The sequence below is a fragment of the Pinus tabuliformis genome, chromosome 5_2, assembly GCF_031772625.1.
Source record: "Pinus tabuliformis cultivar Carrire ecotype Pingquan chromosome 5_2, CPIR1, whole genome shotgun sequence".
NCBI classification, from domain to species: domain Eukaryota; kingdom Viridiplantae; phylum Streptophyta; class Pinopsida; order Pinales; family Pinaceae; genus Pinus; species Pinus tabuliformis.
The window spans coordinates 489,310,752-489,382,840 of NC_142306.1; the positions used below are offsets into that span (position 1 = coordinate 489,310,752).

The 72,089-nt window shown below is 38.0% G+C and overlaps 1 pseudogene; it reads left to right on the forward strand.

Moving 5' to 3' along the window:
* Window positions 1-13,073: 13,073 nt before the first annotated feature.
* Window positions 13,074-47,237, forward strand: LOC149159834 (tyrosine--tRNA ligase, chloroplastic/mitochondrial pseudogene; annotated as a pseudogene).
* The last annotated feature ends 24,852 nt before the right edge of the window (window positions 47,238-72,089 follow it).

Here is a 72,089-nt window from a genome sequence, read left to right on the forward strand (position 1 = left end):
AACATCTTATATGTTGGCATCCGAATTGCGATGTAGTATCATTTTATTCCATCATGTTCATTTGGTACTATTGGGATAAGTTTTTAACATCAGTGATCAACCTCATCATTCAGCATCATTGATCATCTTCTTATATGTGATATTTAGACATGTACTTTTTTCAATCACGATCAGATGATCCATTATGTACTTTCAATTCTTTATACTTCTGTACATATTTGGTCTGCTTGTACTTGATATGCAAACATGCTTTACTTTCTCTGAGCGTGGGTATGCCCACCTCAAATAGTAGTTTCTTTCTGATCTCCTTTGATGGCTTGGCAGGCTGAATTTTGGTGAAGCCCTTCTCAATCTCGGCATGACTCTTTCCATATACTCAATAAATTTCATCCATCATGTACCCCTTTTGACCTCATATATTAGGGAGCATCTGTTATAGCACCATTTACCACTCTTGGTATTTGTGATGCTTGTTTTATGGCCTAGGGCAACCCCTCCTTCCATACTTGGTCAAAATATATTAAAAACAGTGTTTTATTCCCTGTACGCTACTTTGCCTTGAGCTAAAAGCGTGTACACATGGGTCAATCAATACTCGACCCACATATATGTATTAAAACACTTAAAAGAACTAAATTTTTTTAATTAGGGGTGGAGTTCACTAGTTTTACCTGTTAATTACCTCTTATTGCACATGGCCCAACTGTTTCCCAACTAAAAGACTAATTGGGAGAAGTATAAATAAACTTCTATGGGAAGGCCTTAAGGAGGAGAAGAGATAGAGTTATTATACTGAGATTATCCCTATCTGAGTCTGATGAATCCCTATGCCTCATGCACTTCCCCAAGCTTTAGGAAACCCTTGTTTCCTTGATTATAGATATTCTCCCTTTTGCTTGAGATATCATGGTATTGGTTATGGAAGAAGATTATTGAAGGCTGGGATAGGACGAATCCGAAGGATGGTTCCACTTGGAGCTGGAAGAAGAAGACTCAGGTGAATTCTCTCCATGTTGTTTATAGCTTACTGCAATAAAAGAAATGTTGTCTTGTTACTGAAATTAATTATGTTTGTGCATCAAATTATGTTTTAATTCATATATGAATGATGTTTTTATGTATGATCAATCATCTGTTTATATGATATAAAGCCAATTCTATGAATATGTTTTACTTGTATACTGCTATGTATGTTTGAATTGAATGATTTTCAGGTTTAAAGAACATTGGGAGTTACAGAGAGTCTGAAGCCTGCGGGACCTACTCGAACTAAGGAAATCTAGGTACGGTCGCTCTTACGTAGTTTGATTATATAAGCATTTCGCCTGAGCTGTATGAGTGTTTCTTTTTGTTGGGAAACGAAGCCCCCATAACGAATTTTTGGGGCTTAAAGCCTGATTTTTGGTCCATGTAATGTAAAGACCCCGCAAAATGTGGGTGTGGAGCATGGAAGTCTAGGGTTGTCTACCCTAAGATAATGTAAATTTAAGATATAGAGTGTGTCAGCCCACCCATGGTCCATGAACAATGGGATTGTATAAATAGAGCGAGGCTCTAAGTGTAAAGAGTAGTTTTTTTGGGAAGTCTTACGAGGTTCTTTGGTGAGGAAACTACGTTGAGTTTGTAAGTCCGAGTCTTGGGTTATAATAGAGGGTAGAGGCTCTGCAGTTGAGTGCACAGAGGCCTAGTAGAGTCCGCAGTTGAGTGCGCAGATCCCTGCAGTTGTGTGTGCAGGAAGGAGTCGATTCTGTATTGGATCAAGCTTTGAAGATATTAATAATAAAGATCGATTGATTGTGATATTGTGCATCTCATTCATAGATCTGCAGTTGAATTTTATGTGTTGTTGATACTTGTTTCTTTATCTACACGCACTTATATGCATTTCTATGATTAAAGATCGTCTTAGTAATTAATGAACAAACCCTAACTAAGGAATAACTAAGCAATTACCCTAGGTCGCACTACGATTGAGGCTACGTGGTTCCAAAGAACACCAGAAACTATTGAGTACGCGTAATCCAGTGAACGTGAAGGCTAGATTGGGCACCGATCTCCCACATCAAGACATCCCTAGGGTGCGGAAACCTAGTTCCAGTACCCTCCCATACTACCTCGGGTGAGAACTCAGTCCATGCTCCGCGGACTGTTGCCGAAAGGGCTGGTAGTACCAGGATTTGCTTGGCTAAATTCACTGTTGAACCTGGGTTAGGCCCCAAGTAGCCAACAAATGATTCCGTTTCTAGGACCGGGATTTGCCTAAGGGATGTTTGATGTCGAAACACTGGAATCCCACAAAGAAGGAAATTGAAGAGTGGTTGCATCAGAAGATTCATGAGTTCGTGACATAGGAGAATAGAATTCCACAACTATCTGAGAAAAGGTGGCTAAATCGCTACGTGTATACAGAAATCCACGAGATTTTCTTTGCATCCTTTCTGACAGAACTATATGATTGGATCGTGAGATTAGCCGATAGTCAGGGAAGGTATAAGCTCAACCAACCAATAGTGTGGACTCTGGAGTTGGTGCGCAGATTAGAGGCATCAGAAGACAAGATCGTGAGAACTATGGACCACTGGCTCGACCGGATAGTGGGAGGATTCATCAATGAGTTCGCAATCGACACAACCATGAGTTACAGCGAAGCAGAGCGAAGATTTCTCAAGGGACCGCAAGGTAAGTATATTAAATCTCTGAATACCTGGATTAAGATGTTGTTATGTGAAAAGTGGGTCATGCAAATACATTAATGTTTGGGACGACGGAGCAGAAAAATCTACAAAGGTAGTAAGAAATTAGAAAACAGTCCCCTGATTTCACCTTCACAAGAAAGCGAGGAGGAGCTCGCTCAGTTCTCTCTGAGAAGTGTGGTTTGATTGATAAAGCAGCGCATTCTGCAATTACTAACCCCATCCACTCCACCCCCCGTTTCACCTCCCTCATCTCCATATTCACCCACTCCACCTCCACGAACCTCGCAGTTCAACATGGCGAACGCTGTTAGAAAATTATATATTATAGAGAAATGGAACACATAAAATATTGCAGAAATAAAAACACAGAAAACACTTAAAACAAGAGAGACACAGATATATGTGGTTCACCCAGTTTAGGCTACATCCATGGAGAAACAACTAGTCCTTCAATTACATTATCTAGCAAATTGAATAGATACAACCTACAGTAGATCTGATGTAACTCCCTCTCTCAATCTCCTCTCTCTTCCTCACTTAGAATACAGATATACATAGACGCAATACAATTCCCTCATATATAGCGAGGGGTTGCCTTCTAGGGAAAAAAACCCTAAATTAAACATAACTTCTACTGTCAGATCTCCGCCTAATGAACGGCCCAGATTGACTACGAAATTACAACATTTTACGAGGCAATTTTACATTTATTATTGCTTCGGGGGTGCTACCCCCAATCCCCTCGCCGGGGGGGCCTCCCAAAAGGTCACAGCCGCCCCCCCTAGACCCCCCTGCAGTGAATATTTTATGGGTGGCGTTGTTGCCCCATTACGAACTAGGGTCCAATGTGACGATACCTTTGAATATAGAAGATAATTAGGCTCCACACCCAACAATCTCCCACTTGGAGACTGATTATAGTAACTCCAACGCTACTTCATTTTTTGGAAAATGACTCCACTTTGGACCTGGTTGTTTCTCATCTTCTTCATCATACTTGAAGACCAATTGACACTAAGCAGATTCTCAGTTTCTCCCTAGTTACAAATTTTGTTAACGTATCTACAGAATTTTGGCTAGTGTGTATATTTTACAGCTTCAACTATCCATCTTCCAATGCTGACCATATGAAATGGTACTTGAGCTGTATATGTTTAGTCTTGGAATGAAATGCAAAGTTCTTTGCAAGATGTATGGAACTCTAGCTGTCACTGTATAACCTAGCCAACTCCTACTTCTTACCCAATTCATCCAAAAACCTTTGTAACCAAATCATTTCTTTACTAGCCTCTATAGTAGCAACATACTCTACTTTTGTTGTTGAGAGTGCAACAACACTTTCCAGTTTTGAGACCCAACTGACATTTGTTCCACCTACACTAAACACATACCCTATTGTGCTCCTCCTATTATCTCTATCACCCACCATATCTGCATCTACATATCCCTGTATAGAAATGTTTGAACCACCAAAGCATAATGCTTGATTTGTGGTACCTCTCAAATTCCTGAGAATCCACTTCACCGACATCCAATGTTCTTTTCCTGGATTTTTCATGTACCTGCTTACAACTCCCACTGCATGCGCAATATCAAGCCTTGTGCAGACCATTGCATACATTAAGCTTCAAACTGCTGATGCATATGGAACTTTAGACATATAATCCATGTCTTCTTGGGTCTTTGGGCACATCTCCATACTAAGTTTGAAATGGCTAGCAAAAGGTGTACTAACTGGTTTTGCATTGTGCATATTAAATCTTTTCAACACATTTTCTATGTACTCATTTTGAGACAATGTTAATTTACGATTTTTTCTGTCTCTAGTTATTCTCATACCAAGGATTTGTTTTGCAATTGCCAAATCGTTCATTGCAAATGAATTTGCCAATTATATTTTGAGCACATTTATTTCTTGCATGTTAGACCCTACAATAAGCATGTCATCTACATACAATAACAATATAAAATAGCTGCCATCATTTTACTTTTTGAGATAAATACAATGATCAGAGTGACATCTAGTATAACCTTGTTCAGACATAAACCTATCAAATTTTAGATACCACTGCCTTGGAGCCTGTTTTAAGCCATACAAGCTCTTCTTCAACCTGCACACTAGTTTCTTCTTCCCTTTTACCTCATATCCTTATGGTTGCTGCATATATATCTCTTCCTCCAAATCCCCATGTAGAAAGGTTGTCTTTACATCTAATTGCTCAAGATGCAAATCTTCAACTGCTACTAGACTTAAAATAGTTCTGATTGAACTCATTTTAACAACAGGAGAAAATATTTCATCAAAATCAATATCTTTCTTCTGTGCAAACCCCTTCACCACAAGTCTAGCTTTGTACCTTTTTCTACCTCCATCTTCTTCCTTCAACTTGTAAACCCATTTATTCTGTAATGTTGTTTTACCTACAGGCAACCTGACTAAGTCCCAGGTCTAGTTATGTGCTAAGAAGTCTATCTCTTCTTTCATGGCTTGTTCCCACTTCTTCTTGGTTTCTACCTACACTGCTTCTTCATAACATTCTAGTTCACTAGAATCAGTCAACAATACATAATACAATGAAGGAGAGTATCATTCAGGGGTTCTACTTATCCTGGTAGATCTTCTAACACCACTTTCAAGTGTTTGAAGTTCTTGTTTCTGTTGTGGTTGTTGTTCTGGCTGTTGATCATCATGATTTTCAGACACCATCACTTTTCCTATGATATCATCAAGCACTGTGTATTCTCTATTTTCTTTTTCCTGTAGTTGATCCTTATACAAAAACATTTCATTTAATATAACATCTCTACTCCTAATAATTTTGTATTTTTCATAATCATAAAAGCAATAACCAAAATCATTAACACGATATCCATTAAACATACATTTCTTTGATTTTGCCTCAAGCTTTGTTCTATTTTCTTTATTATTGTGGACAAAGGCTTCACAACCAAAAGTCTTTAAAAAATATCAGTTTACATTTTTACTTGTCCATGCCTCCTCTGGAATACTACCATCCAAGGAACTTGAAGGCCCTCTATTTATTAGATAAATATCAGTATCTACAGCATCTGTCCAAAATTGTAAAGGCAATCCTGCATGCAATCTCATGCACCTTGCACGCTCCATGATTGTCCTGTTCATCCTTTTTGACACACCATTTTCTTGTGGTGCTCCTGGAACTGTCTTCTCTCTATGAATTCCATTCTCTTAACAATACCTATCAAACTCTTTGCTGCAATATTCACCTCCATTGTCTGATCTGAGACACTTCAACCTTTTTCTTGTCTCATCTTCAACCAAAGCTTTCCATTTCTTAAAAGTATCAAATACATCAGATTTATTTCGAATACAATAAATCCATGTTTTTCTGATTGCATCATTAATAAAAGTAACATAATAATGAGAGCCACCAAGAGATGATACCTAAGCAGGTCCCCATACATCTGTATGCACAAGCTCTAATTTTTCACTCTTCTTTTCTTTCCCAACTCTAAAGAATCTGACTCTCTTCTGTTTTCCATAAACACAATTCTCACAGAATTTTAAATCAACATGCTTCAAACCTGGTAACAAATTTCTTGAGTGAAGAATCTGCATCCTCTTCTCACTCATGTGCCCGAGCCTATGATGCCACGATGCCGTATCTTCTCCTATAGAGGTTAAATCATTAACATAATTAGAAATACCATTGCATAAATACAGTGTACCAACCTTTCCTCCTTTCGCTATTACAAGGGATCCTTTAATGACCTTCCAAGTTTTATCTGTGAAAGTGGTTACGCAACCTTCACCTCCCAACTAACCTGTTGAAATCATATTTTTCTTCAAATCTAGAACATGCCTTACCTCCTTCAATAGCCACTGATGTCCATTTTGTTGTTTTATGAAAATTGTACCCATTCCAATGATTTTACAGGGTTTATCATCACCCAATCGAACCTGTCCAAAATCTCCTTAAACATAATCATGAAAATGTTTCCTATCAAGTGTGGCATGGAACGAGGCCCCTGCATCTACCACCCATGCATCAATAATATTTTCTAATGAAAGAATCAGAGCATATTGCAACACATTACTTGTTACATTCACTTCATGATTAGTTTCTTGCTGCACGTATCCTTATTTTCCCTTCCGAGACTTGCAATCTTTCTTCAAGTCTCCTTTCTTCCCACATTTCCAGCACACTATCTCTGATCTAGACTTGGATCTAGCTTTTCTTGACTTACTGTGATATCTTGGGCTCTTTCCTCTTTCCATTTTTCTTCCCCTAGTCTCTACAGTCAAAGCATTACCTGATGTCTCATCGGAGCTTTTCCGTCGCATTTCCTCGTTAAGGATTGCACCGAAAACATCATCAAACTTTAAAGTACTAGATACAGAGACAAAGTTACTAATGGCCATAACTAAACCATTCCATCTTTCTGGAAATGAGCACAGAAATAAAAGAGCTCTAACTTCATCATCAAATTTTACCCCTACAGAACTTAACTGACTTATAATTGTATTAAAATCATTTAAATGATCAGCAATAGATCCACCTTCTGACATCTTCATATTAAATAAATGCTTCATAAGAAATACCTTATTTGAGGCCAAGGGTTTTTCATATAGTTTGGCCAATGTTGACATTAAACCCTCTATTGTTGTTTCCTTTGAAATATTAAATGCTACCGACGCCGCTAGGCACAGCCGTATTGTTCCAAGTGCCTTTCTGTCAAGAATATCCCATTCTATGTCTGTCATACTCATTGGCTTCTTTGTCTTTCTACTCAATGGTAGGTACAAATCTTTCTGATATAGATAATCTTCCATTTGCATCTTCCATAGCTGGTAGTTTTGGCTGTTGAATTTTTCGACCCTAAACCTACCATCTTCCACCATTACTCCCACTTGAACTAGGAACCCTTCTCTCCTGTGAGTTTATTAGCCAAATAGACCTTCAGCTCTGATACCTGTTGTTAGAAAATTATATATTACAGAGCAATGGAACACATAAAATATTGCAGAAATATAAACATAGAAAATGCATAAAACAAGAGAGACATAGATATACGTGGTTCACCCAGTTTGGTCTACGTCCACGGAGAAACATCCAGTCCTTCAATTATATTATCCAGCAAACTGAAGAGATACAACCTACAACAGATCTGATGTAACTCCCTCTCTCAATCTCCTCTCTCTTCCTCACTCAAAATATAGATATACATAGACGCAATACAATTCCCTCATATATAGCGAGGGTTTTCATTCTAGGGAAAAAAACCCTAAATTAAACATAACTTCTACCGTCAGATATCTGCCTAATGAATGGCCTAGATTGACTACGAAATTACAACATTTTACAAGGCAATTTTACATCTATTCTTAGCTTTAGGGGCGCTGCCCCCGATCCCCTCACTAGTGGGGGCTCCCAAAATGTCACAGATGCCCCCCCTGGACCCCCCCTACAGTGAATATTTTATGGGCGGCAACTGGGGTCCAATGCGGCAATACCTTTGAATACAGAAGATAATCAGCCTCCACACCCAACAAACGTGGTCAAGCTACCTGTATTCAAAGGAGTAGGAAATCAGACCCAGATCAGTTCTAGTTCATGGTAAGAGCAGTGTGGGAAGCACAAGGGGTCACAAATGATAACATTAAGAAGGCTACATTAGTAAGCACACTACAGGATCGTGCCTTGACATGGTATATCAAGCACTCTAGTGATCACCCAAACATAGGGATAGCAAAAATCTAGAATGCGTTGAACAGAGAATTTAGCTGGCTGAAATCCGAGACGCCATCAATCATTAGGTTCAAAGAGATTGTGATGCTCTCAGGCGAGACCCCCTGGGATCTGGATCAACAACTAAAGAGTACGATCCACGAGGCTAATATGACACTCACAGATGCATATCACCATGCATGGTTTGTGGCATCCCTGACACCGCACCTGAGGACGACATTGTGACAACAAAAGCTTTCAACCCAGGCTGAAGCATTAGAAATGGCGATGAGGTTGCATGAGACTCCAATACAAGATCTTGGGTTGGGAGTTCAACAAATCCATGCGCAACTATAGAACCTATGCTTGGAGATGTAGAGTTTGAAGCAGGACAGGGCACCATAGCCAGAAGCATGCGAAGAGGTGTGATGCATAAAATGTAAAGGGCAGGGCCACAACAAGGATCATTGTCTAGTATTTGTGAACTACTTGGTAGGAAGGGGGCCAATGCCGTTAAGACCAGAATCCCAGGCAGGGCCAAGTGCGACACCAACATTATGGTGTGTGATCTATCAGATAGGAGAGAAACACAAGACATACAATTGTCATCTGTTGCAGAAGTATACACAGGCCCCACAACAAATGTTTTGTAAGTTCTGTAGTTCGATAAGACACGACGAGCATACTTGTTGCAACTACAAGCTAATGATGGATTGGAATTCGGCCTATAGGGTGAAAATAGAGACACAAGGCCTCGACCCAGCTACAGGGATGGTGCGCGCTAGATTTCAGGGTCGAGGTCGAGGACGAGGAGGAATGGGACCAGGAAGGGGATGCGGACAGTTGATTTGTTACAATTGCAGAGGACCAGGGCACTATGCCTGCAATTGCACCAATCCAATGAGGATATCTTGTTCGTACTGTGCTCAGTTTGATCATGAACCAGTGGATTTTCCTACGTTAATCGCACAAATGTGCGAAAAAGGGGTACTCTAGCCCCCTCTAACTTAGAACATCCAAATGATGAAATCTGAACCCCGCGATGAAGATCCCAATGTAAACATGATGCTCAGAAGTGGCGCGACCATAGGGGAAGATAAGGGGAAGCAACATGAGAAAGATACATGGGTTCACAAGGCTCCTGCAAAGGAACCTAAGTTTGACTTGGAATGCGCAAAGGAGACATTTATGGAAGCTAAGAAGAGCTTCATGGAAGCCTCCACTTCAGGTAGTAAGGACCAACCAGAACCGGGGATGGATCCTTCCATGCTTACTACCTTTCTAGAGACCTACATGAAGCTGTTGTGAGACAATAAGGTATTTAAAGGACTACAAGAGTTGATCACTCGGTGCGCGGGGTCAGGAGAACCATACGTAGTCTGGAAATTGAGAAAGCATACATTACGCACTGGGAGGGAGATGAGATTGACGATGCAGATTGGTGAATACAAAATGGATCAGGTTATCTTGGACCTAGGGTCAGACATGAATGTGTTACCTAAGAAAACCAAGGAACAAATGGGCAGGCCTGCATTGCAGTGGTTCCCTATTCATTTACAAATGGCGAACCAGCAAAAGATCGTGCCCATAAGACGATTGCAAGGAGTAACAGTTGATATTGAAGGCGCGAGCACACAGACAGACTTTGAAGTGATAGAGATTGTCAATGACAGTAATCCTTATCCTACGCTGTTAGGAGTCAACTGGGCGATGGATATGAATGGAGCCATCAATCTGAAAAAGAGGAAGATGATATTCAAGAAAATGTCACTATGCGTGGTAGTCCCGTTAGACCCATCCGAAGGGGTGTGCTACACTGAACTAGTGCATGACAATGAAAGCGACGATGAGCTGGATTGTATTTACCAGATAACTACACAATATCAGGATCGGATGAATATGACCATGAATGGAAGAATCTCATGAGAGCGGGACAACTCCTGCACTTTGGATTCAGACGAGGAAGTATAATGTTAGCAGAACCGATTACACAAGGTGAGAACGCTAAATTGCAACCTAATGATTAGATCACTTCATCACGTGACAATAGAAGAAAAGGAACGACCAACACATGAGGACTTGATAGTGGTAGAGGAACTCCTGGACAAAGTTAAAAGCATAGTACCAAAACACCAGCGGTACATGATGCTGAGAGAGATACGGTGTGTGAAACCTGTACATGGAGGGAATACACATCCAAAGACCATCATAAGTGGGCACGAGGATAAAAGGTGGATGCGATTACGGGTGGGAAGCTCCCACCACCAAATGAAAGTTGAGCAGCTAGGACAGAGAAGGTTGCGTGTTCTCCTGTATCGGCGAACGTGGATTGTGCCATCTACAACCAGATTAAGGATCAACACTAGGATCCAGCTGTATCATCAGAAACAATGACACACACCACAAAAATGTCACATAGAAGCATTCAAAAGTGTATGCGGGATTCTGAATAAGGTTCACCAGGCCAGTCAGACTGCTTGGGGCTGGCACGTACCAGTGGTTCGATGGGCCTCTAGGGCTAAGTACCAGCATATAAGCACAGAGATGATCCTAAAGATGACTGGCAGATTTGAGGCCATAGGTTTACAAGGGAGGAATCCTCACATAATTGGAGCAATTTGTAGGGACCAGGGCGAAGGAATTATGCATCCGCATAGGAGAAACCTTATGCAGATTCTGGAATCCGTTCAGCAAGGGCACTTGAAAATTTATGAAGATCGAATACGGCCAAGGAAGAAAAGCAGGATATTGGATGAAGAACTCAACAAATTGGAAACCGAAATCGCACAAGCAGGCCGCGCGAAGAAACTAAGACCAATAGAACAAAAGGTAGGCATCCACGCTACTACACTGGAAGAATTGGTGGCTCTGCTACCATGGCTATGGCCGCACCTCACTAGACAAAGGAACCAAGGAAGCACAATGTATAAAGACGAACGCGACACATTGACAGATGCAAGGGTAATTGAGGAGTTCCTACAGACTAGGCTGGTAGGTGTAGGGAACCTTCACGTAGGTGGTGTTCCAACCTGACTAGCTATAGAAAGCACAGTCTTAGCACTCCAAACAGTTGAAAGAAAATGTGGGACTATAAACAAGTCTGTAGGAGAACTGCGCAGGAAGGAGGTTACGCGTAGGGATAGTATGTCACAAGGATCGCGGTCACACATAAGGGGCTGCGCTGCTAAGTGGATAGACAAGAAGGTGACTATTGATGTCACTGTTCATGACAAGAGGTCTAATTTAAGGTAGAAAGGAGCGGGTGACGGGCAATTAAGGCTGGAATGAAAAGCTAGATTTAAGATGATCTACTGATAAGAAGGTATAATAACTCAGAAGTGGAGGGAAGGGTCGAATTCAAATTCAAACGACACTATAAATACCCTTGGGCTAGCCTCGAGGAAACACTTGGTTGTTTAAGATTTGAACCAGTACAGAGCATTGAGCACCAAGCACTCTTGCCACCTTTGAGTACGCGACCAAATGGATCCAGTGTAGATACAATGATGGCTACAAGAACTAGAGTGCAATTCGCGGAAGTTACCCCAGAGCCTCGTATGGTCCAAGAGGGGTCGAGAGAGGCGGCAACTACACCAGAGGTTCCAAAGTCCCCCCCCCCCCCCCCCCCCACACCGTGCCCATGGAAAGACAAGCAACCAATGGGGTCAGTCCGGGTATCACCACATAACCCACAATTTAGTAAATTGTCAATGGCGGAGAAGGGAAAAGCTGTCACTATTGAAACAGAGGAGGAGGAAGATTTGCAAGCCTTGATTGCCCAAATTGAAGCATAGGATGATGAGGCAAAGAATGTCTCCCAAGTACCATCAATGATAAAGTTACCCCCCTACATCCCCCTATGGAAGGGGAAAGCCAAGATACCCAAGGACTTGGAGGCCACGAAGAGTGCACTCCAGACCCCGCTCCTTCTTGATGAACTAAGGTTTGATGGACTGCCGCTGGGACGGGTACCAAATATGAAGTTCGAAGATTGGGACCTCACGGACAATGAGAAGTTCCCTCAATTGGCTACAGAGAAACTGCTGAAACAGAAATGGCTACGCGGAGTAGAGAAGGCTGGGTTACTCCATCTACGATGGATACCCCACTACCACCACGCACCCGTCACCATATTTGTCATACGATAGCTGCTATGTTTGGTCCATGATGGGTATCTCTGGCTGGAGGAGCCGATTCCCATCACGGCCGACTTAATTCACAGGATTTCCCGATTACCAGTCCAAGGGAATGACCCCACCGCCATAACAGGAAAGAGCAGCGACTCGGCTCTCGCAGAAGTAATGAAAGCCAAATATAAGCTAGAGAATAAGAAGAGAGGGTACACAATAGCAAGCATCAAGGATCAGGGTGTGCACGTAGCTACCCAGCTGCTGGACAGTAAGTTGATGAGGAAATGTCAGGTAGACGAAGTACCAACAACTATAATTGTGTTGGCAGAACAATGCATAGAAGGGGTCCATTTCAACTGGGCACAATTCCTCTGCGATGAATTTTTGACAAACTGTAGAGAGGCCCATGAGCAGGGTAAAACCTTCCACTATGCGTGGTTGCTCTTATCCATCTTATTGGTTGCAGGAGAGCTGCGGGGGTACAACTAATTTCCTGTGGTCGAGGGCAACCTACCTGAAGCCGCAAGATATGCCTCGCTATGGGTGACAAAAGACATGATGAGGATTCACAAAATAAAGGTGTTTTGGGTGTTCATAGAAGTGAGTATACGAACATGGATCGACTGCAGGCACAGTTGTCCCTGACCATACATAACAGTTTGAAAAGCGCAGTAGAATTTAAGGCGAATATGCATAACCTGTATATCTATGCCTGCAAGGATCCCGCTTGCACATGGGTAAAGCTTCCATTCATCACAATGGACGATGAAATATTTGTGGTAATGGAGTCATGGCCTCTAGGGTGGTGCACCCCAGACTTGGCCGCAATGGAGAATATTGTCGAGCAGTAGCGGAAGAAGGACGCCAAGTTGCACATCACGTGACTCGCTGAAATAAAGGTGCCAGGAACAGGAGAAGGCCACACAGTTGAAGGTGGTGGAGGCAGTAGCAGCAGCACAGACGGAAGAGACCACAAATACACCAATCAGGGAGCTTGACGAAGGCTAGGAAATATCCACGGAGCCGGGCATATAGGGGGAGGATCAGCTAGAGGATCACACGAACCCTGCCCGACTCAACTCAAGAGGCCATGCATCTTGTTATAGACATATTTGGGCACTACAACCCCAATCACATATGTCCATAAACCAAGGGCTTCTAAGCCCCTAAAAGTGTTGTTTCATACCCTAAAGGAACAAGGTCAGCTGATTACATCATCTCCCAGAAGTTCTCCCTGAAAAATTACTCAGAACTGGTCAAAACTGGACCATACAAACTACTTAGTGCTAAGGGTGTGATGCATCTCACCTACTACACAAAAAGAGTGTGATGCATACTCAAAAGCCTTTCTGTAGGGTGCGATGAGCGAGAGCAGACAAATGGCAGAGACAGTTTGCTAGGTGGAAACATAGAGAATCTTCTAGAAACTGCTCATATGACACTTGCCTCTCTAAATTCGCCCAAGGATGAGTAAGAGATCATGAAATCTCCAAGTGGAACCAAGAACTATCAGTGAGATGATGCTAATCAAAATCCTAGAAGCTAACTCACCCACTTGCAAATATCTATATATGGATCCCTCATCCTAGAGATCTAGGGACTGGAATTTTGTATTTTATAAGGAAGTGCTATTGGTTTCTCTGTGAAACATTGTATTTTTGGGTGATCTATCTTTTCATGAGGTGAAGAGGGCTTTCATGCTGGGAGGATGGTGCTAGATCAGACAGCTTGGTTGTAATCCTTTCTTCTACTACTTCTGTCAATAAAGCTATTTGAGTTTTCCGCCATATACTTGTATATCTCTGAATCTTGTATTTGTGTATGCATTTGTACGGTTAATGTACATCTGATCCTATATTGTTTATGGTTATAGATCTCTATGCTTTGATGGTATTTTGTTGCTTTGACACTATAGGTGTTCTTTGAAGCGGGACAAGTGAGAAAGGAGTGGCGAAAGCTCTATCAATGGAGAGAGAAAACAAGCAAGGAGACTAGCGAAAGACTGAGGTTGGTACTCTCTGCTTCTCTCTCATCTGTCTCTCATAAAGGAAAACACAAGTGACTTTAAATTGTTTTTTCCTAAGATAGCTACCCGTCTTAGTGGGACTAGTAGCTCTGAATGGACACTAGTTTTCTTGATAAAATAATGGCGACGCCACTGGGGATCGAATAATTTGTTTTTTTGTTTCTATTTGTTTGCTTTATAAACTACATATGGAGCCTAAAGTTAAGCCAACTAGCCTTCGAACTGCATTTGATATGCACGTGCAAAGTAGATCAACGCTGCTTCAGTCAATCTCTGGGTTTGTTTATGAACTGAACAACTAACTTGAAAACATCCTAAGTGCCCTGGTGGTAGCTCAAATAACCTCATTAGATCAGCCCCTATACTTTGTGTTTACTGCCTATCATTAGCTTAGCCTAAATCCCTGAACTTAGTTGCAAACTGTGAGCAAAAACCAAGCTCAATCTCGTCCCTGGACCATCACACTATCTCTCATTGGAAACCTGGATGCATCGCACCTCTCGTATGTTGCAAGTGAGATGCATCCCTGCTTCCCTATGTTATAGGTGCGATGATTGAGTGAGACTGTTTTTGCCTCCAGATTTTGGTTTTTTCTTCATTGCCTTCAGCTTTATTTAGTAGTTTTGTTTTCTATGATCAATATATCACTGTTGAAACTCCCTTCCTTTGCATTATTCATCCTCCATTGATAAAGAATTTTGAATGTTTTTGAATGTATTTTTCATCATTTACAATTCTCCTTTGCAAACAGTAGCTTAATCGAACTATCGTCTTTTGATTTGAAAGTGTCACAATTGTCGTTTTCAGTCAAAGAAAATAGTGTCGTAAAGTATTCCTCTTTTAGATAGTCGATTACACTTTTTCCATTGTATTTGATTTGAATCATCAATTCTTTGAAGTGTCAAAAGCAGTTTTCAAATGGAAATTGAATGTGTCATCTAAATCTTCCTTTCATTTTTTGAAAAGAAATTGCTAAAGTGTCGCTTTGAGGAAAGATAGTTCAGATCTGTACTTAGTTTTCTTTTTGTCATTCTCACATTAAGGAAACTAAAAAACAAATACATGCATGTGCATTTGCATTTAGACTGCATGTGGAAATTGATTTAGGAAAGTGCATCTAGTGTGTGCTATCTGCTCTATGTTGAAAGAACTTTATTTCTCTTTCCTTAGTAGCTAGGATTTTCATTGCAAAAAGAAAGTAAACGATTGTTTATCATTTTAGATTACATATTTAGGAATTGTATATCTACATCATGCGGTGAACCTTAAAGGCAAACTTCTTAAGAAAGATCAACTATAAAATAAACCTCAATAAACATAAAAACGATTTGGAACCTAACGCACAACATTTAGAAGTCTAGGCTAACTATGCATTCCGGTGTCGTAAAGCCTGGTAACTGTGGAGCGATAAAAAGGTGTCTTTTGAACTCCTAATTACCTTCACATTAATTATCGACCCAGGGATGACTTTTTATTTCAAGAGTTTACTCAGTCTGAGGCGGCTATTTACTCAAGAGTAATGTTTTGCAATATAGTGCTCAAAATCCAAAAGTAAATGAAAGCTGGAAATAAAATCTACTTACAACAAAGCACTTTAAGACTTAAATCATGCATTCGGAAAAATAAGCAATGTATCAGTCAAGGGTCCAGTAGCAATAACTCATCCCTTTGGAAACTGATGTAACCAAAAGTAATCAAGGAACAGATCATCAATCTGGGGACTAGACAGCAAATGCCAATGCCCACTACAGTTTCAGATCGTTCTTCACACCAAAGCAAAGATAATGCGAAAAATAGGAAATGGAACGGCAGATAAGAAATGGAACAGCAATTAAGAAATGTAATAGCAAGAAACTGAAATGTTCTTAAACTAAATCATTCACTCAAACAACCATCAATCGAGGATACAGTAGCAATAACTCATTCCTTTGGATATTGATGCAATTGAAATCAAACCGGAACAAGACAATCAATCTGGGAACGAGGAAGCAATAACCAATGCTCTCTACAGTTGACAGTCCTACTTTAAAGCAATCAAAAGGAAATCGAAATTGAACTAAAGCTGTCATTGAAAGTAAACTAGGAAAACTCTTTAAAAGCAAACTCTTGCAATTAATCAACCAAACTGAACAGCGAAGTAAATGGATAGTAAACTTATAATTAAAGGAATTAAACAATGAATCATATTTAATAAATCTGAACAACAAACTCTGATTAGTGGAATCGAATAACCAGCAATCTGAAATGAACAGCGAAGCTTTACATTTGAAATGAACAGCATAACAATATAAGTTGAAAAGGACAATAATCTCTATTATGATGGAAAAAAACAGCCACGCGATTCAATCTCAATTTGTGCAATAAAACAATTCCATAAAATATTCTAACAGCACACTATAAAAACATGAAACTATAAAATAATGCAATTCAAAAGAATAGGAAATAAATCAAACCATCACATAGCAGCAATTGTAAAGATATGATACACAGCAGCAGCGTACTCCACCAGAGGCTAGGCCCTTAGCCACCAGCAGATGCTGCTGGGCTACTTCAAATGAAAAGAATGAACAACAACTCGCAAATCAGGTATTAATCATTAAATGGTAAAATCATTACAACAGCAACAGCTTTGAGACTTACAAACTGAAACAATCCTTTCTTCCTCCCATCCTATCATGAATTTTTAATTCTAAATCTCTAATTCTAAATCCTCAATTCCATCATTTTTCCATCATTCGAATCCTCCATCTCTGATCTCTGTTTTCATTTAAATAAAGAGAGATCAGAGAGAAGTTACAATAGAGATAACTACAACATGATTTCTATTACAAAATTGGATTGTTTCCAACCAATTGATAAACAAGAAGATATATTTCCATCCAGCTTTCAACAAGAGCAAGACGAATTTGGCTTTGCAGTTGAGATTTGAAGGACGGCCGCAACAACAAATCTGGGAAAATCGTCCTCAAAGAACCCTGTGTTTCTCTCAGTAAAAGCCGAATTTGGGAAAACCATTCTTTGAAAAAGTTAATTGGGTCCATTCTGGACAAAACCCATGTTCCGGATTTTCCAGATTCTGCTTCAGTTGCTCAGAATCTCAACCGTAAAACCGTCACTTCTTATTCCAGCGAATTTCTGAGTTGGCACTTTTAATGATCAAATCTTCAATCTGGAAATTATCTTGGAGGCTAAAAATGGTGAATAATGTTACAACTAATTTATTAAAACTATCATTGATAAAATCATGCATAATCATCAATTTATTAGAAATAAAGGAGAATAAATAATATTCATTCATAGAAGCATAAATCATCATAAAATGGATTTATATAATAAATTATAATAAATGACATGATGAAGAATAGTAGAAATGGGTGGAATAAGTGTTCAAAAGTAATAATAATGGCATATTAACGGCCCAACAGTAACTATCATTTTCATTGTAGGTTGGGTGATTCCTCCTCTTTGATATGACAAGTGCCAGTACGGAGTTGTGCTCCCACGTACTATCAAGTATATATTGGGAGACCACAATAGGCTATATCCTTTATCCTTAGGAAGCCGTGTCTGCCACCCTATTGATCGCAATGCACTAAACATAGCATTCGGGAAGATTGATTGCCGTACATAAAAAGTATTCTTCATTTTTGTGATTGGTTTGGTAATTGCTCTGTCTAGATTTCTAGAGTAGTCACTTTCGTTCCTTTTTAGACTCATTAAAAGAAAAGGTCCATTTGAGCACTTGTCACTTCAAGCTCATTAAAAATCGAAGGTGAATAATGGGAATGGGAATGTCACTTTCTTACAACCTTATGAACATGGTAGGCTGGCTCGTAATGAGACCCCCTATCCTCCATCTGCGAACAAAATTTTGTTGTTATTACACATTTTTATGATAAAAAGAGGGAGGCTCAGTACTCCTTAAGAGCAGGGATGGTGGAAGAAGTTGAACATGGCAATAGAAAAATATACCCATAATTTCATTTATTACAAACAGAGAAGATTATAATCCAGAAGGGTGGAACCAGCATGGTATTAAGATGATCAATCAATATCATGTTCAACAGAAAACAATGCAGTAAAGTAGTATATAAATAATTGTGTCCCTTTTGAAAATAAGCTATCATCAAGGAGCTGTCCTGTTAAAGATCATAACATGAATGATATTAACTTGCTTCAAAAGAATCCATAATTCTTGTCTTCATAAAAATAGTGTACTTCATGCCATGAAAGAGAATCAGGAAAATGTGGTTGAGATGAACTAGGAATAATCCTACAAGAGGAAGAAAAGGGTTGCTCTAAAAAATACTCCCAAAGTGTTGCTTTTTTGAAGGAACAACAAAGACACTCAAAAAAATGTTGTTCTTTGTAGGGAACAACAAAGGAAATGCACACCAAAAAGCAAAAATACACACAAAAAAAGTGTGAAAATGCGAATGCCGTTCCTTTGGAAAAAGGAACAGCAAAAACTAAAAGTGTCGTTCCTTTAGAAAAGGAACAGCAAAAACGCAAGTGTCGTTCCTTTGGAAAAGGAACAACAAAAATCAAAAGTGTCGTTCCTTTGGAAAAGGAACAGCAAAAACGCAAGTGCCGTTCCTTTGGAAAAGGAACAACAAAAATGAAAAGTGTTGTTCCTTTGGAAAAGGAACAGAAAAATGAAAAGTGTCGTTCCTTTGGAAAAGGAATAGCAAAAACGCAAGTGTCGTTCCTTTGGAAAAGGAACAGCAAAAATGAAAAGTGTCGTTCTTTTGGAAGAGGAACATAAAAAACACAAGTGTCGTTCCTTTGGAAAAGGAACAGAAAAAAATGAAAATTGTCGTTCCTTTGGAAAAGAAACAGCAAAAACGCAAGTGTCGTTCCTTTGGAAAAGGAACAACAAAAATGAAAAGTGTCGTTCCTTTGGAAAAGGAACAGCAAAAACGCAAGTGTCGTTCCTTTAGAAAAGGAACAGCAAAAATGAAAAGTGCAGAAGTGTTGTTCCATTCAAAAAGGAACAGCAAAATGTGAAAGTGCAGAAGTGCTGTTCCATTCAGAAAGGAACAACAAAACATGAAAGTGCAGAAGTGTTGTTCCATTCAGAAAGGAACAACAAAATGGATAATCATAAAATGCAAACATGCAAAAAAACAAATTAGTTGTTCACGACATTGATGCTGAGGATGAGTTACACTTTAAATGAAGAAATACCTAAAACAAAAAATATAAGAGAAATTAGAAAAGAAACAACATTTTATTTAAAAACAATATGTAAATTAGGTCACAACAACTATGATATTATGTAAAAAAAATGATATTTTTGAAAAATGTTTTGGAAGCAGTGACAAGACATGAATCTTCAAATCAAAATCAATTCTTCATTTCTTCTATTATGAATCCGTTGGGTAATGACTTAGATGAAATTCCTTTGTTTCATTAAAATTTCTTTCAAAAATCACTCGTCCATAAATTGACCTTCTTTATTTTCCCAAGACCTGCAAAAAACGAGTGTCTACCTGCAATAAAACATCAAATCATGGAGAAAGAGAGGTGATCGGGCTCCCCTAATCCAAGAATTATGCAAAAAACTAACAAGTAGTTACTCTATATAACAAATCTACTAAGAAAATAACAAAGTAAAATTTATTTGTCACCTGCGGGAGAGCAGTGGTCGACCATACTAACCAGCGGTGTCTTAATCACAACTTCTTTGTTTTTCGTCCAAATTGAGTGATTCAAAAGCGAGATGAGAGCTAATTCAAAGGTGTATCTCCAATAGAAACAAGTTTTAAAAATTCAATGATATGATATGTCAATTTTAGATAGAACAACCTGCATAACGGAGTCATTTTCGATTACCCCACTTAGAACAACAGTGAATGTTTTAAGCATAGATTCTTCGTTTGGTGTTGGATTCGAATGATTCAAATTGGAAATGAAAGTAGATTAATTTTTTTATCTCCAATAGAAACAGGTTTTGAATACAAGAATAATTGATAGGTCAAATACTTTAAGGAACAGCTGCAAAGACAAAGTTTTAAGAGTGCTGATTTACGATAGACAGTCAGTATTTTGACCATAACTTCCCCATACGATATCAAAAATGAGTGATTCCAATTGCATTGTAAACTATATTCATAGGGGAATCTACCATAGTAACAAGTTTTAAAAATATGGTCATTTAGTCCTCCAAAAACTGACTGTCCCAACTCTGTTCCTGAGTTGCCCGCTAGACATCCGGTCAATGTTTTGGTTCTAACTTTTTCGTTTCAAATCCAAATTGAGTGGTTCAAATCGGGTTAGAAATTAGACATCAAGGGCTACCTAGGGTATAAACAGGTTTTAAAAATATTCACTTTTGGTCCCTCAAAACATGATTGTCCCGGCTGTCTTTCCAGAAATCTCATGAAGCCCGCAAGCCAAAAAAATGATATTCAACCATTTTTTCATATTGATGATAAAAATGAATATAAGTGTTTGTAGAATTGTTATTTCTATTATAAATCATCTACATACACAAATGGATTGAAACATTTATCATCGATGTTGATTTTAATAGCGTGTTGCAACAAAAGAAACAACTAGTTTTACAAAAGAAAACAAAATGCATTTATTTATTCCCTTATTTATTTTATTTTCTACACTAACCTATTTTGATTTGAAAAATGAATATGACTACGTATAGGAGTACTTCCAATGGAACCATTTTTGATATAGGGCTTCATGTATGCACATACCCAAATTTGAAAAATGCATGTTAATGGATATTAGGGTATGAGAAGCCAACTTCCCTTCAAAAAATGGTATCAAAAATTGTTGAAGCATAGAGTGATGTTGCAAACAAATGATGGAGTGAAACCAATCTTCAATGTATCCGTTACTTTCTTGATTTCTCATATCCATCAGATCATGAAGTTCTTGAGCTTTTAAAATAGCTTGTTGATACATACTATAAGAAACCTCATTTTCTTCCATAGCTTCTACAATTTTTGAATTTGAAACATTCTGAATCTCATTGTAAGTTTTCTCTAATGGCGCATGTGAGATAGAATGGGTGGGAAGGGTGGATAAATTTGGCAGTTCAACATTGTAAGCATGTTGTACAGGTTTATTGTGGTGAGGCTGTGGAATTAGTTGAGCAGGAAAATGTGTAAGGAATGGAGCATTGTGATGATGTGGTTGATTGGGTTGAGTGGATGAATTTGATATGCAAGGAAGGTGTTGTGGAAGATCTGGTGGAGAATATGGAGAATGTGTTTATGCTACAAGATGAGGGAGAGTAGTCATGCAATCATAAGGTTAACCATGCCAAACTTGTCGATAAGATTGGTGGTTATATTGAAATTGACATGGCTGCCCTAACACATTAGTATTCCATAATGGATTATGCAAGTAAGAGAATGAAGAGGAAGTGTTTTGAACCATACCTGTAGGCCATGATTTCCATGGTTTTGACCTTGTTGCAGCTTCCTCATCTCTTTGATATGCCACTTCCAAATTAGATAAGGAAGAACAACCATCTATGGTATGCTCCTTTCGGTCATGAGTGAAAAACACTTCATCAAATTCTTGATTTTTATGAACCTGCAAAACATCCAATTTTTCATTTAGAGAGCTAATAAAATCAACTTTAAAATTTTCAAATAAAGCATTGATTTCAGCTCTTATGTCCCATATTCTTGTAGCAGATTTGGAAAAGAAAGAACAAACATCTCTAGAATTCTTACCAGCCTTGGAGATTCCTCTTGAATACCTTATGCACAATTCACAAACATCATCATATGATAACTGAAAAACATCACCTTTTCCTATCAGATTTAAGAGTTCTAAAAATTCATCTTTGATTCCTTTAAGAAGGAGTGTTTTTAAGATCTCTGTTTCCAAATTCTTATATTTTGACTTTTGAAGGTTGTATTGAAATCGATCTACATATTCCTCCAAACTTTCATCTTCCCCTTGTATCATATTGCAAATATCTTCATTGGCCTTGCAATAGTCTTGGTACTTCTTCAATAATATGTTCTTCATGTCCTCCCATGTTTGGATGCAGTTCCCACCTAGGCTCATGAACCATTGGAGAGCTGCTTCTTTTAGAGTAAGAGGAAACACTTTCAATCTTTGATCTTCAATACAATAATCATATCCTCTACAAAGTATTTCAAACTCAAATAAGAATGTATCTGGATCTTCATTTTTCAAGCCATGAAAATTTGGTAGAGACAATGGGGGAATTATGTGCATTTGTGTCACTCCTCCTAGATCTTTGATAGGAAATTCAAAAGTAAAAATGTGATCCATTTCTTACCATAATAGAAGATGTTCTTCATGTGTTTCTTCGAGGCCCATTCTTCAAATGTTCCTGTCAATCGGTTAGTGAAATGGGTGGTGCTTACATCACCACTTGAGAGAAATCATGAGATTTGTTTTTCAAAATTTCTATTTTTTTCTTTTAATTCATTCACACAAAAATTCAAACATCTGTTTCTACCCAACAAAGCAACAACAAATCTGTTAGGAAAGCGGACAGTGGAGCAGGGCATTTACATGCTCCGCACGTAGGTTCTTACCTTTCGTTTTTAAGATCCAACTCTTCCCTAGTAAGCACTCATCAGATTCACACTACTCTTTAGAAATGGCTACACTCTCCCCGACAACGGCGCCAAAATGTGGAGCGATAAAAAGGTGTCTTTTGAACTCCTAATTACCTTCACATTAATTATCAACCCAGGGACGACTTTTTATTTCAAGAGTGTACTCAATCTGAGGCGTCTATTTACTCAAGAGTAATGTTTTGCAGTATAGTGCTCAAAATCCAAAAGTAAATGAAAGTTGGAAATAAAATATACTTACAACAAAGCACTTTAAGACTTAAATCATGCATTCGGAAAAATAAGCAATGTATCAGCCAAGGGTCCAGTAGCAATAACTCATCCCTTTGGAAACTGATGTAACCAAAAGTAATCAAGGAACAGATCGTCAATCTGGGGACTAGACAGCAAATGCCAATGCCCACTACAATTTCAGATCGTTCTTCACACAAAAGCAAAGATAATGCGAATAAAAGGAAATGGAACGACAGATAAGAAATGGAAAAACAATTAAGAAATGTAATAGCAAGAAACTGAAATGTTCTTAAACTAAATCATTCACTCAAACAACCATCAATCGAGGATACAGTAGCAATAACTCATTCCTCTGGATATTGATGCAATTGAAATCAAACTGGAACAAGACAATCAATCTGGGAACGAGGAAGCAATAACCAATGCTCTCTACAGTTGACAGTCCTGCTTTAAAGCAATCAAAATGAAATCGAAATTGAACTAAAGCTGTCATTGAAAGTAAACTAGGAAAACTCTTTAAAAGCAAACTCTTGCAATTAATCAACCAAACTGAACAACGAAGTAAATGGACAGTAAACTTATAATTAAAGGAATTAAACAATGAATCATATTTAATAAATCTGAACAACAAACTCTGATTAGTGGAATCGAATAACCAACAATCTGAAATGAACAACGAAGCTTTACATTTGAAATGAACAGCATAACAATATAAGTTGAAAAGGATAATAATCTTTGTTATGATGGAAAATAACAACCACGCGATTCAATCTCAACTTGTGCAATAAAACAATTCCATAAAATATTCTAACAACACACTATAAAAACATGAAACTGTAAAATAATGCAATTCAAAAGATTAGGAAATAAATCAAACCATCACACAACAACAATTGTAAAGATATGATACACAGCAGTAGCGTACTCCACCAGAGGCTGGGCCCATAGCCGCCAGAGGATGCTGCTAGGCTACTTCAGATGAAAAGAATTAACAACAACTCCCAAATCATGTATTAATCATTAAATGGTAAAATCATTACAACAGCAACAGCTTTGAGACTTACAGCCTGAAGAAATTCCTTTCTTCCTGCCATACTATCATGAATTTTTAATTCTAAATCTCTAATTCTAAATCCTCAATTCCATCATTTTTCCATCATTCGCATCCTCCATCTCTGATCTCTGTTTTCATTTAAATAGAGAGAGATTAGAGAGCAGTTACAATAGAGATAACTACAACATGATTTCTATTACAAAATTGGATTGTTTCCAACCAATTGATAAACAAGAAGATATATTTCCATCCAGCTTTCAACAAGAGCAAAACGAATTTGGCTTTGCAGCTGAGATTTGCAGGACGGCTGCAACAACAAATCTGAGAAAATCATCCTCAAAGAACCCTGTGTTTCTCTCAGTAAAATCCGAATTTAGGAAAACCATTCATTAGAAAAGTTAATTGGGTCCGTTCTGGACAAAACCCATGTTCCGGATTTTCCAGATTCTGCTTCATTTGCTTAGAATCTCAACCGTAAAACCGTCACTTCTTATTCCAGCGAATTTCTGAGTTGGCACTTTTAATGATCAAATCTTCAATCTGGAAATTATCTTGGAGGCTAAAAATGGTGAATAATGTTTCAACTAATTTATTAAAACTATCATTGATAAAATCATGCATAATCATCAATTTATTAGAAATAAAGGAGAATAAATAATATTCATTCATAGAAGCATAAATCATCATAAAATGGATTTATATAATAAATTATAATAAATGACATGATGAAGAATAGTAGAAATGGGTGGAATAAGTGTTCAAAAGTGATAATAATAATGGCATATTAACGGCCCAACAGTAACTATCGTTTTCATTGTAGGTTGGGTGATTCCTCCTCTTTGATATGACAAGTGCCAGTACGGAGTTGTGCTCCCATGTACTATCAAGTATATATTGGGAGACCACAATAGGTTATATCCTTTATCCTTAGGAAGCCGTGTCTGCCACCCTATTGATCGCAATGCACTAAACATAGCATTCGGGAAGATTGATTGCCGTACATAAAAAGTATTCTTCATTTTTGTGATTGGTTTGGTAATTGCTCTGTCTAGATTTCTAGAGTAGTCACTTTCGTTCCTTTTTAGACTCATTAAAAGAAAAGGTCCATTTGAGCACTTGTCACTTCAGGCTCATTAAAAATCGAAGGTGACTAGAGTCATCTTTAGCTTTCTCTCAACTTTTAAAAATTGAAAAAGAAAGTTGTGTCAAAGCGTCATAAAATTCATTTAATTCGGAATAACATTTTCCCCTTTTTATTTGGGGTTGATCAAGTAATCCGCAATCGTGGAAGAAAATCAATCAAAACCCCGTCGTTCGCGGAGACTAATGAGTCAACTATCTTTAAAACGAAACCATTTCAGGCCAAGTGATCTTGTTTAACTGGGTCAAATTCTCCTGGTTTATTTGAAACTTGTGTTTCAACATCCTCAGAGACTCCAGTTACTCCAACTATTTCTGGTATCCCTGCCTCTACAGAAGAAGTTCTGTAGTTACAAGAGGACATTAGAACTGATCCTAGTGTAACGATGAACACTTCTATTCTTGAACCAGCTCCATCTAGGGTTGATTCGGAAGGTGTCACCCCTCCAACATCAATCGCTGCAGAGTCTATACCTTCTTCGACACTAGAAATATTTTACGGACCTGACGGTCTGGCTCTTCTACCTGAATTGATTGCTATAGAAGAGAATGTGGAGGATCTTCCATCCAGTACTCCATTGCATTTTGGAACTGGGATCCACCTATATCCTTCTACTACAAAAATTTTTCATCCTTTATCGCAAGTTCCTGTAGAATCACTAGGAAATGTTTTGGATAGACTCAATATGTCTGAACAACCATCAAAATCTAGGACTGTGTCATCCAATACAGCAATAGCAAAACCTCCTGCCGCAACTCCAACAATGTTCGCTGGTGTACCATCTGTCTCAACCGCTAGATGGATTACACCCAGGGACTGTTTTGACAGTATGGTTTGTTCCTATTTGTTCATTCGGAGCCTTATCTGGAATTTCTTATGTTGAGTCTCAGCAAATTGATTCTTCACAACAGTATCAATTTGGGCAGTCCAGTCTCCAAGCCCAATTTTCCCTTTGAGCACTAGATTGCCTCCATATGGAGGGCAGTATGCCTTTTCATTGTTCCCTCTGGGAGGACAACCATATGAGAGTTCACAACAAAATTCGGGTCAAGCTGGAATCGCATCCAGTGGTTGGGTACCAATACTACCTCAACAACCGATAGTTGTATATTCAATGCAACAAAATCAACCTGTGTCAAACATTCCCACTACACCGGCTATTGTGACGGTGTCGCAAGTACAAGCGCTGCCTGTTGTATGTCAACCTCAAGTCTCTTAGGTTGTAATACAACAGCCTCTTGTCTCAGCAACTCAATTACAACTGCCAATTAGTGGCTCCTTAACTGAAGTGACTCATGCTCAAATGGGTACTATAACCCCTCATATTGGTCAAACATCTAGTATTGGACAACAGCAAATGGTCTCATAGCCATGGCTGGTGCAATAACAACAATCGCAATTCCAACAAGCTTACTAAGGACCAAAGCAACAAAGCTTTGCAGGTAATGGGCAGTCGTATATTCAAAACGGTTACCAACAATCATATTATAATCGTTACGCCCACCAACCTTATCAATGTTATCAGCATCAAATACATTATGTTGGTATTCAAAGATTCACAGCTCAGGCGATCCCATCTTATCCTGGGTATGCTTTGCGAAACCTGAATCAATAGTTGCCTTTTGTCGCAACTTTGGAATTACCATATCTGAATCGGCTAACAAATGATCCAATTGCTTACGCCCCTTGGTGGCTGATGATTCCTCATAAACTTCCGTCAGATATTCCTAAATTCAATGGAAATCGAGGTGAATATCTGTCGAATCATGTGATGAACTTTCATTTGTGGTGTTCGTCTAACACTCTCAATGATGATTCGATTAGGCTTTGCCTTTTTCAGCGAACATTAACTGGTCCGGCAGCAAAATGGTACATCAAATTTCCTAGAGTTTCATTCGATAACTTCATTGCCCTTGCCACCATCCTTTTAACCCATTTTAATTTACCTATAAGATACGAAACAAGAACGAAGCTTCTTACCAATTTTAAGCAGATGACAGCCACTCACATATCTAATCATATTCATGAGTGGTGACATCGTCGTAGAATGGTAAAGACATATGTTCCTGATTAGCTATTAGCTGAATGGTTTATTAAGTCATTGTTACCTTCTATTACAAAAGATGTGGCTAAGGGAGGAGTTGTCACTAAAGAGCAAGTCATTGCTCATGCGCAATATCTAAACTTGATCTATACTTAGTCTGGCATGCTCTACGACAAAATTCCTGATGCTCCTAGACTATAGTTTTTTGTTCCTCCTCCTCCTAAATCAAACAAGGACTCTCATGCTAGCAATGGCGTGATTGGCACATCAAGTACGCAAACTGCAAAGGCCTCATCTGGTAAAGTCCTTGCAGTTTCCAGTAAAAAGGCAAATGAAAAACTTCTTGCCTCGGAGGTTAATGCCGCATCGGCTGACAAAGGCAAAGAACCGAAACAACCAGGGGGCAAGAAGAAAGGGAAAAGCAAAAAGAAGAAACAGGATGATTCGTCTCTTGAAAAATCTTCTGAAAACCCTTATGGGCAAAAGAAACCTAATCGGCCATGTCACATATGTGATGAAGACCATTGGACGAGAGATTGTCCACATAAAGCTGAGATTAAGAAGTTCTTTAAGAGTTCAAAAACCTCAGCGGTATTAACCAACTCGTTTCCAAACCCAGAAACCAATCTGGTTTCTAGCGACAATGCTTCTCCATCCCAAGTGCTTATGTTGTCCATTTCGAAATAGCAAAATGATGCTTTGATGTCAACAAGGAATAAAGATTACGGGAATCCACAGCTGTCGAACAATAAGGCTGCAGATCAACCAAGTAGTTCGACAACAACTTCAACCAAAGTTGCGCCACCCATCATTCCTGAGATAATGATAAATCTGCCAAAGGGAGTAGTACACAAATCAACATTTAATCTTCATGCCAGAACAACACAAAATTATAATATAGTAGAGGACCTGGCCCAATCGCCATCCGCTATGTCGACACTTGAAGTACTGCAAAATTGCCCCTCCCAAAAGTAGGCTCTATTATCAGCAATAGGTGGTATTGACCCAACAGATTCCAATCTTGTGGCCTTTAATCATAAAGGATACGAACCTCAGTTACTGGCTCAACTCGCTTTCCTCATTCAAGTGAAAGCCCTCAAAAAAACTGTTCATCGAACAATTATTGATGGGGGGGCATCTACATGCATCATGTCAATGAGTTGCTGGAAAACTTTAGGCTCACCACCCTTGTCGTGATCATCAACGACATTAAAATCATTCGATGGATGAACATACACCTCGTACGAGATTTTAAGTAACTTGCAAGTTGAACTGGGGGGCAAAACAGTAGAAATTGATGTCGAAGTTATCAATGGAAACCTCGATTACAACATCCTACTGGGAAGGCCCTGGATTTATGCTATGGCTGTAGTTGTGTCAACATACTTTAGAAAGATTGCATTTCCTCTTCAAGGAGGAATTACAATCATTGATCAACAAACCTTCCTCCCCAACAGTTCACAAGTTACGGGAAGCATCCTGATGATCCATGGAAGCTCTTAATCGCTTTAAAATATCGGAGTAGGCCTCCTGAAAAGCCCTACATTGATGGGTACTTTTTCTCTACCGCCTTCGAGTAATCTAGCAGAAGTAGCCATGATGGAGACCTTCAATATGGTATCTTCCATATCCAAAAAGATTCAGAAGAATTCCGAACATGATGTTAGCATGGATCATCGCCAGGTATTACCTCCAAGCCCAATAGAAATATTGTAGCAATCAATTTTCTTGGCTTGGGTGGCAAACCCAAATCAATGCTCATCGAGTGTTTGGATAGATAGGTCTAAGGAATACGGTGCCTCTTTAGATCCTTGGTCACATGTACATTCTACAGATGAAGAAATTGTTTAGTCAATGATGTTAGGAGAGGCACCATGGGAAGATTACCACCGTCGTTCCCATCTTCCGAATTACAACGAAGATTGTTCCAGTGACCTTAATCATCCTTTAGTTTTTGATTTTCTATCAAATACTATAAATAAGGTGGATTCTGAGCGAGATCTGTCCAATATTGGATAAACTATTACCATAAATATCTCGACCAAACCATATGTTGTAGAGAATATTCATGTTGGCAAATATTGTTCTTCTTTAGAACTATAAATATATTGCGCTCTCTTTCGCGAGTTCAGAGATGTCTTTGCATGGTCATATGAAGAAATGCAGGCATTGACTCGAGCATAGTTGAACACGAAATTAAGATGTATCTAGATGTCAAATCGGTACAACAATGGCTTCGGCAGGTGCACCCAAAGAAAGCCACTGCCATCAAGGTAGAAGTTGAAAAACTTTTACATGCTGGTTTCATTTACCCGGTTCCTCTAACTAATTGGGTATCGAATATTGTTCCTGTGATGAAAAAGCAAGGAACGATTAGAGTGTGCATCGATTACAGGGATGTAAATCAAGATTGTCCAAAGGACAACTACCCTACACCCTTCATCGACCAGATAATTGATGAATGCGCCGGATTCGAAATCTTTTCATTTATGGATAGATTTTCCAGGTATAACCAAATAAATATCCACCCATAGGACTAGTCAAAGACTGCATTTATTTTTCCATGGGTCACATTCACGTATCGTAAAATACCTTTCGGTTTAAAGAATGCAGGGGCTACTTTTCAAAGGGCTATGAATTATGCCTTCCACGACATCAAGAACATTGTTCAACCATATCTCAACGATCTACCAGCTCATTCGTGAAAGCAGAATGATCAGCCGCAGCATTTGAGAGCTATATTTCTACGTTGCCAACACTACAAGATACGACTCATTCCGCACAAATGTTTTTTTTGTGTCGGTTCTGGTCGTTTACTCGACTTTGTGGTTTCAAAGGATGGGATTTGTCTCGACCCATGTAAGGTTCAGGCAATAATCAATATGCCTCCACCTTCAAATCTTCTTCAGATTCAGAAACTCCAAGGGAATGCAAACATTCTGAGGAGGTTCATTCCAAATTACGTTGAACTTGCTAAAGGTCATACACATCTTTTGAAAAAAGAAGTACCCTTCAGCTGGGATCAGGTTGCGTAAGCTTCCTTTGATGCTTTAAAGGAATCCCTAATAAAAGCATCATTAATGTATGCCCCTGACTATCAAAAAGACATTAACCTGTATCTAGCTGTGGCAAATACAACCATCACAATGGTTTTAGTTCAAGAAGACAATGGAATCGAACATCCTGTCTATTATTTAAGTCGAAACTTAAATGATACAGAAAGTAAGTACTCCTATGTTGAAAAGCTAGCTCTTAAAGCTGTTCAAGTAGTACAGAGATTTCGACACTATATCCTCTTTCATAAAACTACAATTTTGTCAGATTGCAACCCTATGACTTACATTTTGTCACATCAGTTACTTGGGGGAAAATATTCAAAATGGATAGCTATTTTGCAAGAGTTTGATCTGGAATTCGTAAAATCCAAATCAAAGAAATCTCTAGTTTCAACGGAGTCACTATGCGACTTCTTATCGTCGTCCAACGATTCAGCATCCAGAGCATCAATTGTGGATGAATCTTTGTTTTTAATATCGTTGAGTGATCCATGGTATGGAGATATAATCATCTATCTCCAAACCCAAACATATAGGCCTAATACCTCTCGCTCAGAACAATGATGTACTCGATACCAAGCAAAAGACTACATGATCGTCAGTGATACACTTTACTGTCGTGGTATCGATACAGTTCTGTGAAGGTGCCTCACCCATGAGGAGGCTGAAAAAGTCCTGAATGATTGTCATTCAGACGCGTGTGGGGGGCATCATTCTGGTTATGCTACGATACAAAAGATTTTATGAGCAGGTTACTTCTGGCCAACAATGTTCAAAGGTTGCATAACCACAGTCAGAAGTTTCCATGCTTGTCAAATCTTCGACCGTAAAACCAGAATACCACCTACACCTCTGCATCCAGTAGTTTCTGTTGGGCCATTCACCAAATGGGGCATAGATTTCATGACATGTAACCCCACCTCGCTCGTGGGGCATGGGTATATCATAGTCGCATTTGACTATTTTATGAAATGGGCTGAGGCGATGCCTACATTAAACAACAGCGGTGAAATGGCTACTCTTTTATTTTTCAATCATGTAGTCTCTAGATTCAGTGTTCCACAAGCTATAGTCAAAGATCATGGATCACATTTCCGCAATCACATGATGGTTGAATTGGCTGCCAAATTAGGACTGTTCGATGACAGTTCTACTTCGTATTATCCACAAGCTAATGGACAAGTTGAGGTGATCAACAAAACCCTGAAGGGCATGCTGCAAAGGATGATTGGAGTCCATAAACAGAGTTGGCACCTAATCCTATACTCGACCTTGTGGGCATACCAGACAATGGTGAGAAATGCAACCAGATTTACACCCTTTCAACTGGTGTATGGCTTGGAAGTAGTCTTACTAATTCAGTGTGAGATTTCATCTCTCAAGCTCAGAGTCGACCTTCTCCCCAGAACTTCAGAGGAAGAGGCTCATTTCTTGGAACTAATCCAATTGGATGAAACCCGTCATGATGCCGCCTTGGCTAACGAAGCTCATAAGAAACGAGTCAAGGTGCAGTTTGACAGGAATGTCAAACCCTATCTCTTCTCATAAGGCGACCTGGTCTTATTGTACGATCAGGAGTCCGATAAATTGGGAGAAGGTAAGTTCCAATCAATGTGGATGGGTCCCTACATTTTTAAGCGAGTCTTAGCAAAAGGAGCCTACAAGCTAGTAGATTACGATGGGATCCCGCTGTCGCAACCCTGAAACGGGTTGTACCTTAAGCGTTACTATGCTTGACTAAGTGTAGTAATCTCTTTATATGCTTTTGTTACATTTTTGTTTTCGTCAAGAGTGATCGTTTTGGTTAGGTAATCCACTTTTGCATTTGTTTCAGATGTTAAACCTATTGGAATCATTTGTTGGATACACCGACGGAGCTAGTCGTAGTATACGGAACCTATCTTCTGCAGCCTGGGCCATTTTTGCTCCAAGCGGCAAGTTGGTGAGTTTCAAAGGGGTATGTATTGGTCGGTCAACGAACAACATCGCTGAGTATAGTGCGTTGATAGAACTTCTCTCTCATGCCATTGCACATGGCATATTCCGACTTGTTGTCAGGCTAGACTCACAACTCGTCATCCTATAGCTTACTGGCGTCTATTCCGTTCGGAATCCAGCTATCTATCGTATGTTCCTAAGGGTCAAGATTTTGGAAAGGCAGTTTGATTCTATTCAATATCAACACATTTCTAGAAACTTAAGCACATTAACTGATTCATTAGCAAATTATGTGTTAGATAGACATTTGCAACATTTGTAAAAGAAATCATTTCAATAAATATTTGCATTAGGATCATATAACTTAACCAAAATAAATCTCCGAAAATCAAAAATATATATAATTGTTTATAAGTTTTTACATAATGTTCTATGTCCACGACAAAATTGGTCACACAACCTAAAAATTCAAAAATGCAGGAAAGCACCCTAGACTAATGGTGTTGGTGATAACAGGTCACTGCCTGTGTGATCATATGTAAGAGCCTAGTCCATCGGCTCGGCACGCCAGTAGTATGGCGCTGTAATCTCAGAGGTAACTTGTCGTCCTCACATCCTGAATACCAAGGGTGAGGCCCTTGATCTGATCTTGCAATACTGCAAGGGTCTCGGCTACGTCCAAATCGCGAAGGACAACCCTCCCTATAGCCTCTCCTACTGGAACAACAGCTGCTACCCTTGGGCGCACTGCTGGTCGCACTAGTCCAATATCTACACAAATATATCGGTTTGATTAGTCTTGATAACATTTGAAATACACAAGAACATTATAAAATAAATAAATAGAAATATGGTCAGATATTTTACCTATAAGGCTCCGCTACTCGCCAGCCGGCAGCACCAAATCTGGGTCGTCCCAGAAATCCATCCTGGCATATGGATACTTGGCATAGACCATCTGCTAATGGTTGAACCACTCAAATAAAGCATCAGAGAATGAAATCTGCGACTGACCAGCATGTCTGGCCATAAGATCAACCCATCTCTACATCCGTGGTTCTGTCGGTGCTAACACTCCGAGTGAAATGTACTGTGGCTGCATCAGTGGGATCCTCTCCAAGGCGAAAGCGGTCAGAATAGAACCATAACCAAAGTTCTTGGATCTTCTGTTCCTCACCTTGGTAAGTTTTTCTTTTATCACCAGATGTTCTGCATCACACTAGTTGAATACCTTTGGTTTAAGGCATTCCAAGGAATACTACATATAGGACCTGTTAGCTAAATGAAGAGTTGCGCTACCCACCAATCTAGAAAAGGTGAATAAGATAGTCCTCAAGGACCAATCAGTGACATCTCGAATACTAATATTGTTGTCCCTGCTCAGCTGAGATCCATCTCTACAGTATCGGTGAATATAATCCCTCATGGATTCACCCCCACAGGCAGATCCTGATAGTGAGAGAGGGCACCACGCCTCGATAAACCGGTCAAGAAACAGATATCCTCAACAGTCAAAGGGATGGATTTACCTCTAATCTGGAACACTTGGTTGGTAGGATTCCATGCATCGAGAAAATATTCCAACAAATTGATTTATTGCCTCATGCTCAATATGCGGAAGAATTTGAGCAAGCCATAGTTTCGCAATGCAGTAACCGTACCTGCATCATGTAAGGCAATCATATCCTCTTCTTCATGCTCACATTCATGCCATGTAACAACCATCTTGCTTTGATGAATCTCTAAAAAACAAACAAGAGAATAGTCAGGATCCTGATTTGGACAAAAACATGCAAAATTTCCATGAAAAATCAGTGCATAAACTTTCCTCCTTGTGCCCATCGCACCGTAGCTATGCATTGGGTGGGATGCATACAGACTGGCCAATGGCTAGCTCAGTATGCATCACACCTTTCGATGTATACTAGGTGCGATGGGGAGAGAACGAATTGTTCAAACCCCAGAGGCCCAGAAAAATAGGAAAGCATGCTCAGAATCAAAAAAGGAAAGAATGCAATTGAAGAGCTCAGGGTTAGCTCCTACTTGGTCCAGACGGCGCCAAAAATAGTCCACAGAATCTCTCAGAATCAACTGATGAAAATCACGGGGGAAAGCACCTCAAGAGCTCCAGCAATCCCGAATTTGAATGAAATGGTAAAAATGAGAGGTAAAAACCACTTTTATGTTACTGTTCACGTAATTTAAGTAATCTATTGGTTTTTTAAATCATTTTTCAAGCATCTATTTAAATTTCTAATCAATTGGATGGAGCAATTGAACAGGTAGTATGACCGTCAAGAGAACATAGTGTTAATGGTGAAATTGAACATCTCTGACTATTATCACGAGCAATGTTTCCGCAAAGTTCAAGCTCGATAAAAAATAAACCTAGCAAAGAGCATATGTTCCCCTATAGTTTAAGCTCATTATAAAAATGAACCCACCTTTTGGTAAATAACCTTTGTGATCACATCGCTATCAGCTTTTGAGCCTTGGTCATGTTCTTACCATCACCTCCACCTTTTAGCCAATCATATGCATCCACTTGATTGTTTACCCTTTTGAGGAATAGCTACGACGAGTGATTCTATTAGCCACCTTCTTTACACTACCATGATTGAAAAGTTCCAAACCTTATCTGGAACCAGCTGCTACCTGAAAATATCACTCATTCCTCAAAGACGAGTCTCTTTTAAGCTCTTTTTAGACTCGTAAAATATAAAAAGATTGTCGAGAAATTGACCTCTCCAACTCATTAAAGTGATTGGAAGTGCCATCCCTCCTCTATATTTTAATCTTTTTGGACCTGAGGGATCATTACAAAAAAATATCGAGTGCTTGTCTTTTTCGGCTCATTGAAGTGATCGGAAAAGTCATCCCTTTCGTATTATTTTATACTTTTTCAAACTTAAGGGATTATACTACGAAAAGGGACTACTGGAGTTTCCTTTCTGCCTCTTTTCAGACTCTTTAAAATTGAAAAGGACCGAGTTATCTTTGTCGTTAAACTCGTTAAAACAATAGTGACAAACTTGTCCATGCAGAAAAGAGTGAGTTTCACTGTTGCTAGGTTCGCTAAAACATAGCGACAAGTTTGCTCGAAGGGAAAATTCTAGAACAAGCATATGTTATCCTCCTCAAGCTTGACAAAAATGAAGAGGTACTAGTCAGCAATGACTTGGGAAAAATTGGGAAGAAAACTTGAAGAACTTCATTGGTAGCAGGTCGCTCTTGAACATGACACTTTCACTCCATCACCATGATTGAGTCGGGTTGGGTTATTCCGTTCACTAGTCATATCACCATTGGTCCTCCGTACCATCCATTTTTGGGGTTAATGCTACCAATCCATTTCAGTGTCGCCGATATGTTCAAGAGAAGTCACTCGGAGAATTCACCAACCCAACTAACATCTCATCCGTTGCAATACCTTCACGCTTCATTCTTTCATGACTGCCATCCTGAACCTTGTATCATCAGATCGTTTTCACCTCCATAAAATCATTTGCTCCATTTCTTGTCGTAGATGTGGGATTCATTAAGGCCCTCCTACAATGGGTCACTTCTTGTCGACATCAGCTCATTATCCAAGAATTTCACCTAGGAACAACCCTTTCAGTACTTTGAAGCTTGCATGCCTCAATGGCAAGTTTCTCACTTCCGGCGATAGGTTTACATCAACGGCCTTCGACCGAAAGATTTTGCATGGTGTTTGACATCGACTCATGTATTCACACCACATGAATTGTACTGCAATACCTTTAGGGTCATTATCATTATTGGTGATTCCTCTCATGCTTGTTAACAACTTACATCATTGGCTGGTAATCAGGTGATGTCTTTCCATGTTCGACTTCAGAACATCTTTTCACATGGATCGACTTGTACTTCGGGTGAAGATTGAACGAGTTTGAAGACCTCGGATCTAGTTTCATCCATCCAGGCTGCGATATATTTAGGAAAATAAAGACATCAAATGTACATCATAGCTACATAGATAATCATCCAAGCCAAGGGTTGATGGCTCTACCAGAATCATCAATCTGCCACACAGACAATTGTCTATCCTATGTACATGAAAATAAATTTATAAAGCTGAGCATGGGAATTCCCGCCTCAACTAGATCATGAAAATATTATGAAGATAATGTATTGTATTGTATCTTATTACAGGTCACCTTCCAGTTCAAAATACCTCGGATCCTCATGATAAAGAATTTCACCCAACATCAGAAGATTTACGACCTCATGCTTTAGGGTGCAACTATTATAGACATATTTGGGCACTGCAACCCCAATCACATATGTCCATAAACCAAGGGCTTCTAAGCCCCTAAAAGTGTTGTTTCATACCCTAAATGAACAAGGTCAACTGATTACATCATCTCCCAGAAGTTCTCCCTAAAAAACTACTTAGAACTGGTCAAAACTGGACCATACAGACTGCTCAGTGCTAAGGGTGCGATGCATCTCACTTGCTACACACAAAGGGTGCGATGCATACTGAAAAGCCTTTCTATATGGTGCGATGAGCGAGAGGAGACAAATGGCAGAGATAGTTTGCTAGGTGGAAACCCAGAGAATCTTCTAGAAACTGCTCATATGACACTTGCCTCTCTGAATTCGCCCAGTGATGAGTAAGAGATCATGAAATCTCCAAATGGAACCAAGAACTATCAGTGAGATGACACTAATCAAAATCCCAGAAGCTGACTCACCCACATGCAAATATCTATATATGGATCCCTCATCCTAGAGATCCTGGGGCTGGAATTTTGTATTTTGTAAGGAAGTGTTGTTGGTTTCTCTGTAAAACATTGTATTGTTGGGTGATCTAGCTTTTCATGAGGTGAAGAGGGCTTTCCTGTTGGGAGTATGGAACTGGATTAGACAGCTTGGTTGTAATCCTCTCTTCTACTACTTCTATCAATAAAGCTATTTGAGTTTTCCTCCATATACTTGTATATCTCTGAATCTTGTATTTGTGTATGCATTTGTACGGTTAATGTACATCTGATCCTATATTGTTTATGGTTATAGATCTCTATGCTTTGATGGTATTCTGCTGCTTTGACTCTATAGGTGTTCTTTGAAGCAGGACAAGTGAGAAAGGAGTGGTGAAAGCTCTATCAAGGGAGAGAGGAAACAAGCAAGGAGACTAGAGAAAGACTGAGGTTGGTACTCTCTACTTCTCTCTCATCTATCTCTCATAAACTAAGACACAAGTGAATTTAAATTGTTTGTTTCTAAGATAGCTACTCGCCTTAGTGGGACTAGCAGCTCTGAATGGACACTAGTTTTACCGATAACACATCTAGGAGAAATCAATGCCGCGAAAAAGGATAAAGGTAGCAAAGATAATGGATTCCTTGGAGGAATTAGTAATGGAGTAGATGACTGTGTTCGGGGTGCTCAAAGAGAAGTTGCAGGAATTACAAGTGTGACCCCTGGGAATGATTCCACCACATGGCACAGCAGGGCCATCCGATGCTGATCAGCTGGTGCGCACCCACGCGGAAAACAAAGTTGGATTACTAGAAGGTGTAGTTCTCATAGCAGCTGAGGGAGAAGGGGTCATAATGAAGGGTTGGGGGTTGAATTTGGTCGCCCTTCCCAGGGAATCCCTATACCAGCTGCAGGATGGGGTAACCACTGAGCTCTGTGCTAGGGAAGGTCGCGCCCTCTAGGTCTTAATGGAGCAAAAGGGAAATCTTGAGCATATCAGTCTACAGTGCAACGACCTGGTTGTACACACCCAAGGATTGGAACAGGCCATGGAGGAGGCCTGTAGCAACATACTAGAACTGGATGTGCCAGCAGAACTCCCAACAGCTGAAAAGGTTCACCACATGGCGGTAGGATTTCATAGGGCCCAGGAGGAGGCCGTGAAAGTTCAGTTGGAGCTGAACTTGCAGATTACTGAGCTGCGGCTGAAGGCGTAGCCCTCTACATCCCTGGAAGTCAAAGAGTACCACCACTGTGCCATTCAATCAAGGTTGGAAGTGATAGAGCATGTTGTATAGGACTGCACATGATCGTTAGATCAGTCCCTCCTCACGCTCACTTCATTGCAGGAAGATCCAACGATACAGCAGCTGGAGGCAGAAGCATGGCAACTATAGCATGCATACGACAATATCAAAGGGACTGCACAGATGGTTTCCCTTACTCAGTGCCTTGCTAGGATGGAGGCCCAAGCTCTAAAGGAACAGGTGGATGCTGCATGCCTGAAAGAAGTAGTGCTTAAAGCACGCATCCAACCTTGGCTCGAGGAAGCCTTCATGGTCACCACCACAATCAAGGAAAAGTTGGCACAAATGTAGAATGCATCTACGCTAAGGTAAGAAGGTGCCCCTGACAATGATGCATCAGAGAGTCGCACCCAATTGATACAAAAGATAGTGGAAGAGTGCATTGCCAATGGAAGCAAAGTGCAAAAGTTGCTGGATGGACTCTGCGTAAAGATCAATGCACCAGTGGAGTGACTTAGGATGATTCAGGTTGATTGTGTTGGGGACTTGTTGGGCAACAAAGCCCCCATAATGAATTTTTGGAGCTTAAAGCTCAAGTTTTGGTCCATGTAATGTAAAGACGCTGCAAAATGTAGGCACAGAGCATGGAATTCTAGGGTTATCTGCCCTAAGATATTGTAAATTTAAGATTTAGAGTGTGTCAACCTACCCATGGTTCGTGGACCATGGGATTGTATAAACAGAGTGAGGCTTTAAGTGTAAAGAGTAGTTTTTTGGGAAGTCTTAAGAGGTTATTTGATGAGAAAACAATGTTGAGTCTGTAAGTGCAAATCTTGGGTTATAGTAGAGGGTAGAGGCTTTGTAGCTGAGTGCGCAGAGGTCTAGTAGAGTTTGCAACTGAGTGTGTGGACCCCTGCAGTTTTGTGCACAGGAAGGAGTCGAGTTTGTATTGGATCAAGCTTTGAAGATATTAATAATAAATATCGGTTGATTGTGATATTGTGCATCTGATTCATAGATCTGCAATTGAATGTTATGTGTTGATGATACTTGTTTACTTATCTACGCGCACTTATATGCATGTCTATGATTAAAGATCATCTTAGTAATTAACGAACAAACCCTAACTAAGGAAGAACTAAGTAATTAACCTAGGTCGTACTACGATTGAGGCTGCGCGGTTCCACAGAACACCAGAAATTGTTGAGTACACGTAATCCAGTGAACACAAAGGCTGGATTGGGAACCAATCTCCCACATCAAGACATCCCTAGGGTGGGGAAACCTGGTTCCAGCACCCTCCCATACTACCTCGAGTGAGACCTTAGTCCATGCTCCACGGACTGTTGTCGAAAGGGCTAGTAGTATAGGGATTTGCTTAGCTAAACTCACTTCTAAACCTGGGTCAGGCCCCAAGTAGCCAACACTTGTTGTAGTTTTCTTCTACTTTGTTGGGGTTTTAACCCAAATCCCTAGGGTACTTCCACCCAAAACAAGCTTCCTGGAGGCTTTTCCCTCAATTCGGCCTCCAAATAAGTCACTACAGGAAAACCTACAGGATGTCCTAAGATCATACAGGATTCCCTGTATTTCTACAAGATACAGCTGAGAGAAAAAGGATGGGCGTTGAAGGTGATGCAAGGCTTAGGGAAGGTGGTTGGTGGATGGAATGAGGCAAGGAAATACCTAGGATCACTCCAGAACTCAAAACCAAAGTTGGAAGATGGCTAGATTTGCTCAAAAAGTTTGGAGAAGTTTCCTTGTGAAATTTTGAAATTGATGAGGGTTTAGTGAAAGCAAGGAGTGATCATGGATGGATGAAGTTGGAAGGAGGTTGTTGACTATGAGATCTCTCTAAACTTATGAAATAGCTGCACTGCATCAAACATTGACATTTACCCAAAAATCATGTAAACAAGAATAATTTCAATGATCTAGGAAGAGTTTAATGAGCTAGCTATTTACTTCATGCATGAAGAAAACTTACAGAATACGATGGAATCATTGATGAGATCTAATGTAAGATTGAATATGGAAGAAACAATAACTAAATCCTACTCTTGAAAAATGATCAAATGCTGGCCTAAGTATAGAAAACCATAAACTCCATGAGAAACTAGAATTCTACCTTTTTAGGGTTGGATAGGAGTTCTTTCCTCAAATCATTATCCCTGAAGGAAGAAGTGAGGCAAAAACACCTACGACAGATTTTTGATGTTCCTTTATCTCTTCTAAACTACTACTGAAGTAAAGCATGAATGGAAGCAAACTAATCAAATCTACACTACGTGCAATGAAATACTTCTAAAGACAATTCAACCATGAATATATGAAATCAATCTAAGCATACAGATACAAGAAGAGGAGCCTTTACTGCTAGGGTTAGGCCCTAAACCAAGAGCTTCAGCCCTCTGAGTTAACTCAGTGCTAGATCAAGGAAATGTCCATTCTCATTATCAAAACAGAAAATTACAAAGCAATGTCTTCCACAAGTCTTGAACTTGAAAATGACTAGTTTTTTTACAAAAAAAATTGAATCCTAATGAGGCTCTAAGCCTATTTATTTATACAACTGAAGTCTCCAACAAATTCCTTAAATCAAGGGAGGCTCGACTTCCAAAATCGAGATAAACTAACTCTTTAACTGTCACTTGCTCAACTGCCTTTTGATCTCCATGACTTCGCTGCTTGTACTCCGAGCTAGTGTGATTGATGGAGGAATATTCAAATGAGGGAGGAGTAAATGAGGGGGATTTACATCCTACAATCTCTCTTCCTTGCCTCATTCAAGTTTCATCCCTTAATCTAGCCAGAATCCCCTGATTTTCTCTCACAAACCTAAATTCAATGCACATTAATCCATTAGGCATAATATCTCACTTTGACTCATCTCATTAAACGAAATATAATGAAAATATGAAATAAATTGTGAGAAGAGTTGATTTAACTAATCTAGGAGGTAAATTGAGGTTCATATAGTTACCCAATTATGAGGCTCATCAATAGGGAACTGGAAATTCCCTCTGGGAATTGCGTAGTTATGGCTACCAATTTCCCAGGTAGTTCCCCAGAAAAACTGCGTAATCCCTGCCAGATGACCCTTCATGCAGCATGACCCATTCCTCTGGAAAATTGTGAAAATATGGTTGTCCAGCCCTCGCTGACTGTTCGTTCTGAAAAATGTGCAGATCATGCCTATCTTGCCCTCCTGCAACCCAGACTATCCCTCCCAAAATTTGCACAATTTTGCATCCCAACCGAGCTAGACCTTGCATACAGTCATTATTGAATCAAATTGTTTGTCTCCATCCCTCAGTGACTCTTGTGCAATTTTCATAAGTGGTTTCCCAGAGCCATCATCCCGCATCAGAGCCCTGTTGCCTCTCCTGGTCACCTGCATCCAAATGATCATGTGTCATGATAGAGTAGGAGGTTTTGGATTTGATGTCATCTCATCATGAGTGACTACAGGTACAGGTACACCAACAAACATGTCAAGATGACAAACAGGATGAATGAAGGGAGCACATGCAAATGGATAGTTTCACCAAGGGATAAACGAAAAAAGCATTGAAGAAGACGAATACGACAAACATGCACCTTCGTGAACAAGTGAGCCTGTCAAGCCTTCTAGCATGAAAGAAAGGAACAACATGCTAAAGCTTCATCAAGCGAACCAAGGACCATCGAAGACTCTATTCACTTCGCCATGTAGAGGTGATGCTATGATGCACCATGAAGACATCCATCACTCATCAGCACTGTAGCTCGACTTGCACTCCAGCAGCAACATGAATGTACCCGCATTATCATGTCAAGTCATGCCGAGTCAATTCATGAGTCATTTTGCCCACATCTCTACTGTGGGCTTGTTGTCAATCAATGTGATGTAACATGGAAGTCCAAGAGACTCATTTGTTGAACATAGAGTCATGGAAGTCGGATGGTCATGAGGGTAGTCGAACAGACACAAGGGTGAGTTTCACCCTTGGTTATTAATACCCCCCTCATTTGTACATGAAAGGAATTTTCACCTCAGCTCCTCATAGCCAAGAGAGCCTGTAATATTTTCTTTGAGGAGTAAGTGGTGGCTCCAATGCCTCACTGACGAGGTTAGTGATGTATGGTGTAACGATGTGTCTTGAAACTTTCTCTTAATTTAGAAGCCTTTTAACAAGCTAGCACATTTTCAAACATGTATTGTATTTGTTGTAAGACTGATCTTTAACACTTGTAATGCATGTTGCTTTAACCTATGTTCTACATCTAAACTGGTTCATTTGTTCTAATGCACAATCTATTAATGGAAATGTGTTGTATATGTTGTTAATGATGTCCCATCGGTGTCAACTGCTTTGTCGGACATCAAACAAACCTTTCACATGAACCCAGGTGTAACAACCATGGCACTCATTCACACTATTCCATGAGTGATGTATGTGTTATCTTACCTTGTATGTTTTGATTACCGCATCCGAGTGGACTGCTCCGTCGGACGCTGTGTATGTCCTTTTGTGTTGTGCGTTCCTAGCTGAGTTGGGACTCATCCCTTTCAGCCTTGAACTCACCTTCACCTTCTTCCCCTCACAGTGAAAGAACCATTGACACAATTACACATACACTCACCAAGCACACGAACCTCACTTCTCGAAGACAAAGTGAACCACTCTCCTGTGCTGACAAGCAAGAGTTAAGGCAAATCCTTAAGACAATGTAAATCGGGCCATCATACCGGATGGGACTCCCACACCAAATAGTGTGAGGTCTAGTTGGGACTTCATATCGGGGTGATCCCCTGAATGTTGGCTGGTCCAACACCGTCAACAACTACCTTCTAAGAAATAAACATTTCATGGAGTTCTCATTCCCTTTATTATGATCTTAAGTGTATCCATATTTCTTACCACACAATTATTTGATCTAAAAATAACTTCATGCCCTTGATCACACATTTGACTAACACTTAACAAGTTATGTCTTAACCCATCAACAAATAATACATTTCCATCCTTGACCTTTTTCTTTAAAAACACAGTTCCTTTCCCTTTGATAACAGTAGGTGAGTTATTACCAAAAGTCACATTATTTTATTTCTTTATTTCATTAAAAGAAACAAACTTATCTCTATCAACTGTCATATGCTTTGAACATCCTGTAGAAAATTCTGTAAATTCACAAGCTAATGCAATTTGCTAAAGCAAGAGACAAGAATCTACTTCTACTCTTTATAGTGGAAGCCCATAAACATCGAGAAAATAATAATCAATAGAGGAAGAGAATAAAAGGCACATAACAAAATAAATATCCGGGGAAAGCCACAACTCAAAACCCCACTATCTGTTTTGTATTAATCTGGAAAATCAAGATGGAATTACAAATCTTGTTATCTCTAGAACATCCCAACACTTAGCAAATTTAATCTCCAACTCATAAGCAAGCTCAAGGCCAAAGCTTAGCCTCTTCACAAGTTCTCCAAGTCTATATTCCAACGTATAAGTCCTATGATAACTTGTATTTAAAGGTAAATAAAGCCTCTAAAAATAGAGCAATCCCTCAAGGACCAATTCACTAGTAGAAAATGGTGAAATTAGTGACTGGGTGACTAAACACATTAGTCACCACAATTTTTCCAAGTAAAATACTACCAAAAAATAGCAATATTGAGAGACCCAACTAAAAACAACTAACATACATGACTAATTTAGACCCAAGTTAAAATATACGACTAGCTAATAAGTAATACGACTAAAAATGACTAACGTGAATGACTAATTTAGTCTAGGAACAAAAATATGACTACCTAACAAGAACTACAATAATATGAATTAGTTGTTTATGTTAGTCATTTTAATTGTGTCACTTCAACAATATAGACTTACAAGTGATAGGGGATTCAAAGGTTGTTATCGATTGGATGAAATTTTATACTTCCTTATACACTTCTTTATTGGATCAAAGGATGATTAGAATTATATAGCTTATTAGAATCTTTACGGTTATATCATTTGATCACATTCTTAGGAAATTAAATTTAAAGGTTGAAAAATATTTATCGAAAATGGTAGTGGGCCAACACCTCCTTTTGCAACACGACATGACCACCTATATATGTTGCAACAAGCTTGCCAAATTATTTAGTGGGTTGCACATCTATTTCATATTTCTTCTTCATCTTGCAAAGTGGTAGTGCCAAGGAGAGGGTATGAAATTTGATCAAGGGATGTTCACTTAGTACCACTACCTGCAAGTTTCCTTCTTGCAGCTTGTCACATGTCTTAAGTTTGCTTCACAACTTCTCGTGGTGCTTAAATTACTTGTCTAAACCTCAAATTGAGACTACAACCGTCCAACATCTCTAACTATTCAAACTCTTCAACCCTTGTTAGAGTCTTCTTAGACGTGCACTCATGCCTGAAGCAAAACATAACACTAGCATCTTGAATGTGCATGCTCATTCCTTCTTTTAATGCCTCATTGAAGCCACATTATCACACTGCTTAAAATGAAATGTTCACATCTTAAGGAAAAGCATATACTTTTCTTATAACAACCTAAACTATGCGAGTGACTATGAGATAATTCCATTTTCACAGGATGAAAACATAGGGTCTTACAACCCCATTCACTCAAAAATTTGAATATATTTAACCTAAAGTAGGATATGTATCCTACTCCTTCCAAATTTGACATATGAATTTTAAGAAACTAACACTTGTTACGCCATAAGGCGTTCCCTCTGAGAAAGACATCCCTAAAATGTGACGTGTGCGATCCTGGGCCATTGATTCTGTGTTAGACGATTGGGGTGTTTTCAGCCGTTGATTTAATATGTTTTTTTAGTTTAAAATGTCTTTTTTTCCACCGCGCCACATGAAACGTGTCTTTGTTTCTTCCCTGCATGACAGCCGTGTAGCTCGCGTAGCGTTTTGCTTCCTACCAGAGCGGCCGTCTCGCGTAGCGTTCTCTTTTTTTCCACCGTGCCACACGAAACGTGTCTTTGTTTCTTCCCTACATGACATTGTTTCTTCCCTGCATGACGGCCGCGTAGCTCGCGTAGCGTTCTGCTTCCTACCAGAGCGGCCGTCTCGCGTAGCGTTCTGCTTCCCACCAGAACTTTATATAAGCACAGATTGTCTTTGTTTAGGCACAGATTTTCATCCGGAGGTAACCAGCTGCACACAAGGGTAACCAGCGCCACAGAAGGACAGGTAATCATTTGTTTTCTGTTAACGTTTTGTTTATGAAACTAAACTCAGTCAATGTTCTGATTTGGAGCTAAAAACATAGAACCTATTTGCACAATCGCATTGATTCCTCACAATGCTCCACTATTCATCATTTATTCCATTGTACATACCGACACTTATTTCGGACTTGCATCAACTGAGCATGGCCAGTTTTCCTAATCAACAGAGATCTAAGCCTTGCATATTACCCTTTGCAATCGACTTCTTAAACCGTTCAATTAAACTGCAAAGAGTTTGCATTTGGGAAACTTGCTTTGTATTATTGTATTATCATGGTTTAAAAAATGTGGCCATGTGCCTGTAGCTTTAGTTGGGGGGCCACTGGTAGGGTTGGGGACCCCTCTGGTAAAAGCTCTGAACACCTTGTACTAGATGAAGAAACAATTAGTAGGAATTCTGGTGGTATTAGGATAATACTATAGCAGATATTAGGGCAGAAGAATGATATCCATGATGGAAATTTAGGATTTCGTCATTCTTATGCTATAGTGATAAATCATTATGATTGGTGGAAATAATTCAAGCTGCTGGATTTTCTCAGAGATATCGGGAAGCATGCAAGAGTGGGCACCGTGATTGCCAAGGAGAGTGTGAAGAAGAGGCTGCAGTCAGAGGAGGGGATGAGCTTCACTGATTTTTCATATCAATTGCTGCATGGTTATGATTTTCTTCACCTATTTAAGAATGAGAATGTTTCGGTTCAGATTGGGGAAGTGATCAGTGGGGGAATATAACTGCAGGGACTGAATTGATTGGGAAGGTTCTTCAGCAAGAAGGGACTTATGGGTTGACATTTCCACTTATTTTGAGAAGTGATGGGACCAAGTTTGGGAAGTCAGAAGATGGGGCGATTTGGCTCTCTGCTTCCATGCTTTCCCCTTACAAGTTTTACCAACATTTTATTGGGATCTCTGATGCAAATGTGATAGTATTTTTGAAAAAGCTTGCTTTCTTGATCCTGGAAAAATTTTCTGAGCTTGAAGAAGGCATGAGAAACCTTGGGTACGTCCCCAATTCTGTTCCAAGCAAACTTGCTGAAGAAGTGAATTGTTTCGTTCATGGTGAAGAAGGATTGGAGGCCTTGAGGGCAACATAGGCTTCGGCTCATGGTTCAAAGACTCACTTAGAATGGAAAACTATTGATGCCATTGCAAATGAAGTGCCATCCTCCTTGTTGTCGTATAATGAGGTGTTGAGTTCATCTCTGGTGGATTTATCTGTGAAAGTCGGGTTGCTGCCAACTAAAGCAACAGTGAAGCGTCTCATTAAGACAAGGAGGTCTCTACATGAATAACCAAAGAGTAGACAACGAGGGGAAAATTATTGAAGCAACTGATATTGTCGATGATAAATTGTTGTTTCTATCAGCAGGCAAAAAGAACAAGTTGGTTGTAACGATAGCTTAATTCATGCGGATGGCTTTCAGGACATTGATTGTTTGAATGGATAAATTACCTAAAATTTGTTTTCAATGAACCATGATAGTAGGCTTGAGATTGTTTTAGTTATGTGTGTCTTTGCTTCAAACGACTGATGTAGTCAACTTGTCAATGTTCATGATACAAACTTAACTGGTTTCAAATAGACATTTGTAGGTGAGTTGTTCTAGCTTGGCACAATTTTCTTAGATTCATAGATGCAGTTTGACATGTATGTTCACTCGAGGTATTCTCATGAGATTTTGGGCAATCGAAACAGATACAGTAAATTTATACATTTCTTAACATTTTAAGGCGTAGGGATATCTTTCATAAAGTTAAAAGGTCATTTTCATATATAGGCAATAGACCTGATCGACTGGTTCCTCAGCGAGCACTGTAATATCCCGGTCCCCAGCTCTTAACCCACATTGACATTGTAATATCCCGTTCCCCAACTCTTAACCCACGTTGACATTGTAATTGTAATTAATTACGTTATTGATTCTTGTATGGGAATATAATCCCGAGCACTTAACTCCCATTGATGTTGCTATTATAATTAATTATGTTAGTGATCCCTCTGTATGGGCATGTAAATGTAAATGGGCAAAGACCTAGAATAATTGTAATTATAATCTAATAAAAACTGATGAAGAGGTGAAGCCTTGATATGAAGACATATATTATTATAATCTAATAACAACTAATGAATAGGTGAAGCCTTGATATGAAGATATATAAGTCCCACTATGCCATGATCTTTATGCCAATGAGGGTGTTCACAGTGGTATGTTAAATAACACTGCAACTACTTAGTGGATTACTGAAAACTGAAACCAAATTTACTTCACAGTGGTATGTTAAATAACACTGCAACTACTTCGTGAATTACTGAAAACTAGGCAACTGAAAACTGAAACCAAATTTACTATACCATGATCTTTATGCCAATGAGGGTGTTCACAGTGGTATGTTAAATAACACTGCAATTACTTGGTGAATTACTGAAAACTAGGCAGCTGAAAACTGAAACCAAAGTTACTATACCATGATCTTTATGCCAATGAGGATGTTCATAGTGGTATGTTAAATAACACTCCAACTACTTAGTGAATTACTGAAAACTAAGCAACTGAAAACTGAAACCAAATTTACTTTCACCAAGATACAGAGTAACTTTACTAAATTCTTGTAATCTGTTGCATAAATTCAACCACATTTCTTCATTTCTTGTAATCTGTTGCATAAATTCAACCACATTTCTTCATTTCTAAGGTAACTCAGAGTAGACCCTGTATTGATGTCAATGCATCATCCCATAATTTTATCTTCTTCCCATTGTTTACACCCCAAAACACAAGATTGTCCAATTTCAACTAAATGTTTGTTGCTCATAATGTTATATCGATGAGCCCCTTTAGGGAGAGTGGATTGGCCTTCTAATGATGTTAGGTTTTTGTTACCTAGATTAATTTTTAAGATTCTGATCCAAAGCTTCTCACCTTCCACTAATAGCCTCCAATACACTTTCTTTTTAATTGAATTCTAGAATACAGGGTGAGAATGTGAGTTTTTGAACGTGATTTGTCGACTTTGCAAGCGCTACAACTTGCCACTTCAATACACTTTTGCACAAAGGGCTTTCTTCGTTTGCTCCAATTTTCTTATCCCTGCACCTCCAGCTCAAATGGGGCTTGATACCGATCACTAATTTAAAAGGTGCAATTTTTTCTCGTTGGATGTTCCTTATCACGGGAATTGTTGAAGGATGCCTTCTATTTCATTGATCACTCTCTGTGGTGCCAGAACATTGGAGCTTTGATAAATCGGAATGCCTTACATGTCAGGTTGAATGAGGAGAGTTCTACCTACTAGGGAGAGGGAATTGTTTGTTCATACTTCTACCCTCTTTCTTATATTATCAAAAACATCTTTCCATTTTTTGCAGCATGTCTTCCATTTGCTACTGAAGAGTAAAGGGTAGGAAGAGTATCTTCCTTAATTCCCATCATTGTCAGGATTTTGTTCTCCAGCCCCAGGTTTACATTCAGGAAAAAAATAATTTATTTGTCTTTATTCATGTCAAATAATCTGACCTATGGGTGTTTTAAATACTTTGATGGCGTGTCTATTGCTTTGGCTTTTTTCAGACTAGCAGATCCCAGAAGTAGGGGAACTTCTTCATTTGTACATGGGAAATAGGGCCAAAACTAGCAAAGGAAATGTCGAAGTGAGTTTGGGCAGATATTTTGTTTGAGTATCTGAAACATGCACACCATCAATTTGGAGAAGAGTTAATGGTCCACACAGTGTTGCTGGATCTAGAGCCAAAAAGAAGATAGTGAAGATTCAAGAAGTTCATCTTTTGTGCAGTTGACAAAGCTATCGACCGCTGGTTATTTGGGCATCACCAAATGTGACAACCATACATTACAGGGCAGAGCATATGAACATGTTATCCAAAAAAATTTACATTTACAGACGTGTATACTTTTTCTTTACCTTTATTCTACAAGCACAGGTCCCTTCGATTCCTTGTTATGTCAATATGTAGTCTTTTATGAGGTCTCCTCACGACATTTGTAGGTGAGTTGTTCTAGCTTGGCACAATTTTCTTAGATTCATAGATGCAGTTTGACATGTATGTTCACTCGAGGTATTCTCATGAGATTTTGAGCAATCGAAACAGATACAGTAAATTTATACATTTCTTAACATTTTAAGGCGTAGGGATATCTTTCATAAAGTTAAAAGGTCATTTTCATATATAGGCAATAGACCTGATTGACTGGTTCCTCAGCGAGCACTGTAATATCCCGGTCCCCAGCTCTTAACCCACATTGACATTGTAATATCTCGTTCCCCAACTCTTAACCCACGTCACATTGACATTGTAATATCCTGTTCCCCAACTCTTAACCCACGTTGACATTGTAATTGTAATTAATTACGTTATTGATTCTTGTATGGGAATATAATCCCGAGCACTTAACTCCCATTGATGTTGCTATTATAATTAATTATGTTAGTGATCCCTCTGTATGGGCATGTAAATGTAAATGGGCAAAGACCTAGAATAATTGTAATTATAATCTAATAACAACTGATGAAGAGGTGAAGCCTTGATATGAAGACATATATAATTATAATCTAATAACAACTAATGAAGAGGTGAAGCCTTGATATGAAGACATATAAGTCCCACTATGCCATGATATTTATGCCAATGAGGGTGTTCACAGTGGTATGTTAAATAACACTGCAACTACTTAGTGAATTAATGAAAACTAGGCAACTGAAAACTGAAACCAAATTTACTATACCATGATCTTTATGCCAATGAGGGTGTTCACAGTGGTATGTTAAATAACACTGCAATTACTTGGTGAATTACTGAAAACTAGGCAGCTGAAAACTAAAACCAAAGTTACTATACCATGATCTTTATGCCAATTAGGATGTTCACAGTGTTATGTTAAATAACACTCCAACTACTTAGTGAATTACTGAAAACTAAGCAATTGAAAACTGAAACCAAATTTACTTTCACCAAGATACAGAGTAACTTTACTAAATTCTTGTAATTTGTTGCATAAATTCAACCACATTTCTTCATTTCTTGTAATCTGTTGCATAAATTCAACCACATTTCTTCATTTATAAGGTAAATCAGAGTAGACCCTGTATTGATGTCAATGCATCATCCCATAATTTTATCTTCTTCCCATTGTTTACACCCCAAAACACATGATTGTCCAATGTCAACTAAATGTTTGCTGCTCATAATGTTATATCAATGAGCCCCTTTAGGGAGAGTGGATTGGCCTTCTAATGATGTTAGGCTTTTGTTACCTATATTAATTTTTAAGATTTCGATCCAAAGCTTCTTACCTTCCACTAATAGCCTCCAATACACTTTCTTTTTAATTGAATTCTAGAATACAGGGTGAGAATGTGAGTTTTTGAATGTGAGTTGTCGACTTTGCAAGCGCTGCAACTTGCCACTTCAATACACTTTTGCACAAATGGCTTTCTTCATTTGCTCCAATTTTCTTATCCCTGCACCTCCAGCTCAAATGGGGCTTGATACCGATCACTAATTTAAAAGGTGCAATTTTTTCTCGTTGGATGTTCCTTATCACGGGAATTGTTGAAGGATGCCTTCTATTTCATTGATCACTCTCTCTGGTGCCAAAGCACTGGAGCTTTGATAAATCGGAATGCCTTACATGTCAGGTTGAATGAGGAGAGTTCTACCTACTAGGGAGAGGGAATTGTTTGTTCATACTTCTACCCTCTTTCTTATATTATCAAAAACATCTTTCCATTTTTTGCAGCATGTCTTCCATTTGCTACTGAAGAGTAAACGGTAGGAAGAGTATCTTCCTTAATTCCCATCATTGTCAGGATTTTGTTCTCCAGCCCCAGGTTTACATTCAGGAAAAAAATAATTTATTTGTCTTTATTCATGTCAAATAATCTGACCTGTGGGTGTTTTAAATACTTTGATGGCGTGTCTATTGCTTTGGCTTTTTTCAGACTAGCAGATCCCAAAAGTAGGGGATCTTCTTCATTTGTACATGGGAAATAGGGCCAAAACTAGCAAAGGAAATGTTGAAGTGAGTTTGGGCGGATATTTTGTTTGAGTATCTGAAACATGCACACCATCAATTTGGAGAAGAGTTAATGGTCCACACAGTGTTGCTGGATCTAGAGCCAAAAAGAAGATAGTGAAGATTCAAGAAGTTCATCTTTTGTGCAGTTGACAAAGCTACCGACCGCTGGTTATTTGGGCATCACCAAATGTGACAACCATACATTACAGGGCAAAGCATATGAACATGTTATCCAAAAAAAAATTACATTTACAGACGTGTATACTTTTTCTTTACCTTTATTCTACAAGCACAGGTCCTTTTGATTCCTTGTTATGTCAATATGTAGTCTTTTATGAGGTCTCCTCACGACATTGTTAAAGATTCGTCGTCCTCAACAAAACTGGTGTCGCTTTATCTTTATCAACGTGATGCATACAAACTTAGGAACTTCGGCTTATTACTTCTTGCACACAGAGACCCAGTCTTTAGACTTGGTGCTGGCCCCTTTCACTATTTTTCTTCTCACACGCTTTCCCTTACTCTACTTCTCACAGACCAACATGCCTCAATCTTTGTTAAAAACTTCGGGTGCCATAGATTCGCCAACAAGTTTGTGGTAGGAAATACATTTGGTTTTTTTTTTGGGTGGTTTTGGTTTGCAATGTTCTGGTAAAACTGCCAACATCTGAACCAATTTCTATACCATAGAAACCCCAGAAGCTCACTGCCGTCATTGACGTCCTGATATTCAACTAAAGGGAGCCTGCATCTTCATCACCTTATCGTGCGAGAGTCCCCATTATCTCAAAGTACTAGGAAACCCCCACTATGTCAGTTGAACAGAGGAGAGGCACCTAGTGATCAAAAAAGAAGGGCAGGTCTTAATTTCATTTAGAAGGGCACACATTTAACATTGAACTGATTTACTTCCTCTGTAGTAGGCGACTGAACAACACGTCTAGAAATGGTCCTTGTCAAGGTCATTATCACTGATAGAGATATTTTGACAAAGGAAATTTGACACTGCACGCAATCTACAATCACAAACAAATAAGAGATGGATTAAAAATAAAATTCCTATTTCCCACAGCCAAAGTGATGATCAAAGATTTTAGTCGATATTTTCAATACAGCATAACAACACTAAACATTGATAAATCATAAACAAAAAGAGGCATACCTTCATTGCAAGTTCCTGATCGATGTTGCAACGATATCTAGCAGCACCTTCTAGGGGACAGTTTGTTCCTTTATACAAAAGATTGATATTACAAAGAGTTGAGAGCTGCATAAGAGCATCAGCCATAGGCCCCAAACCATTTTCATCAGCTGCAGATATATTGTCAGATTGTAGATTTTCCAATTCTTCATTTGCCACTGCTGTGATGCATTGGAAGATTGCAAGCAGCCTCTCCAGAGGGAAACTCCCTGGACCTTTAAGGAACTTTTCTTGTTCCTCATGTTCCTTTCTCTCTGTGGATTTTACACTCCTATTCACAAACCAACAAAAGAGAGTATACAATAATTACTCCCAAAGTGATGATTTGGATTGCATAATTATATGGAGGAAACGTTAACTTTTTGTTGCCATGAAATGGGAAAGAGGGCATGAAATGGGAAAGAGGGCATAGTATTCAGATGAGCTGGAACTTCTAGATAAAAGAAATCAGATCCTTCCTTCTCTTGATATCGTTTTTCACACCTTTAGATTAGTCATCCATTGGTGATTCACCAACATTCATTTTAACTAATTCCAGGAGCTTACTTCTCATTGAATCAAAATGTACAGTTTGGCCATAGTCTTGTACTATAAGCCTTGATCATTGTAAAAGAGGCATCTCTGTTTAGCTGGGAATTTTTTTTGTTTATTTAGTTGTCTAATACCAAATATTCAATAAGAACTTTTCTTTTAAGGTGTGCTTCTAGTTAGTATAAGTTGAATCCCCTGTTGTCAATTAATTTGTTGATTCATTGTGGTCAAAATTTTCTTGGGCAGAATTTGGCAAAAGAAATTGTAAGATCGAGGCAAGCTATTCAATGCCTTTATGAGAACAGGGCACACCTGAATTCAATATTCTACAGACCTTGGAGGAAGTGTTGGTAATTTTTTCTTTACTACTTGTTCTCGGATCATCTTGCATGTAGTTTAATCTCTGTTCTGTTATTGAATTTTGATGCTATGCGTAATTTGGAAAAGGCTTACAAGGTAACATTTCCCCAATTTTTTTTGAAATCATGGTATATATTCTGAGATTTTGAGGAGCCATTTACCTGAGGCATTGTGGCTGTTTGTGTTCTTAGTGTCACTGCTAATCTAGATAGTATCATAAGGAGAATCCTCACTAGTGCATTGAACAGAGTTGTCTTGTTGTCCATCACATAGAAATATGTTGGCTTCTTGGAGGCCGTCTTCAATAATTAGAGCTGAGAGCACCCTTTGAACCAAAGCCACCATTGTCTAACTACTAATGCTTTCAAGCCTGACTATAGCTAACCTTAGCATAGAAAAATTAATAAAACTTGAGATAAATATAATGCCTCAAATAGACCTGTGTCATTCTTGTATCTTATGATTTGGTGTATTTAACTTGGAAAGATACACCTTCAAAACAAATGGTTACAAATGCCATTAGATGTATCTATAACATTGCCTTCACGTGAGAACTTATTGATTGCTTTGTTAACATCTTTCTTTCTTAAATTCTTGAAATTGCTGTGACTCAAGCTTTGGACAACTCCCCCCAACTGTATTCTCTGTATCTGGGTGGATTTTTCTCATTGACCAAATCAGGTACAGGTCCCACCATAACATAATCCGAAGGATTTAAAAAGAATGGGATAGGTAACCTTTCCTTCTTGTCATTCACCACCACCATATGTTCTATACTTTCATATTTGTCTTTGCTTCAAACCTGCACAACACAAAAAAAGGCTTGTTTCTATGAAAACTGTAGGGTGCTTAAAACAAATAAGTTGCTTCTAAGGCAGCACTGACAAAATGAATGCAAGCTATATATGGCCATTCACTCATAGATCAATATATTTTATTTCCAAGCTAATGCAATGTACATAGCCAAACATATATTGCCTTAACCATTTTGTTAAAGCTTGTTTCTTCTGGCTTCACTTGTAAATAAAGAAAAATATCATTTCATCAATAGAGACAACTGATTATTTAAATTGTACAATCTATTTCAATTAAGAAACCAGCAATTTTTTTTTGTTTCAGTCCTAGGAAACTAGACAGTTACATCATACATGGCTTTGAACATATCAGATTAAAGATATCCCGAGGACTATTCTGCATACCATGAATTTGTATGGGCAGGAGTAAGAGAATTTTGCTCCAATTTACATACCCCACAAACCCATCCAATAATGTCATACATTTTGTCATGTGATACCCCAGAATATAGTTATGGATTAGCTCAAGCATCCAAGGTTTCTGATTTTCCAAGACTTGAGTTTGCCTTGCTCATACTTACACTTTCTTAAGAGGCAGTACCACTGCAGGCACTGCTGTGGGTGGGATGATTCTTACAGCATGCATTCTATTTTTCAAGCAAAAAGAATAAGATGATATCCATGCCTGTAAGATGACATCTTTGAGGTAAAAAATCTTTATCAATGTATCATCAAAGGAAACGCAAAGGAAACCTTATGCCTTACTACGTTTTCTTTGGGCATCAAAAGGAGGTTCTTTCACACCATTCCCTCCCTCTGTTAGAAACCTCTCTTGCAGATAAAACAACAACAATTTCTGCAGAGCAGAGATCTCTCTATCCTTGCCTTCCAACTCACCTACTCTGGTTTCAAGCTCTCCTGCTCTTTCATTCATTTTTGTATCCAACAGCCTTATGAGCTCATCTTGAATCACCTTCTGTATCATCTGGGACCTCTTATACTCGTCCACTTCCTGAAGCCACAGGTCTGCGAATTGACAATCTTTCCAGGCCTCGAACCAAGGACCTCCCATTGTATAATGTATAGCTTTGGGAATTTTTTTTTGTTTATTTAGTTGTCTAATACCAAATATTCAATAAGAACTTTTCTTGCAAGGTGTGCTTCTAGTTAGTATAACTTGAATCCCCTGTTGTCAATTAATTTGCTGATTCATTGTGGTCAAAATTTTCTTGGGCAGAATTTGGCAAAAAAAATTGTAAGATCGAGGCAAGCTATTCAATGCCTTTATGAGAACAGGGCACACCTGAATTCAATATTCTACGCACCTTGGAGGAAGTGTTGGTAATTTTTTCTTTACTACTTGTTCTCGGATCATCTTGCATGCAATTTAATCTCTGTTCTGTTATTGAATTTGGATGCTATGCGTAATTTGGAAAAGGCTTACAAGGTAACATTTCCCCAACTTTTTTTGAAATCATGGTATATATTCTAAGATTTTGAGGAGCCATTTACCTGAGGCATTGTGGCTGTTTGTGTTTTTAGTGTCACTGCTAATCTAGATAGTATCATAAGGAGAATCCTCACTAGTGCATTGAACAGAGCTGTCTTGTTATCCATCACATAGAAATATGTTGGCTTCTTGGAGGCCGTCTTCAATAATTAAAGCTGAGAGCACCCTTTGAACCAAAGCCACCATTGTCTAACTACTAATGCTTTCAAACCTAACTGCAGCTAACCTTAGCATAGAAAAATTAATAAAATTTGAGATAAATATAATGCCTCAAATAGACCTGTGTCATTCTTGTATCTTATGATTTGGTGTATTTAACTTGGAAAGATACACCTTCAAAACAAATGGTTACAAATGCCATTAGATGTATCTATAACATTACCTTCACGTGAGAACTTATTGATCTACATTGCCTGCACATGTTTCTAAATGTATTTTTCCCACATCAATACCACTTGAGACTATATGGACTACATCCTGGTTACTCATGGGTTCACCATTCTCTTGATATCGTTTTGCACACCTTTAGATTAGTCATCCATTGGTGATTCACCAACATTCATTTTAACTAATTCCACGAGCTTACTTATCATTGAATCAAAATGTACAGTTTGGGCATAGTTTTGTACTATAAGCCTTGATCATTGTAAAAGAGGCATCTTTGTTTAGCTGGGAATTTGTAGCTAACCTTAGCATAGAAAAATTAATAAAACTTGAGATAAATATAATGCCTCAAATAGACCTGTGTCATTCTGGTATCTGATGATTTGGTGTATTTAACTTGGAAAAATTGTATCCATCTTTTACAAAGATTCAACTGCACCACCCCAAATTCCAACATTTGTTGTCGTAGATTTCCCCAAATACATTGGGCCTCCTTGGGATGAAAGAAACCCCACTCACTTGCCTATTCCAGCAGTAAAAAGAAATGGTCGTACACAAATTCCACTGAAGATGGCTTGGGCTTTAACCATACATAAATCTCAAGGTATGACACTTCCAAAAGCAACAATTGACATTGGAAAAACAGAACGTCAAGGTCTCACATTCACAGCTATTTCAAGAGTGCCTTCTCTACAAGATCTTCGGATTAACCCCGCATTCGGTTTCGATCGTTACAGTAAAATGCAGGACAAAAAAAACATTGCTCGCAGAAAAAATGCCGAAGAAATTCTCCATTCAATGCCGCCCCCAGATAATCTGCTCCAACCCATACTTTGACTTCACCAAAAGGTTTCCTCCATTTATTTACCTCATTCTATTTCATAACATACTTTTCATATCTTTCAACAACAACCAACTTTAATCAATATTAGTAAATAAGCAAATATTTGAATGTCTTTATATTATCTGTACATCTCATTCTAGCCTTCTCTTTCTTTTGCAACAGGCCACATGGACTCAGAAATAACATACCTGCACAACTACAAGTCGCCTGGCAAGCAAAAAAACTGCATCTCCAGCTACGCATTAACCTCCAATGGTGTTCAATATGCCGTTATTCACCATGCATCTTCCACTAACAATATATAAATCCCCATAGCAAAGGTAACTTCATTTCCATTCATTCCAGATTCATTTTAACACAGCTCACCTGCAAAATATTACTAACAAATTTCCACAACTGATTTACATATTGCTAATTCTAACTAAATATACATTTTGCAGGTCCATTACTGCTTCTTCAGGTCTTCACTACCCCCACCATTTTTTCATACAACTTCAAATATGGAATGACAAGCACAATGTTCTTTAGACTATTATATTCCTTCTCGAACCTCTTTAGACTATTCACATTTCAATATTCTTCCACATGCTATGCCTTACGGCGTCTTCTTTGCAACATTGGGTGCAAATGCTAGTTTTTAACTATCAAATCCATTTACTATATACTCTATTTTAGTTTCACCCACCTAATATGCAAGAACCCCTAAATGTTTTCAATAGAACCAAATTAAAAGCACTTGTTTCCTTCCAAAATCTCACATTTTACCTTCATAAACTTTAATAGCAAAATCATTACATAAAAATGTAACCTTAAAGTTAGATTATTATTATTTTTATTATTATAATAAATACCACCTAATATCAAAACCTAAAAACATGTAAAAGCCTATTAGTTTATCAAATACAACTAAATTCAGATATAAGTGTAAATAAAATATTATATCTAATTTTTTCCTAAAAACATGTAAAAGCCTATTAATTTCTCAAATACAACTAAAATAAAATGTAATGAAAATAAAATATTGTATCTATTTTTTTCACATCATAAAATTTTAACACTTTTTAAAATATTGTATCTATTTTTTTTTTAACATCATAAAATTTTAACACTTTTTAAATATTTAAGCTTCAATTTTGCTTTACAATACCCCTCTCAAAAATAAACTTTTCATAATGTGGGAAAAAGGACATTTGATAGAGTTCTGAATTATGAGCAGACCCAATATCTAATGCCACAATCGAATCTTTACTCCATTGATGGCGCCAAGGTATCTTTCACTTTTAACTTCCATGAAATTCTACCCCACATTTAGTCTTCCACACATATAGGAGTACAGACACCTCAACGCACTGGTTCAAAATCCATTCATTTGTTTGCAACCAAGCTTTTATGTTTAGGATTTAATCTTTGTGCTACAGTGTGTTGCTATTTGCAGGGATCACATTGGAATTTGCTAAGTATGAGAGGACATTTATCATATTAAAGGAGCAAGAGCAGATGTTTAAGTCAAAGAACTTGTTAAGGTTCATAGCTTTATGAATTTTAGTTGTTGCAGGTTCAAAAATGTGGAGGCATATATTCTCGTTGTGGTTGGCAATATCTATCTTTCCGAAGCAACTTTCCTCCTCTGGATATATTCAAAACCTGGTGAGTCCATTCCCAGATTTTATTTCATTTTTAAAAACATGAGATTACCATTCTAGTATAGATGGGTTTGATTTATACTGTAAAAACTATCCTGTTCTCGCTACTAGACATGAAGCCGCAGATAAATAGCAGAGATCACTTTTGTACATTCCATTTGGAGCCCAATCTGACACTCCAAACTATTTTTCTATGGAAACCAAATCCCAAAAACTAAAATTTCCATCACATTGTGATCCATATGGGTTGAGGTCTCCTCTCTCCGATAAAATCCTCAAGCTTGTTGAATCCATTTCCAATCTCTTCCCAGTAGAGTGAAAGTAGATTGGCCCCTGCCTGAGGGATAAGTTGAGGGCACCTTGCATTGAGATGAAAGTAGATCAGCCCCTGCCTGAGGGATAAGTTGAGGGCACCTTGCATTGAGATGTTGTTAGTTGAAGTTTCCGCAATGATCCCTAGGCGAGTCTAGCCTTTGGTGTAGCGAAATCCAAGGAAACACATGTGAGGATTGCCCTTTTGGTTGGGCTTCATTCCTCTTCATTTTGAAGGGCCTTCATGCCATTCCCAATCTTTCCAAAGATGACATGGAAGATTTTCTATCGATGGTAAGTGCATGCCGATTAGATTTAAACAATCTTATTCAACATTTACCATTGCATGATACCCATTTTTGGTTACTTGAATATAACTCACTTATTAATTTCAAGTCTAATAGGTATCTATTAATGGCTATGGATCATTGTACCCTGAAATCATCAATATAAGCACAAGATTTGTTCATATGATGGAGCACAATTAGCAAAAAAGATGAGGTACTTTGAAGTGGGTTTGAGGTAACACACTGAAAGAGTGGTGACCTTGAAGTGAGAGCTAAGTCAAGCATATGATGAAGAAAAGAGGAAACAACCAACAAGAGACATTTCTTGTTATATTTGAGGTCATACACCTTTTCCAGTTCAAATCTAAAAGAGATGTCTGTTTATTTAATAGAAAAAATAAAATTCATTTAAAATGTAAGAACATATCGCATGGATATACATTGTACTTTTTGAATTTGCTTTTACTCTTAATTTTCTAAAAACATTTAAGAGTAGCATGAATTCAATGACTGAAAGAGTGATTTTTGGTGATCATTCGACATATGAGGAAAAGTTAGTTGGATATGATCAAGATAAAGATGTAGTAGTGCTATGAGTGAATGCCCCAAAAGATAAACCAAGACCCATGCCAGTTGGAATCTCCACAGATATTTTAGTAGGACAAAACATGTATGCAATTGGGAATCTAGTGAGTTTCCTTTTTCTCATTCTATTTAATTTCACCTAGCTCATTCTACCATCAAGTACTGCTTCACTTCTATAGTTTGCATTTGGCTTGTCTCAGATTTCTGTTTGTAGCTTAATGTATAAACATACAATGCATTTTAGATCTACTTTATCAATGGAGATCTTGATTTCAGAAATGCAAAATTGCTTGTTTTCTGTAAAATGTGATGCAATATTTTTTTGGATTTCTTTAATACATCAAAATATAGAATCAAATGTGTAGAGAAAGGGGGATTCAGCTAAGTACCATGCCAATCTTGCTAGGTGTAAATTATAATTGACTCAGTTCAGTAATCATTGAAGCTACACATGTAATTATATTGTGTATTTAATTTGTTTGTATAAAATTGAGGAGTGCATTTGGTAAATGAGTGAGGCATATGTAGTGTTTTTAAAATATTGTTTTATTTTACTACATGGAATCTTGCACAATCCTCCTATGATGTTTTGAAGTGTATTTTAGTACCCCTTATCTCTTGTTTTTGCATATGCTCGTGTCTATCTTGTGTTACTTTGTGCATGTAAGAGACATGAAAAGAATTTGGTATTACAAGTTGAAGTGCCATGTTTTCCAAGCTCTTGATTCTTTACAACAATGACTATAATGTAACAAGTTAATTGGAGTACAAATCATCACAAAAATTCTTATGAGAGGGATATGCTAGACATGCCTAGAGTTCATGGTAAGAATAAAACAAGGAAGTTAAGAAAACAAGTAATTGACTTCAATTCAAAAAAGTTCCACTTTACGAGAGAAGGACATGCATCATGGTGGTCTCTTATGGTTGTTTGATGGAGGAATTCTTACTCCAATGTTTTTCCAAGTTTCTAGGACATGGGAATACAGGAATGTAGGGATCCATCTGAGGGACGTGTAGAGACACCCCACAAATTTTAGGGAACATGACATAGGACTTCAAGGTGCTCAGCATAGGGGAGTCCCTGAAATGCTAAAAATAGCATGCAGCCTTAGGATGGGTTTGTTGGAGGTTCTAGAAGCCAAGTTGTTGTGACTTCTAGAAATGTCTGATATCCTAAGGCTGAAAACCCAACCTTGCATACCAACACCACCTTGCTCATGAGACTTAGCACCACATACATCAAAGCTCCAAGGAACTTCTACTCAAGTTGTGACCTATGGAAGGATTTTTGAATATTTTCTCTAGATGGAGGTCATCTGGACCCTGTACATTTAGTTGAATGAAATAGAATTAAGGCATACTGTGTAGTATTTCAATTTCCCATCTTTTGGACTAACGTGTAAGATATCTAAATCATCTAGTGCAATTCAAACTCAAAAAGTTGTGAAATTGAGCCTGCCACATCTTGTTTTGCTGAAGTTGTGAAATCGAGATGGATCCTTTCTGTTGAAGCTCCAACCTTTTTACATATATATGTTGATGCCACAATGTCCCTGGTAGTATTTCCTTTCATGGATAGTGGTAAAGATTATTTGATGTAATTCTTACTGTGTACTTTTGGAGAGATGGAAATTGGATCACATCCACCTTAGTTGAACTGAGAAAGAGCAAAGGTCCATGCTAATAGCATGGACATGGGTGGGAATTTTAGTGTTTGTATGTCTAGGTGATGGGACATTAAATATAGAAAATGCATTGACTGCATGAATATGACGTTCACACACACCCATCTAGATTCAAGTTTGATATTGACCAAGGGGTTCCTAAGCTTGACGATCCATCAAATGCACACAATTCATTAAGTTCTAAAATATAGAAATAGAAGATATGCAACTTCTAGCTTCACAAGTTTGAAAGTGCATATCAGACGCGGGTCTATATAGATTTTTGCTCGATGCAGGGGTAGTAGAACATGAAATGCATCCAAATTATTGACCCATTTATGGGAGTTGTTGGGTCTATTAATCATGAGGAGCTAGGAATGGATTTTGGAACCAAATGGAAAGAAGAGAAATTACAGCAAGACCATGAAGCAAGATTCCTATGCACTGTGTAGTGGGTATTGAACACCAAAAATATGGAAGCATTTGTGTTTGGGGGTTTAGATGTATTTCTTTCAAGAAATTTAGGGTATAATGATTGTAATCTTTATGTATAAGGGGACAAGTCTGCCTCTATTTAATAGAGACAGAGAGATAATGTGCTTAGAGGAGCCTTAGTATGCCTGTGGCATTAATCATTGGCTGGAAATCATAGTTTGGACCTGTGTGTTGCATTAAAGATTAGAGGAGGAGCTAATAAATAAGGAGATTGTGTTTATGATGCTACAAGTTGTGTATTCAAGTTCATTTATTTGCTAGAATTAGGTGTTAAATCTCTCTTGATTCCTCCTATTATAATGATGTGTGGTAGAATGTATTTCTTAGTTGTATTGATACATTGGGTGCAAATTGACATGGTCCTAGCTCTAACATTTCTTCAAACAATTTGTTGATCTCTATATCTCCTAGGAAGATACCATGATGAAGATCCATAATTGCATTAAATTTGTAAGGAAATATTGGAAATGGATTCAAATATTCTAGACTCAGATCTACTAGGACTCATGTTTGTGACAGAAGTTGAAGAAATGGGTTGCCAAAAGGTCATGGAACTTTGTAAAGGAGGTAGGGACTTGATTGTAAATACTAGATAATATGAAATGACATTGATATGTTAAACTATTGATTCAATGTCATTTTTTGACCCCAATTGCAGAGAAAGTTAAATGCTTTGCCGAGGGGTTTTTTAATTTGCTTGGGAATTCAACACTACAATTTATTTGAGCTTTAGAACCTAAAGATCTTGATCTAATGTTGTATGGGAAGGGTCAATATTTATGTGTATAGGATTGGAAAGACCATATGGAGTGTCATGAATACATTGAAGTTGATGATCAAATTATTTGGTTATGGTATGTATTATCACTTTTGCTTTTGTTTTGCATTTGTAATGTAAGTGAAAATTCATGGATATCAAATGTATCTACAACGGGAACTTCATTTTACTTTGATGGAAATCTTGAGATTCCAATCTTCCACTTTGATATGATTGTTGTCATTAATATCTTGGAATAAATATTGATTCTTTTCCTATTGTATGTCATAAGTCCATTGTATGTTGTAATATTTTATGAAATATATCATTAATTTGACTTGGAGCTGGACAGACATAAGGCACCTATAAAATTCTTCTAATTACGTGCCCACATTCTTCCTACTCTCTTGGTTGCAATTTTACTTCTATTTTGACATAGACATTAATAAAATTATCTTATCTTGTAAGGAAAAAGTGAAAAAACCTAGGGGTTTCCTAAGTCATGTGCTATGGTAGATCCACTCTGACACCTCTGTGTACATACTCCATCCATAAATGACTTCCAAAGGGTAGTTAACAGAGCCATAGGAGCAGGGACTATCTTGAAATGGGGATGAAGAGGACTGACCATGATAAACCACGAAGGGTTTAGAGAAACCACTTAATTGAAAAAAATATTGTACTTATCATTTAAGCATTATCTTAGTAAAATACATCATATACGATGGTCAAACTTTTGGCTGATCATGATACAATAATACAAGTCATTGTGATAGCACATTTTATCATTGTACCCTGACATCATCAAGATAGGCACAAGATCTGTTCATATAATGGAGCACAATTAGAAAAAAAAAATGAGGTACATTAAAGTGGATTTGAGGTAACATGCTGAAAGAGTGGTGACCCTGAAGTGAGAGCTAAGTCAAGCATATGATGAAGAAAAGAAGAAACAACCAACAAGAGGCATTCTTGTTATATTTGAGGTCATACACCTTTTCCAGTTCAAATCTAAAAGAGATGTCTGTTTATTTAATTAAAAAACTAAAGATTCCTTTAAAATGTAAGAACATATTGCATGGATATACATTGTACTTTTTGAATTTGTTTTTACTCTTAATTTCCTAAAAAAATTTAAGAGTGGCTTGAATTCAATGACTAACAGGCTTCAATTTAATTTTCCCATAGAGTAACTCTTGGTGATCAGTCGACATATGAGGCAAAGGTAGTTGGATATGATCAAGATAAATATGTAGCAATGCTATGGGTGAATGCACCAAAAGATAAATTGAGACCCATTCTCGTTGGAATCTCCACATATCTGTTAGTAGGCCAAAACGTGTTTGCAATTGGGAATCCAGTGAGTTTCATTTTTCTCATTCTATTTAATTTCGCATAGCTCATTCTACTATCAAGTACTACTTCACTTCTATAGTTTTCATTTGGCTTGTCTCAAATTTTTGTTTGTAGCTTAATGTACAAACCTACAATGCATTTTAGATCTACTTTATCAATGGAGATCTTGATTTCAGAAATGCAAAACTGCTTGTTTTCTATAAAATGTGATGCAATATTTTTTTGGATTTCTTTAAGACATCAAAATATAGAATCAAATGTGTAGAGAAAGGGGGATTTAGCTCAGTACCATGCCAATCTTGCTAGGTGTAAACTATAATTGACTCAGTTCAGTAATCATTGAAGCTACACATGTAATTATATTGTGTATTTAATTTTTTTGTATAACATTGAGGAGTGCATTTGGTAAATGAGCGAGGCATATGTAGTGTTTTTAAAAAGATTGTTTTATTTTACTATATGGCATCTCGTATAATCCTCCTATGATGTTTTGAAGTGTATTTTAGTACCCCTTCTCTGTTGTTTGTGCATATGCTTGTGTCTATCTTGCGTTACTTTGTGCATGTAAGAGACATGAAAATAAGCTAGTATTATAAGCTAGTATTACAAGTTGAAGTGCCATGTTTTCCAAGCTATTGATTCTTTACGATAATGATTGTAATGTAACAGGTTAATTGGAGTACAAATCATCACAAAAATTCTTATGAGAGGGATATACCAGACATGCCTAGAGTTCACAGTAAGAAGAAAACAAGGAAGTTAAGAAAATAAGGAATTGACTTCAATTAAAAAAAATGCCACTTTATGAGAGGACTGCATGTGTCATGGTGGTCTCTTGTGGTTGTTTGATGGAGGAATTCTTACTCCAATGTTTTGCCAAGTTTCTAGGACATGGGGATACAAGAATGTAGGGATCCATTTGAGGGACGTGTAGATACACCCCACAAATTTTAGGGAACATGACAAAGGACTTCAGGGTGCTCAGCATAGGGGAGTCCCTGAAATGCTAAAAATAGCATGCAACCTTAGGATGGGTTTGTTGGAGGTTCTATAAGCCAAGTTGTTGTGACTTATGGAAATGCCTAATATCCTAAGGCTGAAAACCCAACCTTGCATACCAACACCACCCTACTCATGAGACTTAGCACCACATACATCAAAGCTCCAAGGCACTTCTACTCAAGTTGTGACCTATGATAGGATTTCTAAATCTTTTCTCTAGTTGGAGATCAGCTAGACCTTATACATTCAGTTGAATGAAATAGAATTAAGGCACATTATGTAGCATTTTTTTCCCATCTCTTGGACTAACGTGTGAGCTATCTAAATCATCTAGTGCAATTCAACCTGTAGAAGTTGTAAAATTAAGCCTGCCACATCTTCTTTTGTTGAAGTTGTGAAATTGAGTTGGATCCTTTCTGTTGAAGCTCCAACCTTTTTACATATATATGTTTATGCCACAACGTCCCTAGTAGTCTGTCCTTTCATGGATAGTGGTAAATCTTATTTGATGTAATTCTTACTGTGTAATTTTGGAGAGATGGAAATTGGATCACATCCACCTTAGTTGCACTGAGAAAGAGATGAGGTCCATGCTAATAGCCTGGACATGGGTGGACATTGTAGTGTTTGTATGTTCAGGTGATGGGACATTAAATATAGAAATGCATTGACTGCATGAATATGATGTTTGCACACACCCATATAGATTCAAGTTTGATATTGACATGGGGGTTCCTAAGCTTGAGGATCCATCAAATGCACACAAATCACCGAGTTCTGAAATATAGAATAGGAGACATTAAACTTCTAGCTTCACAAACTGGGAAGTACATCTTAGACACGGGTCTATATATATTTGTGATCAATGCAAGGGTAGTAAAGCATGACACACATCCAAATTATTGACCCATTTATGGGAGTTTTTGGGTCCGTCAATCATGAGGAGCTAGGAAAGGATTTTGGAACCAAATTGCAAGAAGAGAAACTACAGCAAGACCATGAAGCAAGATTCATATGCATTGTGTATTGGGTATCTAACACCTAAAAAATGTGGTAGCGTTGGTGTTTGGGGCTTTAGATGTATTTATTTCAAGAAATTTAGGATATAATGATTGTAATCTCTGTGTATAAGGGGACAAGCCTGCCTCTATGTAATAGAGACGGGTTTCATCGTTTCTATGGTTCTTTCTCCAACGGTAAGGTCCTCTCTATACGCCGGAGCCTTTTATTCATTTTTGAAATATGAGATGAGTATGTTATCGGTAACTTGTACGATTTACCATCTCTAGCTAGAGAGACAATGTGCTCAATGTAGCCTTAGTATGTATGTGGCATTAATCATTGGCTGGAAACCATGGTTTGAACCTATGCGCTGCATTAAATATTAGAGGAAGAGCTAATAAATAAAGGGATTTTGTTTATGATTCCACGTGTTGTTTCTTCATGTTCATTTATCTGCTAGAAATAGGTGTTAAATCTCTCTTGATTCCTCCAATTATATTTTTGTGTGGCAGAATGTGTTTCTTAGTTGTATTGATACAAAGGGTGCAAATTGACATGGTCCTAGCTCAAACGTTTCTTAAAAAAAATGGTTGGTCTCTATATCTCCTAGGAAGATACACAAGATGCAGATCCATAATTTTATTGAGTTTGCAAGGAAATATTGGAAATGGATTCAAATATTCTAGACTCAGATCTACTATGACTCATGTTTGTGACAAAAGTTGAAGAAATGGGTTCCCAAAAGGTCATGGAAATTTTTCAAGGAGGCAGAGACTAACTAAATATCAAAACTTGATCCACATTGTAAACAAGATTCCTTTCTTTCATGCATAGACATTGGGATATAAAAATTCTCAATTAACTTAAAACCCTCAAATAATAAATATTTTACTTAAAAGCCTTAAAAATAGGATCATTCAAAAAAAAAATCTCATAATTATCACTTACCTCACTTAAATTTTGTTGAAAAAACATAATCTCATAATTATCCTTATGACTAGTTGGAAAATTTTCAAACAAACAAACAAAAACATTAGTGTGTTTGGCTACCCAATAAAAACTCCCACCCTTTTCTGCACCAACATTATCGTTTAGATTTATTTATTTTGTATTTTTTCCTTCCTAGTTATGTGGTTCAATATATCTTAAAGGTTACAAAGATATAGTCATTTTTATAGGCCATTGAGTTGGGATGACTAAAATTAGCACATACCACCCTCAAAACATTCAAAAGCCTCAATAGGTCAACAGTGGTTCCACTAAAGCTGCCCTAAATTTAGTATGATCTAATCCTTAAGTAACCAACCTTAGACATATCATTGGTTAATTTATGTTGTTTGAAGTTTATTGAGTTTGAGTTTTATCATGAAACTACTGGAAACGTACTAGTATGGGTGAGTTGACTTAATCTTGATAGCAATGTTGTGGTTTGATCTAGTCCTTGAAAGGAACTTATTTTTGATGGTCAAAATTTCACATTCTTTTCATTTTTTTATCTTCACATATAACATATATCCTTATGTTATAGCCTCTAGCTAGATATATACAATAACTGCCACTCAGAAGTTGGATGCCATCATTTTGGAGCTTGAGCTTACTCAACTTACCTTTGTTTTAGTCGAAAATTTGATTAGATCTCATTATATTGTCTATTGTAAAGCATGAATCTACTTTCCTTCTTCTTCTTTTTTTCAGTTAAAAATGTGATTAGATCTCACTATATCATCTTTTGTAGAGCATGAATCCAATTTATCAGAGTCCATTTGTCTGAGGTATAAAAAAGCTACTTTAATTCGTTAAACTTACTTTTCATATTCTTTTTGCTGATTGTGATTCTGCAGGCCACATCTGCACTGGAAAAGGGGCATATTTACTAAAGTGTGGAAGGAGAGGGAAGCTTCAGTTCTGTCCTTTCAATCTTTCTAAGGTATGTAATATAATTTAAAAAAAATTATCCATAGAATATTGTGCTTTAAATTTTTCTTTTGATATTGGATTATTTATGTGACCTCCCCTCACACACACAGACAGAGTCTAGACATGCATGGTTTTTGGGATATGTGAACAATGGATAGATTTAGGCTAGCCATTTATCTAGAAATTTGTAGTGTAGGAGATTGGCATTTACAATTGAATATTTCCTTGCCACTAAATTAGAGTTGCAGAGTCAGATTCCTATTTTTCAGGCATATACCTCATTTTTAAATCAATTTATAGTTGATTATGTACATACCTGCCATGGGAGGGAAAAGAGTGATCACTACTGCTGCTCAATATTTTTGTTGACCAAGTAAAGATTCCAAATGTGTATAAATTAGTGGCTCCTTGGAGAATCCCAAGAGTGGTGCTATTGTAGCAACAATAAATTCATTTATTTTTAGTTCTTCATTAGTGCATTGATAGTATATTGTTTATTCCATGCAATACGTCAATAGTGTATGATCAAATTACAGTTAAGCCATGTGACCATCTGGAGATAGTGAGGGGAGAAAAGAGGAGGAAAGAAAACAAGGATGCATAGACTACCTTGAGTTCTTCAAAGGGCATTACTCAACCCATGCTCCTCCTTATGTATGATGACCAATTAGAAAAATATACCATGACTAATATAGAACCTTACTAAAGAAACCATACTCGAAATGGGTCTTGAGCGCTGGAAATCTGTTGAACTTACATTTGAAACAATTGAATTTCTCCTTGAAGATAATGTTTAAATGGAAAAAATCTCTAGTAGCATGTTATATAACAAGTCTTTAAGAGTTGTTCAAGAATGGCATGGCAAGGGCCTTAGAGGTGGAAAAGGAGAAGTTACAGGATAGATTGGCCTCCCTAGGAAGGGACTTGTAGGTGATCATTGATGCAAGGATTAAGTTTCTAGAGAGCAGTAAATGATCCCTTATCTTAGAGGTGGAAAAGGAGATGTTACCGGATAGATTGGCCTCCTTAAGAAGGGACTTGTAGGTGGTCACTGATGCAAGGATTAAGTTTCTAGAGAGCAGTCAATGATCCCTTGTCTTCATTTTTAGACAATAGATGATTGAGGAGAAACAACAATTAATTGGGGAAGTTAAGAGAAAAAATGCCATCTTCAATGCTAAGGGCCAAACCACGGAGGAAAGAATAACAAATTTGGAGGTTGAATGGAGAAAAGTGATAGAAATATCCTCATAACAGGTGAGGCAAATGAAAGAAAAAAGAATTTACAATTTTAACTTGTGTAGGAGAAGTTAAAAAACCATGGCTTCTAGTTCTTTAATGTAGGAGATAGAAAAATAGAACTAGATGATGTTGTAGATCTACAATAGAATGTAGATTATTTTTGAAGAAATTCGAAGAATGGAGACCAATACACCAAGACAACCCACTTTACTAGTTCCCAAAACCTAGTTGATAAAAGAAAAGAAGAGAAAAAAAGAAAGTTTAAAGATGGATGAAACATAGAAGAAATGGTATGAGGAGAAGAAACTTACATAAACACTAGCAAAAAGATGCTTCAAGGACAAGGTATTGAAAGACATTGGCATATTCTAAATTGCTAGTTATAATTTAAAATACTAAAAGCATAGTTTTTGGCTATGTGGTGATGGCATCCCAAACTTATAGATCACTTGCAATATTATTTAGTTTGAAAACCTCCATAAGTAGGTGAGGAAATATATTGATGATAAGAGAGAGGACGTGGAGAACAAGTCCAGGGTGGTGGAGAGAGTAGAAAAGGCCTTAAAGAAGTTACTAGCTGAAGCATTGGAATTATTAGGGGCGAGGGATTAGACATCTGTTTCCATGGATGGTGATGCATGTACCAAAAAATTTAAGAGTTGGAAAATCACTAATAAAAATGACTTACTTGTAGACCATCCAATCAAGAGTTTCATGACTACCATGAGCACAATGATTAGACATGACCTTCTATTTTCATGGGACTATTAACTAAGAGAATACTCACTAGATAAGTACAAGGGGTTGATAACAGAAGCTGCATCTGGACTAACACATGTAGATGACACAAGGGCCATTCCTTCACTCTAGGATGTATATGATCAGAATATATCCCCCAATTACCATGTGGAAACTCAATGCATGTTTTTCCCATTCCTTAGGCCTAGATGAATACACAGAGAAATCAATGTTTAATAATTCTTTCAGAATCATAAGGGGGATAAAATAGTCAGTGAGCAGGGATGGTGAATGATCAATATCGTATATGATCATATAATAAAGAAACCCTAGAGAAGCTCACCTTAGGAAATCCCCCCCCCTCTTTTCCAAATGTCACTTTGTCAATAAGTACCTTTTTAGCCACTTGTAGTAGTGACTTCATCTAAGGTATTTCCCCATTGACAAACTAAAAAAAATAGTGGTACTAAACGAGGGTTACCTAAATGGTAAGCAATTGATTTTTGTTAGACTTCCCACATGTGCCCTTAAATTTGCGAGATTGAGGCAGAGAGGTGGAAAAAAACAATAATTGAGCCCTCAGTGAGAAAATATCAAGAAGTCACAGTAGTAGGCTCACTGACTTCCATATAAGTAGCCCTTGGAAACAAAACAAAAGAACAAAAATATTTATACTGCTAGGTTGTTGAAATTTTGAGAGAGAGTTATCCCTCTCAATTTTTGTATTGTTCCTTGACCCCATGTTGGGATGATAGGTCGATTTTGTGTCTATATTATTTATATTCTCTTTCTTTATCTTTTGTAAGCTCCAGCTCTTGGGAAAAAACATTAAAGGCCCAAGACTAAGGTTTCATGATCCCCATCTGGTATTGTCATTGTAATTCAAAGAATTATTGAATTTATTATGTAATCAAGACTGAGGCACATTACCCTTGGTGAAATAATGAAACTCAAGCAAGTTATTCATGTTGTCTTCCAATGTCTATCTTATATTTTGTATTGAATGAATTAATGGATCTATGCTTGCTTTTCCCATTTGATTTTAGTGTTAAATGAACTTAATAAATAAGAAAGTAGTTTGTGGCTTCTTCTTATGATGAATGTTTATTTTATGGCACTGTCTTTTGAATATGGAGTCATGATTAAGGCACCCTTTACATTGGGTTAATGAACACTACCTTCATTAGTCTCTTAAGTTTTTTTCCCATTCACGCCTTTTAAAACAAATATAAATCAACATAGTTGTAAAGCAGAACATTTATTTTTGCTATAAATCTTGTTGAAGCTTCATTGGGAAAAGTTGCTCTAGACTAATATTCTAACAAAAATAACTTTAGGATAAAGGAGGATACACCTCCCCAATTACTTTCTTGAAGGCCTAGAATGGTGCAGGAAAGTGCTCATGCACATCTTGTCCTAGCATTGAGATCTAGAGTGAGAGAGAGCGGTACAACCCAGGGGAAAAGACTCTTATCACCCATTTTCTAGCAAAGGAAAACCCCTTGAGCTTCTATGTTATAGAGGCCCATGTCCCCTTGATCTCAGGCTAAGGTATTTATATCCCAAGCCACCAAAGGAATCCCCTTTTCCCCTT